Source organism: Amaranthus tricolor, chromosome 9 (assembly GCF_026212465.1).
Source record: "Amaranthus tricolor cultivar Red isolate AtriRed21 chromosome 9, ASM2621246v1, whole genome shotgun sequence".
NCBI classification, from domain to species: domain Eukaryota; kingdom Viridiplantae; phylum Streptophyta; class Magnoliopsida; order Caryophyllales; family Amaranthaceae; genus Amaranthus; species Amaranthus tricolor.
Window position 1 is genome coordinate 11121032 of NC_080055.1, and position 72089 is coordinate 11193120.

Consider the following 72089-nt stretch of genomic DNA (forward strand, 5'->3'; position numbering starts at 1 on the left):
TTATAAAAACTAATTGAAGAAATACACAAAATCACCATAAGAATATAAGATGATACACTAAATCACAATGAACATTCTTACTTTGTAAAACGACACTAATCACAAAATTCAGCATATAATTCGAGTAAATTTAACAACCAGTAAAGCAAAATTAAAATTAAAATCCACAAAATTGAACCGAATTCATTTTGTATAACTTATCAATATCAGTATAAGACCAAAATGAATGAAATAACTGAAAATCAAACCAAAAAATTATCAAAATTCACCATAAGAATATAAGATGATACACTAAATCACAATGAACATTCTTACTTTGTAAAACGACACTAATCACAAAATTCAGCATATAATTCGAGTAAATTCAACAACCAGTAAAGCAAAATTAAAATTAAAATCCACAAAATTGAACCGAATTCGTTCTGTATAACTTATCAATATCAGTATAAGACCAAAATGAATGAAATAACTGAAAATCAAACCAAAAAATTATCAATATTAGTAAAAATTCGAGAAAGAACTAACCTCGGAATTCGGATACACCGAAAGAATGAATAGCTTAGATGATTGGAGAAATGGAGCGAAGATACTTCGGCAGAGAAGGAATCAGGAATTAGGGAATCCAAATTTTCAACCCAGTTTAGGAGAGAGAAGTTAAGTTAAGGAAGAAAGAGGAAGAAGAAGGCGCGGCGCAGTTCGACAGAGAAGGAGAAGTTTATGATTATTTTAGGTTTTTAGGGTTTATGAATTATGATACACTTGGGCTTGGGCCGCTTAGGCGCTTATATTCCAGTTTCAAACTTTTAAAAAAAATTTCAATGGGTTATTAAATGGGTTAATATGGGTCGACCTGACCTGATTGACCCATTTAATAAATGGGTTAAACAGGTTTTTTTCGGGTTTAAATATTCAACCTGAACCTAACCCATTTAATAAACAGATCAGGTCCGGTTGACCCATTTAATTAATTGGGTCAAAAATCTAAACCCAAACCCGCTAATTTCGGGTCAGTTTCAGATCAGTTTAGCAGGTCGGGTCAGCTTTTGCCAGCCCTAGTGAATTCCACGTTATATAATTGAGTATGATATATACCAAAATCGAGATAATAAAACGTCAAATGTCGTTTCTCTAATGTTGATCCACAAGCATCGAACGGATCGCTACGTATGCTAGTGCGGAATAAGAAAACTCATTTTCTCATTACTTTTTAGGTGGAAAATATGTAGAGAATACTAGAATGTTGTGTTGTAGAAATGAGATGAACAAGAGCACTATTTATACACTTTTCATCACCCTTTCAATTCCACAAATGGAAGTTACGAACACTAATGATAATTTAAATGTGTGGTTTAATTATTAATTAAACATACCATCAATACATGCAATAAACTGAAAATCGTGCGAAAACGAAACGAGAAAAACAAAAAAAAAAACGGTGGGAATATTTGATAACTTTTTATTTTTATCATTTATATTAATTGAATGTAAAAACTAAGTAGCGGTATTGTTAATTTATTATTTTTTGTTCGTTAACTAGATTAGAAGATGAGCAAATTTTAGTTTAATTGAAATAAATTAGTTGTTTATCATTGTGACTTGATCAAAAATAAACATGCTCGTCCGTATTTAAACAACTGATATTTTAACTTCGCTCATAGCCCAAAAAAGTTCGGAAAAGATTCTACCACCCACCAAAACTGTATTTTGTTTGCCCGCCCCTATATATAATATATATGATTAATTGTTTGGAATTGTATTTACTATTACAAACTTTCAATTTTCTTGATTTCATAATATTGTGGAAAACTAATCAATTGTCGTGTATTTCTTTGTGAAACTTGGAGCGATCATAACAATGACATCTTCATCTTCATCGATGATGATAAGACTAAAGAGCATAGAAGGAGAAATATTCGAATTAGAAGAAATGGTGGCATTGCAAATGGGAAGAATCAACACTTTTTTATTAAACGTTGTTCATGAAGAATGCTGCACAAGAATATTGTTTCCTGTTAAACTAACATCACTCATTCTATCCAAGATTATCTGTTACTGTCAAAAACATGCCCGACAACCTAATAATCATCAAGAGCTCAAGAATTGGGATAAACAATTCATTGAAGATAATATTAATTTTCTTATTGATATAATTCATGCTGTTGATTATTTGCAGATCAAGTCTTTCAGGGATAATTTTCCATTTTTCTTTTAATTTCTTTTTTTCTTTACTTACTTGGAATGGCAAATCAATTTATGACACTTTGTACAAGTGTCATCAAATATTTTACCGATATTTACAAATGAAATGATATTCAAATATTAAACATTACAATTGATACTATTGTTTGTAGTGAAGGAGACCGAAATTAATTAATTTGATTTGTATTGGATCAATTTAGTTATGTTGAAAGCAAAATTAACAACTTGTATGACTTAATATAATAAGTAAGCTATATAAACTACACTTACAATGATTTTTGAGGATGTGTTGTGGTCAATCTTCACCCTAGTCTCGCTTTTTAATTTATTACAGTCGTAGTTATTAATATAAATTTTTACTCAAAAAAAATACTAATAAGGGAGACATAAGCTTTTTTTTTTTTTTTATTCGAACAATTTGGTTATGTCAACAATAACACCGAGTTATTTCAAGTATAAATTTGTAGAATGATTAAGCAAGACGACATAGTATTTGTAGCCCGAAGGGCTTGAAACAGGAGAAGACTTAGAAGAATTAACATCAAAAGGTTTAGTACTCACAAATTGAGAATTAACAAAAAGTAATCTAACATGTTTACTCAAATACAAATATGACACACAAAAGATAGAGTTTTATTACATAGGAATATAGGATAGAAGAATATAAGGAATGCAAAATGTCATTTTTCGGGTGACCTAAACGGGAATGCAAAATACTAGAGGATAAGAAAGCCGAATGTGGAGAGGACAGGATGGTAGCTCCATGTGTCGAATGGAAAGGATAAAGATCACTAGTGCTATTAGACCGTAAGAGGATATTTTCCCAGTGCCCACTTTTTTGACAGAAAAACCAAAATGATCAAATTCAACAGAAACTTTATTATCACGAGTAAACTTGCGAACAGAGATAAGATCAAATTCAATAGACTAATTATACATCATTACTAATTATACATTAGTTTCTGTAAAATCAAACTAAAGTGATAAACTCCTCTTATTTAAAAACTGTGTAATTATACATTAGATTCATACAATTCACTTTATGGAAAGATGAAAAACTTTTTTTGATAAGAAAGAGATGAACATTATGGATGGTTAGATCAAAAAATTGCCATTAGACATTCTAGTGAAGATTGATAACAATACTAATACAACCTACATCACATACACAATCACCTTTAAGGCTCTAACAAAGATTGATAAACTCATGTTATTAAAAAAAAAATGCTAGTTAAAATAATTCATTTGTTTGCGAGCATCAGGTATACAAATGTGATGACTTTGTTAAATTAGGTTAACGACATGATGATACGAAAAATTTAGTTCATCTAAGAAAAATTTGTTTCAAGCACACACAAATTAAAAACCGAGGCTAGGGTGAAGATTGACCACAACACATCCTCATTAAGTCATTGTAAGTGTAGTTTATATAGCTTACTTATTATATTAAGTCATAAAAGTTGTTAATTTTGTTCTCAACATAACTAAATTGATCCGATACAAATCAAATTAAGTAATTTCGGTCTTCCTTCACTACAAATAACAGTATCAATTGTGATGTTTAATATTTTAATATCATGTCATTTGTAAATATTACTAAAATATTAGGTAACACTTGTACAAAGTGTCATAAATTGATTTGTCACAAATGAAAATGTAACACCTTCAACTGTCACAATAATAATGACACCTAAGTTTATCAAACATTTTATAGTAACATATAAAATTGTCACAATTTAGGGCCCTGGGCATTAACCAACTTTGCCCGTACTAATCATGATTCAAGGTCTTAGATGAGGTTGAAAATAATAAAAAGAGTGATATATAACTTATGTAAATCTTTACTTAATATATAATAACAAGATTTAACAAAATAAAATTTAATATATTCAAATTTAAAACTAAAAAAAAAACTAATATTATTTTTAGCACTATTAAAGATATTACAAACAGTATTTCATATTTAAGGCTAATTAAGCTTTGATCATCATACTTCTTTTACAATGGACATAATCCATACCAAGTAGTTTTGAACCAGCATGTTTTGCGCAAACAAAGCAAGAAAATGATCAAGAAAAACAAGAAAGAACAATTTTGAATATTTGGGAAATAATTCGTATTAATACTGAACAATTTTTATTATCATTCCAAGTAAGTAAAGAAAAAAAGAAATTAAAAGAAAAATGGAAAATTATCCCTGAAAGACTTGATCTGCAAATAATCAACAGCATGAATTATATCAATAAGAAAATTAATATTATCTTCAATGAATTGTTTATCTCAATTCTTGAGCTCTTGATGATTATTAGGTTGTCGGGCATGTTTTTGACAGTAACAGATAATCTTGGATAGAATGAGTGATGTTAGTTTAACAGGAAACAATATTCTTGTGCAGCATTCTTCATGAACAACGTTTAATAAAAAAGTGTTGATTCTTCCCATTTGCAATGCCACCATTTCTTCTAATTCGAATATTTCTCCTTCTATGCTCTTTAGTCTTATCATCATCGATGAAGATGAAGATGTCATTGTTATGATCGCTCCAAGTTTCACAAAGAAATACACGACAATTGATTAGTTTTCCACAATATTATGAAATCAAGAAAATTGAAAGTTTGTAATAGTAAATACAATTCCAAACAATTAATCATATATATTATATATAGGGGCGGGCAAACAAAAAACATTTTTGGTGGGTGGTAGAATCGTTCCGAACTTTTATGGGCTATGAGCGAAGTTAAAATATCATTTTTTAAATACGGACGAGCATGTTTATTTTTGATCAAGTCATAATGATAAACAACTAATTTATTTCAATTAAACTAAGTACAAATTTGTGGAATTGAAAGGGCGATGAAAGGTGTATAAATAGTGCCCTTGTTCATCTCATTTCTACAACACAACATTCTACTATTCTATACATATTTTCCACCTAAAAAGTAATGAGAAAATGAGTTTTCTTATTCCGCACTAGCATGTGTAGTGATCCGTTCGATGCTTGTGGATCAACATTAGAGAAACGACATTTGACGTTTTATTATCTCGATTTTGGTATGTATCATACTCGATTATATAACGTGGATTGGCACATCAAGGGTATGATATTCTTCTATATTTGATAATTCGTATGATGATATGCATGCGATTCTATGTTAAGAAATAGTTTCTTGCAATTCCGCTTCACGCATCTGTATTCCTACAGTGGTATCAGTTAGCCTCTTGCATGATTATAATATAATTATGATAAAAAAAATTTATTTTGATTCAATTAGGGGAGGTTAAATAATGTAAATTATAATTGCTCGATTAAAATGTGATTTTAATCATTTGGATTATAGAAAAGGAAAATATTATAATTAGATTTTTTATTTTGATATATTTGATATATAAGATTATAAATTTTATTAGTATTTGTTTTGGTATAAAAAAAATCAAAAAAGATGCCCAATAATGTTCATAATTGGAAATCTTTCATCACGTACAAAAGTTCGATTTTTGGTACGAATTGGGCTTGAAAATTGTTTTCTCTATGTTTGAATTTCATTTCCCAACAATTTGATTGTTAATAGGGTTAGTAATTTGAACACTATTAACCCATTTCATTTTCAAAATGAAAAACCCTAGAATTTTTCCAAATGTGTTAATTTATTTGAATTTTATTAATTTACAAAATTAATCCATTGGTAACATTTAGCCAATATTCCTGTTTTTTCAAAAATGTTATGCAAAAATCGCCTATATTGACGCTTGGCTCAAGCCATGTTTATAAAGTAAAACTACACTTATGATGACTTTTGAGTATTGAATGTTGTCGATTTTTTCCCTATTACAGTTTCATCCTATAATAATAATAATAATAATAATAATAATAAATAATAGTTTTATAAACATTATTATTGACTAATTAAGTGACATTGTCATTTTAACGTATATAAACATTTATGAGAAATGTCACAAGATTCAATATTAGTCAAAGTTTTAGCATTAAGTTTATTATTGACTAATTAAGTTTATTAAGTTTATTAATGTCACATTAATAATAATAATAATAAATAGTAATAGTAATTATTATTATTATAATAATAATAATAAGTAAATGGTGATAGTGTTTTTTCCTTTCGAAAGTTGTAAAACTTGGTTTACAGAGCTTTTTGTTGAGTAGGCCATGTATAGATGCTCCTTTGAGTCTTGCTCACTTTTATGTATAGGAAGAGTAAAGTAGTTTAAACCTTCTTAGAAGGTAGGTTCTATTTTCATACTGATGCAATTTTTAAAGGTGTGGAATTATATCTAGTTGTATTGTTTTGTCTTCGTTTGGATTAATGAAATTTTCTCTTTATCCAAAAAAAATGGAGATAGTGGGTACACTAGTATTATTTTATTGAATATTATATTTTATGGAGAAAAAAATAGAGATCGAAAACATTTAAAAAATATTAAAAGTAAATTAGTGGAAAAAATTAATAAAAAACTATCTTTATAAATTGTTGTTTAGTATATAGTAGAGGTGATCAAACACCGGGCCGGGCCGAGTGAGAAAAATTGCCCATTTATGCGGGTCGGGCCAAAGTACGGGCCTAAAAGTTCCTGCCCAAACCCGTAATATGCAGGCTTGCGGGCCTATGTTATATATTATTTAATTGTATCATACAATAAAACTAAAATTAAAATATTATTTTTTCCTTTTCAAATTAATTACAACTTAGAAAAATGTCATTATTAATTCTTTACTCTTAATTTTTGTTTAATTTTTTTATTTATAAGTTGAAATATAATTAAGTGATATCTTGTTTGAATCATTTCATTGCAAAGATTATTAATATATAACTTTTGTAGTTTTCATTACATATAATTAAAAATATTAATAATTGAATTAGTACATCAAACTTCATAACAAATAAAATATTGCAAGAATATTAATAATTCTTTACTCTTTTTGAGGCCGGGCCGGGCCGCGGGTCAAATATCAATCCCAAACCCGTCCCAAAAAATTCGGGCCACTGATTTTCTGCCCAAACCCGCCCATCGGACCATATTTTGGTATCCAAACCCTCACTTTTTTGGCCCGGGTCGGACCCGGCCGCTCATGATCAGGTCTAATATATAGTACTTTCTTTCTCTTTCATGTAACAAACTTAAATCGTGGCTAATTTTTTTCAAAATAAATAAATATATAATTTTAGAAGCATGAGAGAAAATTTCTGGATGGTCGTCAGGCTGTTGCCATTTCAAGGTCTAGCTTTACGAAACAATATGCCTTCGCTAGGCCGTTGTTAGGTCGTTGCTATTTCCTAAAAAATATGATGAATGTTTGTTTGTTGCCTTTAATTATTTGTTTAGTGTACATCTTAAAACTAAGTTGATTGTAATAGAATAGTATGTTTCTAATTGAATAATATGTTTCCATATTTCTAATATTTTATGCAATCAAAATATTTACTAGAATATTAGAAATATGGAAACATATTTTGATTGTATAGAATATTCGTTGATTGTGTAAATATCGTAGGATATCTTTTGTCCTTGTATTTAATCTCCATTTTATGAATGAGAAAGACAACCAAAGATTTATACCCATTCAATCATGGTATCAAGAGCTTAGGTTCTCTTTTTGCCTCCCTCTAAACTATTCCTTGCTCCTCAAGGCAGCCGTCACCACCTTCAAACCACCACTCCTTTTGCCACCTCTCCTCCCTCCTTTGTCTTCCTCATGTCTTCTCTAAAAATTCATCCCACAACCTTGGTCGCTAACGTCAAAAATTGTGTACTGATTCAACTTGATGATGAAGGCACTCACTTTAATACCTGGTGCACTTTATTCAAACTCCATTATATTGTCGTGCTCATCTTGTTGAAGACTACATTATTCCCGGTGACGATTCCAAAACATCCTCTACCGATCCCGAATGGCAACGTCTTGACGATATCGTTTAGACTTGGCTTTATGCCACTATTATTATTGATCGTCTTAAAAATGTTATTCATCCTGATGATATTGCCAAAGATGCATGGAATCGCGTTTTACAAAATTTTCAAAATAACAAAACCTCTCGCATTCTTCATCTCAAAGCTCAATTCAATGATATGAAACTTTGTGACTTTTCCAATTAAATATGTCACTAAAGACTAGATAAAATATAATTCAATCATTTATAGTAAAATTTAAAATAAAAACTAACAATTATAACACTATAAAAATAAATTAATGACATATTTTTTAATGTTACTAGATTTTAGTTAATTATATTATAGTGCAAGTAGTCTAACCCATATATTTCGGAAAAATATTGTATTCCACTAGAAAATGTTAAAAGTAAATAACATAGATTGGTAAACTATTAGACTAATTATAGTTTTGTTCCCATATATCACCCAAAAGAAATAATACTAACGCTAAATTAAGACAAGATTCGATTTTCAATTAGAGTAAATAACATGAAAACTAATATACTAATAATAATCTTATTTTAAAAAAAATACTAATACTATTAAGTACTCCCTTTGTCCCTATGAAATGCACCCATTTTATTATGGGCGTGGAATTTAATAGATAGTGAAATTTGATTGGAAAATAAGACAAAAAAAGTGAATGATAGAAATAACTAGTCAAGATGAATAGAGAAAATAAGTTTATACTTGAGATTTAAAGAAAGAAAGTGCGGTCATTGCCAAAAAGAAAAAGGTGCAAAATGAGTGAAACAAATTAAAATGGAAAGAGGTGCAAATTGAAAGGGACTGAGGGAAGTAAAAAAAATGAAGAAAACAATTTCTAAAAATTTAAACATAATATGTTTCCATAGAATAATATGTTTCTAATAGAATAATATGTTTCCATATTTCTAATATTCTAGTAAGTATTTTGATTGTATAGAATATTAGTTGATTGTGTAAATATCTTAGGATATTTTTTGTCCTTCTATTTAATCTTCATTTTATGAATGAGAAAGGCAACCAAAGATTTCTACCCATTCTAAAATTAAATCCTTAAAACACCAAGTATATGACTTAGTCTCTTACTCATAATTTTCCATGATCTCACCTACACACATATAAAGACTTTCAAGGTGTTAGACGAAGTTGAAGTGAAAGCATTATTATGATATTTTTATTAATTCAAAAATAAACGAGTCTCTTAGATTCATGGATTCAAATTTAGATATTTTTTCGAAATTTGGATTCAAATCCGAATTTGAATATGATATGGAATCTAAAAATATAGGATTCAAATCCTTTAAAACTTAAAAGAATTTCGGATCCACTAATCAAATCTGAGTCTAGGATTCATTGCCGTCCTTAGTCAGTGATGTAAGATAGTCGTTGAGCATGGTCGATATTAAACTCAATTTTTATTGGATAAGATGAGCAAAACACAATCAATTAAGACCATATAATTCAATTACCATTTTGAAATATAATAATATCGCCTAAGGTGAACAAAAAGCATTATTAAGATCGTAACAATTTGGGGCTATTTTTGATTTGGAGTTGTGCCCAATTGCACATGGCCCCTATATAATAAATCATATTAGAATTATAATTTAATAAGGTTGAGAAAATAGTTAGATTTTTACTTGACATATCAATAGTCATAGAAGTATTATATTGTTTTATTTATGAAATATAAAAATATTATTTTCCTAGTTGATTAGAAACCGTTAATTCTAATATCATTTATATATATACATATATACATATATATATATATATATATATATATATATATATATATATATATATATATATATATATATATATATATATATATATATATATATATATATATATATATATATATAGACACACACACACACTAAAGGTGTACTATTTAATGAAGTTATTCTTATTGGCATTTCAGTAATTAGTACGTCTTTTTTTTCTGAAAGTTCTTAGATTATAAAAAAATAACGTGTTTCCTCTAATGTTTTGCAATTTTGTTGAGGTCTCAGGATTAGGCCTGGCAAAAGTTGACCGACCTGCTAACCTGATTTGAACCTAACCCAAAATAAGTGGGTTTGGGTTTTGAGACTTTTTACCCAATTAATTAAACGGGTCGACTTTTTACCCGAAATATCTTTATGGGTTGTACTCAATTATGCAATGATGTAACTGAGATTGACTTGTTGGAGGGTGGTGATCTTATGGTCGAAAATGAATAGATTTGAAAATATTAAACAAAGGACAATAGATATTTAATTCTAATATAGATTTGAAAATAGTAAACAAAATGAAAATTGGTTAGAGTGATTAATCATCTATATGTAGTTGTATGCATATGGAATTTTTTAATCTTACTATCATATAATATGCATAGGATGTCTCAATATATTGATAAGAATTGGATAAATAAACCAAGAAATATAGAAGCTTATATGAAGGGGGTTAGTGACTTTATGGAATTTGCAAAGAAAGGGACATAAAATGGTTTCATTAGATGCCCTTGTTGCAGGTGTCAAATTGATAGAAAAAAAAATCTTACTACTAGAGGAGGTTGAAAGATACATTTTATTTAAAGAGTTTTATAAAGAATACAAGGATTGGATATTTCATGGACCTATGACTGTTGTGGAGAATGTGTAATCAAAAAGGGATTCCATTTATAGCTTCCAATGAATTAGAAAACTTAGGTCAAGATGATATATCGGGGTTACTTCGAGATGCTTTTGGGTCAAATATTTTAGGTGACCCTGAGTTTGGTAATGAACATAATGATGAGGGGTTAGCTAATGAGACAATAGAGGAACCTAAATTTCAATGTGAATCTGATGAATTTCCTACACAACAACCTGATGTGAACTCTTCTTTTGAAGAAGTCAAATTTAGTAAGCTTTACGAAGCTTCCAAGGAACCTCTTTATGAAGGTTGTACTTCCTTTTCAAAGCTATCATTCATCTTTCACCTTTTTCACCTTAAGTGCTTGTTCAAGTGGCCGGATAAATCATTCTCAATGTTGATTGATCTTTTACTTGATGCATTTCTAAAAATAAAAAATTTTCCTTCTTTATAATACCAAGCCAAGAAATTGATCATGGATTTCGGTTTGGGATATGAAAAGATCCATGCATGCCCTAATGATTGCACATTATATTGGAGTGAGATGGCGGGGAAGGAGATGGCGGGGAAGGATTCTTGCCCTAAATGTTCTTGCTCAAGATGGAAGAGTGAAACAGATAAGGGTAAGGTTCTAGCAAAGGTGATGAGATATTTTCCTTTGAATTCTAGATTACAAAGGATGTATATGTCATCTAAGATATCTAAGGATATGAGATGGCATGATAAATGTAGACATGACGATGGAGTTCTTAGACACCTGGCTGATGGACAAGCGCGGAAGGAGTTTGATGTCCGATATCCAGGGTTTTCCAATGAACCTCGTAGTGTTAGACTTGGTCTTGCTAGTGATGGGTTCAATCCTTATCGTCTAATGAACACAACCTATAGTACATGGCCAATAATTTTAATTCCTTATAACTTACCTCCATGGTTCTGTATGAAGCCATCTTCATTTATTTTTGTCGATGCTCATTCCTGCTAAGGAAGGGCCAGGGAATAATAATATAGACATTTATATGTGTCCTCTGATACATGAGTTGAAATTGTTGTGGAAAGGCGTCAATGCTTTTGATTTTGTAAGTATGATTACAATTATTGTTATTGCTTATAATGAGACAATTGCATTTGCTTGTTTTTGATGTTGCTAGGTTACTTAAATTTTATTTATGATGCCTATATTTGTGATAAGTTTATTTCTTTGGGATAATCCGTTACTTTTTAATAGGTTAAGTTGAATCACAGAGAATCAGTGGGCTAGAAATGAGGAAACATACACACACTACAAAGAGTGGTGGTTATGTAGAGGGTACTTCCACTCAAGAATTCATGGTATATTAGAGTAGTGAATTGGAAACATTTATCATTATGAAAAATGTGATTGTATATTTCATTTATACTTTTGTATTGTTATAGGACATTGCTGAAAGTAGGGTTAATGAACGTTTACGTGATTCGAAACAACCTTGTGAAGTGATTGAGACAGAAGTTTTTAATGAGATGATATATCAACAAGACAAACCTAATCAGCGTGTTGTTGGTTATGGTCATGGGGTTAGTAGATCTCACGTGTTTGGTATTGAAGCTCAATTACGAAACAACAAGATTGGTGATTGTGGTGGTACTTCAAGTGATGTTATGGGGCTTAAATCCTACCTATTGTCTGTTGAGAGAAAAGGCGATGAGGTTATGAGAAAAAATGATGAGGTTATGAGAAAAATGATGAGATTATTTCCTAATTACAAAAAAGAAATGATGAGGTTACTTCCCAACTTTTGAAAAAAAATGAAGTTGAAGAACTAAGAGCTCAAAATCAAAAACTTCTCACTCAGCTTGCATTAGTCTTAGATCAATTACAACAAAATAAAAAGACAAGTAAGAATCATTATTATTTTTATCATCCATCGAATCGTTTTCATATTACTTTTTAGTGCTTATGGTAGAAGTGTAGTTTCTAGTTTTTTTATGTTATGTGCAATTTTGCTTGCAGTTGGATGAAGTAGATATGATAATGACTTATATAAAGTTTTTTATATTCATGGGGAGTTTGGTAATTAAGGTAATCCCATATTTAAAAATAATTGTTGGCCTTGAATAATAACGGGGAGTATGTATTTTGGCTAAAGTTTGTGCATTTTGTTTGATTTGTTGCAGATTTTTGCAGCTAATGTTCATATTATGACCAACAAATCATCTTTTGCGAAGGTCTTGACACTAGAGTGGAAATTGCAACATAATGAAAACAATTCTGTAGGCCTTTAACTTTTGACAAACTTCTAACTTTTAAATTTTTCTCTCTTAAACATCGATGAATATGTATGTGTATGTGAATATTGATCAAATTAGGCACCTATGTTGCTTGGACTTTTTTGATCAAGCTACAAAAACTTAAGGTCAAAGCTACATCAACAAATGTATGTGCGTATATGAATATGAAATGCTAATACTTTTGTGGATATCAGTGTGCACTCAAGGCTTCAGCATTAATAAACTTAATGCTAAAACTTTGACTAATATTGAATCTTGTGACATTTCTCATAAATGTTTATATACGTTAAAATGACAATGTCACTTAATTAGTCAATAATAATGTTTATAAAACTATTATTTATTATTATTATTATTATTATTATTATTATTATTATTATTATTATTATTATTATTATAGGATGAAACTGTAATAGGGAAAAAATCGACCACATTCAATACTCAAAAGTCATCGTAAGTGTAGTTTTACTTTATAAACACGGCTTGAGCCAAGCGAGCCGTCAATATAGGCGATTTTTGCATAACATTTTTGAAAAAACAGGAATATTGGCTAAATGTTACCAATGGATTAATTTTGTAAATTAATAAAATTCAAATAAATTAACACATTTGGAAAAATTCTAGGGTTCTTCATATTGAAAATGAAATGGGTTAATAGTGTTCAAATTACTAACCCTATTAACAATCAAATTGTTGGGAAATGATATTCAAACATAGAGAAAACAATTTTCAAGCCCAATTCGTATCAAAAATCGAACTTTTGTGATGAAAGATTTCCAATTATGAACATTATTGGGCATCTTTTTTTTATTTTTTTTACACCAAAACAAATACTAATAAAATTTATTATGTTATATATCAAAATAAAAAATCTAATTTTAATATTTTCCTTTTCTATAATCCAAATGATTAAAATCATATTTTAATCGAGCAACTATAATTCACATTTTTTAACCTCCCCTAATTGAATCAAAATAAATTTTTTTTATCATGATTATATTATAATTATGCAAGAGGCTAACTGATACCACTGTAGGAATATAGATGCGGAAGTGGAATTGCAAGAAACTATTTCTTAACATAGAATCGCATGCATATCATCATATGAATTATCAAATATAGAAGAATATCATACCCTTCACGTGCGAATCCACGTTATATAATCGAGTATGATACATACCAAAATCGAGATAATAAAACGTCAAATGTCGTTTCTCTAATGTTGATCCACAAGCATCGAACGGATCACTACGCATGCTAGTGCGGAATAAGAAAACTCATTTTCTCATTACTTTTTAGGTGGAAAATATGTATAGAATACTAGAATGTTGTGTTGTAGAAATGAGATGAACAAGGGCACTATTTATACACCTTTCATCACCCTTTCAATTCCACAAATTTGTACTTAGTTTAATTGAAATAACACTAGTGGAAAAAACGTTTTTTGCTGCGATTATTTGGCCATTATTTGCTGCGGTTTTGGCCCCCAGCAATAGTGATAGCAGCAAGTGTCCTTTTTTAAATGCTGCGGTTCAAAACCACAGCAAATAAGGGCATTATTTGCTACGGTCATGAGCAAAAACCGCAACAAATAAGGAGGGTTATTTGCTGCGGTCAGGGGCAAAACCGCAGCAAATAAGTGTGCATTATTTGCTGCGGTTTTGCCCCTGACCGCAACAAATAACTCTATTTTTTTTTCTTTTTTCGTTTTATACTCATAATAATCCAATAATAATGTACATTGTAATAACAATGATTAATCCAATAATAAATCAAATGATAATCACAAATAATCACCAAAAATCTCTTTGTAATAATAATCCAATATTAATAATATGTACGTACATATATATATAATATACATTAAAGTTATATAGTAATTAAAATCTATACACAGAACCAATTGGAGCTCAGTGACCAGCAACACCACCTCTCCCAAACAGGTAATCGGAAAAGTCATCCACGCTTACAGAATCTTTGGTGCTTGGTGTACTACACGTGCCCTCTTCTGAGTAGCTGAACAAGGAGGAGACCTCACTTGATGAATCCACCCTTGACTGACGCTGCATCACCAAAGGATCAACACCAACATCTGAACCACTATGCCTGATCTTAGGCATTCCATATTTCTGGGAATGACCAGCAGAACCAGCTGCAAAATTCATCACACCAAGCTTGCCATCATAAAAACTCTTGACAGATGATGGCATTCTTGGAGTGTTCCTGCAGTAAATAGTTTCGAGATAAGTGTGCTTCCACCAAAAATAGTATCAATTAGAAAACTATCGGATGCTTGAATATTCAAAGAGACAAATGCCACAATTCCACACAAACCATAGTTGTACTACTAGAACCATAAGCGAGTTATACACAAATGACTATTTACTTGTAAGCATTTCTCTTTTCTGTTTTTTGCTTTTCCTCTAAGAAATTTCATTGAGTTCCTAATGCCCTCCCTCTACTTCTACATAAACATAATATAGAATCAGGTTAAATTAAATACATCCTAAACATGGTGGAATTTTAAGTAGTGAATGAGCAAATTAATGTCTACTTTGTTCATTACATTTGTGTTCCCATAAAACTAACGAGAAAGCTCTCATTCTCATGCATGGTAAATCCAACAGAAGGTTAGATTACAAAGTTTGTTTCTCTTCCTCATCCTATTATGGCAAGTTCAGATAAAAAGCAGTAAAAGCAAACAATATCAGTACTGTTTATTTTACCATAACTAAGCTAAATTTTTCTAACATATCTTGTGGGAAGAAGTAATTTCAAAAATTGTATCTTCCATATCTAAAAGCATCACCAAGCTATGAATATTAAAAATAAAGTTAACACTTCAATTAGATTTGAGCATTTGCAATTATGAATGAAATTTCATAAATATAGTGCAAGAAAATACAAACCAGCATCAAAAAATCCACAAAATAAAGGAAGAGTACAAAACCTATTTGTTGGAAGGTTAATGTAACACCCCGATATTTTCCCGATTTTCCCGATATATTTAATAATTCACTAATAATATTATTTCTGTATATATATTTTATTTTTTTTTGGGCTTGGTCTTGAGATTTGCAATCCTTTTTGGCAATTAGAATTATTTGGGCCCAAACTTTTCCTTAACCCATCTTTTATTTTCAAAAAATAAAAAAAATAAAAAAAAAGGAGGGACTCTTGGTGGAGCTTGTAACTCCCTTGGGGTAATGAAGGATCAAGGCATTAATCCCATATAATTAACCCTTCTTAATTCCTAAATTATTTTCATATTGACATCCTTTCAAAATTCCTCCTAATTCACATTCCTAACTCCATCACACTTCATCATTTGGTGTTTTCCTTTACAATTGTAAGTGTAATTCTAAATCTATGTTGAATCTTAAGTTTTAATTTAAAATTCTATGATTATTATATGTTTTATCTTATAATTCATGTTTAATTTATGAATTTAAAATTTCATGTATGATTTTGGGATGTATTTTTCTATCTAAATTGATGAAGAATGTTTCTTTTTAGGGTTTTAGATATGTTTATATGTGTGTGAAGGATTTGTTTGATGGATGATTGTAAAGTATATATATATAAAAAAAATGGATGCTCATAGAAAAATGTATATGGTGTTAGAAATTTATTTTATTGATTAATAGGAGGAATTTATAATGTTGCTAGAGAAATATATATAAATATATATGTGATGTGTGTGTGTGTACATTGTGTAAAAAGAATTATTTTTGAGGAATAAAAATTAATTTCATAGATGGTCATGAAAATTATGTAAATATTGTCGTTTAGATTTAATAGGAAATAAAGCATTGAAATTTATATATTTGTGATAAAAAAAAATGAAATGACAAAATCCCGTAGGTTTGGAAAATGGTGAAAAAAGGTGTTTTTGGAACATTTTTGGCTTTGAAATTAGGTTAAAAATACTTATACTATGTTATAAATTATGGAAATTAGTACCCGGGGATTTTGACGCCTTCCGGACGCAACGGTGAAGTCGGATTTTCAGTTTGACAGTTTTAAATTGCGTTTCTGGACAGATTATGTATGCTGTCCTGTTTTGTGCATTTACCATGTTATAGTATGTGATGGATGTTCATGATGTGTGTGGTATTCTAGGTGTGGGTGTAATTGTATGTGTGTGTTATGGCTGATTTGAGGAAAGTGTGTATGTGTGCTTATTTCCCGAATACGATTGAACCTTGTAGGAAGTCGATTCGTGACCGGAAATTGAATAAGACGCTTGAGAGTTGGTTATCTTGCTTAAGGTATGTACACGCAGCGAAGTTCACATTTAGTTCGATGTATCATATAATAATGGTATACAAAAGTAAAGTATGGATATATAATACAGATAATGTTATCTTTCCGAATAAATAATTTTGATACATTGTTTTGATAAGCAGAGGTAGTATGACCTCACTAACCTTAAAAGTGGACGTAGTATGACGTCAATTGGTGGAAATGAATTACTCGCGGTATATGGGGGCATTATGAGCCACCGCGGGGGTATGCATACTTAACCATAGGCACCGAAGTAAGGCGAGTGTCTATGGTAGAGACTTGCTTAGGGGTTAGCTTCCCCTAATGTATTGTCTCACTCTTGAAGTTTGGAGTTTGGTCCGGCAGTATGGCCAGGAAAAGTACAGCAGTATGGCTGACTGACTCAATGAATCATTTGAAATTTATTAAAAAGTAAATATTGAACTGTAGCCGACGTATGGTAAGTTGCCATTGTGCTTTATGCTATAATGTTAATGTTATAAGAGATGTTTTTGCTGACGTGTACTTTTGGTCTTAACGACCCTGCGATGATGTTGTTTCCTATCTGGGCAATGACTAGCAGTAAGTTAAGTTGCAGGTCTGGGGAGTGAGGATTGTCCCTTGGAGAAATAAATCGTTAGAATACAGAAGTCTTGATAAGAACTTCTAATAAATTTTAAAGAATATTTGGTTTTATGAGGCGATTTCGTTCTCAAGTTGTAATAAGTAGATTTAATTTTACGTTCTTATCCGCTGCTAAGAATTTCTATTATCTAGTAGTTTATAATAACACTAATAGAACTCGATCCGCAACCTTTCCTTGTTTTCAAAAATCCGTTTTTATAACTGCCTTCTAACATCCTGGTTTGACTCGGACTACATTTACCTTTCTTTAAAAAGATCGTCTTCTCTTTTCAAACGATCCGAGTTATTCCGAGATGTTACAATAGGTATCAGAGCGGGAGTTTTATTTAGTGTTATTTATCTATATCGATAGACTAACGCAAAAAAAAAAAAAAAAAAAAAAGATGACGAGAGTAAAGGGGTTGACATTAAGGGGATATGATGTGTTTTGCTTGGTGTCTTTAAGCATGATGTCATGGATAATTTTGATGTGTGCATTGTAGAATTTCTGTGTATATATCTATGATACTCTGATTTATCTATCTTTGTCTTATCTTAAAAATTAATTGTCTCGTTTTCTTTCATTCGTGAGTCAGGGATTACGAAAGTTTTATCTATCATGGATAAAGGAAAAAGACCTGCCGAAGGGGAAAGTAGTACCCTAGAAGAACCATGGAGAGCCTTAGTTAATGTACCTGTCTAGGCAGAGATAGAAGCATTAAAAATTTGGGACAGGAAAGAAGGAGAGAGTAAGCTAGATTATAAGCACAGGATGGATATGATCTATAAAAAGTCTCAACAAGTTTATGAGGGAATAATATTTGAGGAAATTACTGAATTGAATGAGAGAATTGCTTAATTGGAGCGAGAGTTTGACAGATGGGATAGAGGAATGGATGTTGTAGACAATGAGAGATGTAAGAATGCTGAAGCTAGTGGGGCAAGGGCTGAGATTGTTGAGGAGGATGTTCCAGTGGTCGACACTAACTCAGTTCTGCAAATAGATTTTGATGAGAAGGATCCTGAGGAGGATCTAGAAGAAGATCCCGAGGAAGTCCCCGAAGAAGGTCTGGAGGAAAATACTGGGGAAAAATCCGAAGAGGAGGCTGAAGAGTTTTATGAGGATAGTGCGGAAGGGGGATGTAATGCTGATATAGAGGTAGAAGCAGCTGATAGGGAAGATATTATGAGCCAGAGTGATAGTGATATTGTGATGTGGGGAGGAGGGCCGCCGGAACAAGAAGACAGTATGAGTGAGGACGATAGTGAAATTACAATGTGGGAAGAAATATTACCCGAACCAGAAATTGTTGAGCTTTCAGATTCTGAGGAACAACTAGATATGAGTGACTCCCTACCCATAGAGACACCCACTAATTCTGATAGCACATATAGTGACGACTCCGGGGATGCTAATTTTGACCCTGACTTATATGAGGAAGATCAGGATCATATGGATGCGTCGCATTTTACTATATGATCTTGCTTTTGATTGTAGTATTTATGCTTATGATTTTATATGACTATTTCCACGCTAATAATGATGTATGGATATTCTGTCGAGAAGTTTCTTCTGTTTTTTTTTGACAATATGGTTAAGAAGAACAATGATTATTTGGGATTTTGTACCCAAGTATTTTGGAATTTAATAATATGTTATGGCAGAGTATGCGGGTTGAATTATAATATCACTTGATTTTCTGTTTAATTATTTATAACCTCTTCTCATTAGCTGAATTTGTGAATTTTGATATATTATGATACTGAAATTTTGTGAAGATTGAGCATTAGTATAATTAATTAACATAATTGTTTTTTTTTTATTTGGCGGAAGCTTAGGAGCCGATTAACAGGCTCAACTTTTTAATTCTACCAACTATTAGGATAGACCTCCTTATCTCTAAGAAGTTATATTAGCCTAAGTTTTGTTTAACCTCGATGATGGAAATAGAATATTTATATATATACCTTGTTTATTAAAATGCTGTATACCTTCCATCATGCCTCCATTCTTGAGAAAGAACGGAAATAGAGGTGACTCTGACCGTGTACTTCGGAACCTAGTGAAAGCCCTAGCTGGTGCAAGAAACCCCAGACAGAAATCCTTGGAAGAGAGGGCTTCATCGATTAGTAAGAGAATAGCCCAGAGTAAGCCCTCTACTTATGATGGGAAAGGACAACCTTTTACGCTGGAAAACTGGCTTCGAGAGTTTGACGAACTCTTTAGTGTAGTTCGATGTCCCGCATAATTTATGGTCGACCAGGCTGCATTTTATCTGGTCGAAGATGCTGACTACTGGTGGACACATAGTAAGGCGAGGCTGATAGTGGAGAATGATGGTGAATTTAGCTGGGAACGTTTTAAGGGAGCGTTAAGGGATCAATTCTATCCACCTCACGTGAGGAAGGATAAGTCAAACAAGTTTGCTAGGTTTGAAATGGGGAATTAACAGTGGATGAGTATTATCAGAAATTTATGGAATTTCTGAAGTTTTGCCTCGAGGACATCCCGACTGAAACAAAGAAAATGCAACGCTTCGAACTGGGTTTATCGTACGAGATTCAAAAACACATTGAGACCGATAGGTACGATACTTTAGACCAGTTATATAAGAGGGCAACCTAGATACAAAATGTTATTAGGAAGGAGCAGGAGAAGTTGGCCCATAGTGGGGACAAGAGGAGGGAACCTATGTTCCAGAATGCAGAGAGTGGGAGTAATCATGCACAAAACCACTTTAAGAAACACAAAACCTATGGGGGTTATCAAGAAAAAAGTGTACCAGCCAGGACAGTCAAGTAAAGGTGGGAGAGGATCGACATCTGAGGTCAGGGTACAGAAAGCACTTTATGACCGCAATGGAAAGGAAAGAATTTATAACTGTAGGAGATGCCAGAAAAATCATCCAGGGAGAGATTGTCGGGGAGCATTAGTGGACTGTTCTTACTGTGGTAAATCGGGTCATAGAATGTATGAGTGCTATGCTCGATTGGGACAACAAAAGCCTCAAGGGGGGAATCACAGAGGTTTTCTACAACAACGCTTCGATAATGGTCGGAGTGGCAATGACACGAGAAGTGGAAATCAAAACGGTGGTTGTTTTGGTAGAAACCCTAAACCCTGGGGGTGTCTCAAACATTAGGTTTCAGAGAAATTAATCCGGAATTCAGCAACTTGAAGGGAAAGCTACGAATGAGAAATTTCCTGGACAACGAGGTAGTCAAGGAGGCGCTACCCCAGTCTCTCACAATAATGGCAAACTATCAGTAGTTAACGCTAGGGAAGCAGCACACCTTAAAAAATTGCATCAGTATGAAAATAGAACCCACCTTTTAAGAAGGTTTAAACTACTTTACTCTTCCTGTACATAAAAGTGAGCAGACTCAAAGGAGCATCTATACATGGCCTACTCAACAAAAAGCTCTGTAAACCAAGTTTTAAAACTTTCGAAAGGAAAAAACACTATCACCATTTACTTATTATTATTATTATTATTATTATTATTATAATAATAATAATAATAATTATTATTATTATTTATTAATATTATTATTAATGTGGAAAAAATCGACCACATTCCATACTCAAAAGTCATCGTAAGTGTAGTTTTACTTTATAAACATGGCTTGAGCCAAGCGAGCCACCAATATAGGTGATTTTTGCACAAGATTTTCGAAAAAACAATAATATTGGCTAAATCTTACCAATGGATTAATTTTGTAAATTAATAAAATTCAAATAAATTAACACATTTGGTAAACTTCTAGGCCATTTCATTTTGAAAATGAAATGGGTTAATAGTGTTCAAATTACTAACCCTGTTAACAATCAAATTGTTGGGAAATGAAATTCAAACATAGAGAAAACAATTTTCAAGCCCAATTCGTACCAAAAATCGAACTTTTGTGAGGAAAGATTTCCAATTATGAACATTATTGGGCATCTTTTTTTATTTTTATGTTATGTGCAATTTTGCTTGCAGTTGGATGAAGTAGATATGATAATGACTTATATAAAGTTTTTTATATTCATGGGGAGTTTGGTAATTAAGGTAATCCCATATTTAAAAATAATTGTTGGCCTTGAATAATAAACAGGGAGTATGTATTTTGGCTAAAGTTTGTGCATTTTGCTTGATTTGTTGCAGATTTTTGCAGCTAATGTTCATATTATGACCAACAAATCATCTTTTGCGAAGGTCTTGACACTAGAGTGGAAATTGCAACATAATGAAAACAATTCTGTAGGCCTTCAAATTTTGACAAACTTTTAACTTTTAAATTTTGCTCTCTTAAACATCAATGAATACGTATGTGTATGTGAATATTGATCAAATTAGGCACCTATGTTGCTTGGACTTTTTTGATCAAGCTACAAAAACTTAAGGTCAAAGCTACATCAACGAATGTATGTGCGTATATGAATATGAAATGGTAATACTTTTGTGGATATCAGTGTGCACTCAAGGCTTCAGCATTAATAAACTTAATGCTAAAACTTTGACTAATATTGAATCTTGTGACATTTCTCATAAATGCTTATATACGTTAAAATGACAATGTCACTTAATTAGTCAATAATAATGTTTATAAAACTATTATTTATTATTATTATTATTATTATTATTATTATTATTATAGGATGAAACTGTAATAGGGAAAAAATCGACCACATTCAATACTCAAAAGTCATCGTAAGTGTAGTTTTACTTTATAAACATGGCTTGTGCCAAGCGAGCCGTCAATATAGGCGATTTTTGCATAACATTTTTGAAAAAACAGGAATATGGCTAAATGTTACCAATGGATTAATTTTGTAAATTAATAAAATTCAAATAAATTAACACATTTGGAAAAATTCTAGGGTTCTTCATATTGAAAATGAAATGGGTTAATAGTGTTCAAATTACTAACCCTATTAACAATCAAATTGTTGGGAAATGATATTCAAACATAGAGAAAACAATTTTCAAGCCCAATTCGTATCAAAAATCGAACTTTTGTGATGAAAGATTTCCAATTATGAACATTATTGGGCATCTTTTTTTTATTTTTTTTACACCAAAACAAATACTAATAAAATTTATTATGTTATATATCAAAATAAAAAAATCTAATTTTAATATTTTCCTTTTCTATAATCCAAATGATTAAAATCATATTTTAATCGAGCAACTATAATTCACATTTTTTAACCTCCCCTAATTGAATCAAAATAAATTTTTTTTATCATGATTATATTATAATTATGCAAGAGGCTAACTGATACCACTGTAGGAATATAGATGCGGAAGTGGAATTGCAAGAAACTATTTCTTAACATAGAATCGCATGCATATCATCATATGAATTATCAAATATAGAAGAATATCATACCCTTCACGTGCGAATCCACGTTATATAATCGAGTATGATACTTACCAAAATCAAGATAATAAAACGTCAACTGTCGTTTCTCTAATGTTGATCCACAAGCATCGAACGGATCACTACGCATGCTAGTGCGGAATAAGAAAACTCATTTTCGACCATAAGATCACCACCCTCCAACAAGTCAATCTCAGTTACATCATTGCATAATTGAGTACAACCCATAAAGATATTTCGGGTAAAAAGTCGACCCGTTTAATTAATTGGGTAAAAAGTCTCAAAACTCAAACCCACTTATTTTGGGTTAGGTTCAAATCAGGTTAGCAGGTCGGTCAACTTTTGCCAGGCCTAATCCTGAGACCTCAGCAAAATTGCAAAAGATTAGAGGAAACACGTTATTTTTTTATAATCTAAGAACTTTCAGAAAAAAAAGACGTACTAATTACTGAAATGCCAATAAGAATAACTTCATTAAATAGTACACCTTAGTGTGTGTGTGTATATATATATATATATATATATATATATATATATGTATATATATATATATATATGTATATATATATATATATGTATATATATATATATATATGTATATATATATATATATATATATATATATATATATATATATATATATGTATATATATATATATATGTATATATATATATATATATGTATATATATATATATATGTATATATATATATATATATGTATATATATATATATATGTATATATATATATATATGTATATATATATATATATGTATATATATATATATATATATATATATATATATATATATATATATATATATGTATATATATATATATATATATATATATATATATATATACACACACACACATATATATATATATATATACATATATACATATATATATACATATATACATATATATATATATATATATACATATATATATATATATATATATATATATATATATATATATATATATATATATATATGTATATATATATATATATATATATATATATATATATATATATATATGTATATATATATATATATATATATGTATATATATATATATATGTATATATATATATATATATATGTATATATATATATATATATGTATATATATATATATATATATATATATGTATATATATATATATATATATGTATATATATATATATATATATGTATATATATATATATATGTATATATATATATATATATATGTATATATATATATATATATGTATATATATATATATATATGTATATATATATATATATATATATATATATATATATATATATGTATATATATATATATGTATATATATATATATATGTATATATATATATATATATATATATATATATATATATATATATATATATATATATATATATATATATATATATATATATATATATATATATATATATATATATATATCAGATTCATTATGATATTAGAATTAACGATTTCTAATCAACTAGGAAAATAATATTTTTATATTTCATAAATAAAACAATATAATACTTCTATGACTATTGATATGTCAAGTAAAAATCTAACTATTTTCTCAACCTTATTAAATTATAATTCTAATATGATTTATTATATTGGGGCCATGTGCAATTGGGCACAACTCCAAATCAAAAATAGCCCCAAATTGTTACGATCTTAATAATGCTTTTTGTTCACCTTAGGCGATATTATTATATTTCAAAATGGTAATTGAATTATATGGTCTTAATTGATTGTGTTTTGCTCATCTTATCCAATAAAAATTGAGTTTAATATCGACCATGCTCAACGACTATCTTACATCACTGACTAAGGACGGCAATGAATCCTAGACTCAGATTTGATTAGTGGATCCGAAATTCTTTTAAGTTTTAAAGGATTTGAATCCTATATTTTTAGATTCCATATCATATTCAAATTCGGATTTGAATCCAAATTTCGAAAAAATATCTAAATTTGAATCCATGAATCTAAGAGACTCGTTTATTTTTGAATTAATAAAAATATCATAATAATGCTTTCACTTCAACTTCGTCTAACACCTTGAAAGTCTTTATATGTGTGTAGGTGAGATCATGGAAAATTATGAGTAAGAGACTAAGTCATATACTTGGTGTTTTAAGGATTTAATTTTAGAATGGGTAGAAATCTTTGGTTGCCTTTCTCATTCATAAAATGAAGATTAAATAGAAGGACAAAAAATATCCTAAGATATTTACACAATCAACTAATATTCTATACAATCAAAATACTTACTAGAATATTAGAAATATGGAAACATATTATTCTATTAGAAACATATTATTCTATGGAAACATATTATGTTTAAATTTTTAGAAATTGTTTTCTTCATTTTTTTTACTTCCCTCAGTCCCTTTCAATTTGCACCTCTTTCCATTTTAATTTGTTTCACTCATTTTGCACCTTTTTCTTTTTGGCAATGACCGCACTTTCTTTCTTTAAATCTCAAGTATAAACTTATTTTCTCTATTCATCTTGACTAGTCATTTCTATCATTCACTTTTTTTGTCTTATTTTCCAATCAAATTTCACTATCTATTAAATTCCACGCCCATAATAAAATGGGTGCATTTCATAGGGACAAAGGGAGTACTTAATAGTATTAGTATTTTTTTTAAAATAAGATTATTATTAGTATATTAGTTTTCATGTTATTTACTCTAATTGAAAATCGAATCTTGTCTTAATTTAGCGTTAGTATTATTTCTTTTGGGTGATATATGGGAACAAAACTATAATTAGTCTAATAGTTTACCAATCTATGTTATTTACTTTTAACATTTTCTAGTGGAATACAATATTTTTCCGAAATATATGGGTTAGACTACTTGCACTATAATATAATTAACTAAAATCTAGTAACATTAAAAAATATGTCATTAATTTATTTTTATAGTGTTATAATTGTTAGTTTTTATTTTAAATTTTACTATAAATGATTGAATTATATTTTATCTAGTCTTTAGTGACATATTTAATTGGAAAAGTCACAAAGTTTCATATCATTGAATTGAGCTTTGAGATGAAGAATGCGAGAGGTTTTGTTATTTTGAAAATTTTGTAAAACGCGATTCCATGCATCTTTGGCAATATCATCAGGATGAATAACATTTTTAAGACGATCAATAATAATAGTGGCATAAAGCCAAGTCTAAACGATATCGTCAAGACGTTGCCATTCGGGATCGGTAGAGGATGTTTTGGAATCGTCACCGGGAATAATGTAGTCTTCAACAAGATGAGCACGACAATATAATGGAGTTTGAATAAAGTGCACCAGGTATTAAAGTGAGTGCCTTCATCATCAAGTTGAATCAGTACACAATTTTTGACGTTAGCGACCAAGGTTGTGGGATGAATTTTTAGAGAAGACATGAGGAAGACAAAGGAGGGAGGAGAGGTGGCAAAAGGAGTGGTGGTTTGAAGGTGGTGACGGCTGCCTTGAGGAGCAAGGAATAGTTTAGAGGGAGGCAAAAAGAGAACCTAAGCTCTTGATACCATGATTGAATGGGTATAAATCTTTGGTTGTCTTTCTCATTCATAAAATGGAGATTAAATACAAGGACAAAAGATATCCTACGATATTTACACAATCAACGAATATTCTATACAATCAAAATATGTTTCCATATTTCTAATATTCTAGTAAATATTTTGATTGCATAAAATATTAGAAATATGGAAACATATTATTCAATTAGAAACATACTATTCTATTACAATCAACTTAGTTTTAAGATGTACACTAAACAAATAATTAAAGGCAACAAACAAACATTCATCATATTTTTTAGGAAATAGCAACGACCTAACAACGGCCTAGCGAAGGCATATTGTTTCGTAAAGCTAGACCTTGAAATGGCAACAGCCTGACGACCATCCAGAAATTTTCTCTCATGCTTCTAAAATTATATATTTATTTATTTTGAAAAAAATTAGCCACGATTTAAGTTTGTTACATGAAAGAGAAAGAAAGTACTATATATTAGACCTGATCATGAGCGGCCGGGTCCGACCCGGGCCAAAAAAGTGAGGGTTTGGATACCAAAATATGGTCCGATGGGCGGGTTTGGGCAGAAAATCAGTGGCCCGAATTTTTTGGGACGGGTTTGGGATTGATATTTGACCCGCGGCCCGGCCCGGCCTCAAAAAGAGTAAAGAATTATTAATATTCTTGCAATATTTTATTTGTTATGAAGTTTGATGTACTAATTCAATTATTAATATTTTTAATTATATGTAATGAAAACTACAAAAGTTATATATTAATAATCTTTGCAATGAAATGATTCAAACAAGATATCACTTAATTATATTTCAACTTATAAATAAAAAAATTAAACAAAAATTAAGAGTAAAGAATTAATAATGACATTTTTCTAAGTTGTAATTAATTTGAAAAGGAAAAAATAATATTTTAATTTTAGTTTTATTGTATGATACAATTAAATAATATATAACATAGGCCCGCAAGCCTGCATATTACGGGTTTGGGCAGGAACTTTTAGGCCCGTACTTTGGCCCGACCCGCATAAATGGGCAATTTTTCTCACTCGGCCCGGCCCGGTGTTTGATCACCTCTACTATATACTAAACAACAATTTATAAAGATAGTTTTTTATTAATTTTTTCCACTAATTTACTTTTAATATTTTTTAAATGTTTTCGATCTCTATTTTTTTCTCCATAAAATATAATATTCAATAAAATAATACTAGTGTACCCACTATCTCCATTTTTTTTGGATAAAGAGAAAATTTCATTAATCCAAACGAAGACAAAACAATACAACTAGATATAATTCCACACCTTTAAAAATTGCATCAGTATGAAAATAGAACCTACCTTCTAAGAAGGTTTAAACTACTTTACTCTTCCTATACATAAAAGTGAGCAAGACTCAAAGGAGCATCTATACATGGCCTACTCAACAAAAAGCTCTGTAAACCAAGTTTTACAACTTTCGAAAGGAAAAAACACTATCACCATTTACTTATTATTATTATTATAATAATAATAATTACTATTACTATTTATTATTATTATTATTAATGTGACATTAATAAACTTAATAAACTTAATTAGTCAATAATAAACTTAATGCTAAAACTTTGACTAATATTGAATCTTGTGACATTTCTCATAAATGTTTATATACGTTAAAATGACAATGTCACTTAATTAGTCAATAATAATGTTTATAAAACTATTATTTATTATTATTATTATTATTATTATTATTATAGGATGAAACTGTAATAGGGAAAAAATCGACAACATTCAATACTCAAAAGTCATCATAAGTGTAGTTTTACTTTATAAACATGGCTTGAGCCAAGCGTCAATATAGGCGATTTTTGCATAACATTTTTGAAAAAACAGGAATATTGGCTAAATGTTACCAATGGATTAATTTTGTAAATTAATAAAATTCAAATAAATTAACACATTTGGAAAAATTCTAGGGTTTTTCATTTTGAAAATGAAATGGGTTAATAGTGTTCAAATTACTAACCCTATTAACAATCAAATTGTTGGGAAATGAAATTCAAACATAGAGAAAACAATTTTCAAGCCCAATTCGTACCAAAAATCGAACTTTTGTACGTGATGAAAGATTTCCAATTATGAACATTATTGGGCATCTTTTTTGATTTTTTTTATACCAAAACAAATACTAATAAAATTTATAATCTTATATATCAAATATATCAAAATAAAAAATCTAATTATAATATTTTCCTTTTCTATAATCCAAATGATTAAAATCACATTTTAATCGAGCAATTATAATTTACATTATTTAACCTCCCCTAATTGAATCAAAATAAATTTTTTTTATCATAATTATATTATAATCATGCAAGAGGCTAACTGATACCACTGTAGGAATACAGATGCGTGAAGCGGAATTGCAAGAAACTATTTCTTAACATAGAATCGCATGCATATCATCATACGAATTATCAAATATAGAAGAATATCATACCCTTGATGTGCCAATCCACGTTATATAATCGAGTATGATACATACCAAAATCGAGATAATAAAACGTCAAATGTCGTTTCTCTAATGTTGATCCACAAGCATCGAACGGATCACTACACATGCTAGTGCGGAATAAGAAAACTCATTTTCTCATTACTTTTTAGGTGGAAAATATGTATAGAATAGTAGAATGTTGTGTTGTAGAAATGAGATGAACAAGGGCACTATTTATACACCTTTCATCGCCCTTTCAATTCCACAAATTTGTACTTAGTTTAATTGAAATAAATTAGTTGTTTATCATTATGACTTGATCAAAAATAAACATGCTCGTCCGTATTTAAAAAATGATATTTTAACTTCGCTCATAGCCCATAAAAGTTCGGAACGATTCTACCACCCACCAAAAATGTTTTTTGTTTGCCCGCCCCTATATATAATATATATGATTAATTGTTTGGAATTGTATTTACTATTACAAACTTTCAATTTTCTTGATTTCATAATATTGTGGAAAACTAATCAATTGTCGTGTATTTCTTTGTGAAACTTGGAGCGATCATAACAATGACATCTTCATCTTCATCGATGATGATAAGACTAAAGAGCATAGAAGGAGAAATATTCGAATTAGAAGAAATGGTGGCATTGCAAATGGGAAGAATCAACACTTTTTTATTAAACGTTGTTCATGAAGAATGCTGCACAAGAATATTGTTTCCTGTTAAACTAACATCACTCATTCTATCCAAGATTATCTGTTACTGTCAAAAACATGCCCGACAACCTAATAATCATCAAGAGCTCAAGAATTGAGATAAACAATTCATTGAAGATAATATTAATTTTCTTATTGATATAATTCATGCTGTTGATTATTTGCAGATCAAGTCTTTCAGGGATAATTTTCCATTTTTCTTTTAATTTCTTTTTTTCTTTACTTACTTGGAATGATAATAAAAATTGTTCAGTATTAATACGAATTATTTCCCAAATATTCAAAATTGTTCTTTCTTGTTTTTCTTGATCATTTTCTTGCTTTGTTTGCGCAAAACATGCTGGTTCAAAACTACTTGGTATGGATTATGTCCATTGTAAAAGAAGTATGATGATCAAAGCTTAATTAGCCTTAAATATGAAATACTGTTTGTAATATCTTTAATAGTGCTAAAAATAATATTAGTTTTTTTTTTAGTTTTAAATTTGAATATATTAAATTTTATTTTGTTAAATCTTGTTATTATATATTAAGTAAAGATTTACATAAGTTATATATCACTCTTTTTATTATTTTCAACCTCATCTAAGACCTTGAATCATGATTAGTACGGGCAAAGTTGGTTAATGCCCAGGGCCCTAAATTGTGACAATTTTATATGTTACTATAAAATGTTTGATAAACTTAGGTGTCATTATTATTGTGACAGTTGAAGGTGTTACATTTTCATTTGTGACAAATCAATTTATGACACTTTGTACAAGTGTTACCTAATATTTTAGTAATATTTACAAATGACATGATATTAAAATATTAAACATCACAATTGATACTGTTATTTGTAGTGAAGGAAGACCGAAATTACTTAATTTGATTTGTATCGGATCAATTTAGTTATGTTGAGAACAAAATTAACAACTTTTATGACTTAATATAATAAGTAAGCTATATAAACTACACTTACAATGACTTAATGAGGATGTGTTGTGGTCAATCTTCACCCTAGCCTCGGTTTTTAATTTGTGTGTGCTTGAAACAAATTTTTCTTAGATGAACTAAATTTTTCGTATCATCATGTCGTTAACCTAATTTAACAAAGTCATCACATTTGTATACCTGATGCTCGCAAACAAATGAATTATTTTAACTAGCATTTTTTTTTTAATAACATGAGTTTATCAATCTTTGTTAGAGCCTTAAAGGTGATTGTGTATGTGATGTAGGTTGTATTAGTATTGTTATCAATCTTCACTAGAATGTCTAATGGCAATTTTTTGATCTAACCATCCATAATGTTCATCTCTTTCTTATCAAAAAAAGTTTTTCATCTTTCCATAAAGTGAATTGTATGAATCTAATGTATAATTACACAGTTTTTAAATAAGAGGAGTTTATCACTTTAGTTTGATTTTACAGAAACTAATGTATAATTAGTAATGATGTATAATTAGTCTATTGAATTAGAAACCCTTCGATTTTTGACAAAAACATGTGTAAATATATGATGTTCGATAAAAGTACTATTTATAGTAGTTGCAAAATAAATTATTGATAAATATAAAATAAATCTTAAAACGCTACTTTTCATTTTGGAAGGTTAAAAGTTTCAATATTAATAGTTACATAACATGCTACTTAAACAGTGACTTTTTAAGTAGTGTTGTAGCTTATTAAACGACTAATAATTACTTAAATTGTTACTTCAAATCCACCCAATCATTATTGCACGAAGTGATCTCACTAGACAATGTCAAAGTCTAAAATCTAATATATCAAAAGAAAAAATACACCGACTATAATAATGATGATTCAAGCAATAATATGCATTTACATTTACATAGATTGATTAGAGTTATTTGGATGACTAGAAAGAAAAAATAAAAGCAGCACACAATTTCACATTACTTATTCTATTTACGTACGTACGCTACTCTTTTAACAAAAATCATGAAATCAAGAAGTATCGTAATGCGACGTCATTTTGTTCTTCAATTTCAGAAAAAGAACGAAAACGCCATAATTGTGAAATCAGGAAAATCAGTTGTCGAATGCCCATTGATTTTCTTTTCGAAGTTTCGCTTCTTCTTCGGGTGTAAAATCATTCTTAATGTTGAAGATCTCCCGAATCTTCTCTACACTCAAATCTTTAATCCTATGAGCCACAGTTTTGCAAGTCAAATCCATTAATGGCTGAACATACAAATAATCTGCAGCATTTATTACACCAAAAAGAGTATTCTGATCCATTCTATTCACAAATTTTTTATCCCAATTCTCCAGTTCTTCAATATAATCAGACTTACCATCCTTATCAGGGTTTTTCACATGCTTTTTGCAGTACTCGATTACCTTCGCTAGAATATCTCCGGCGACAAGCAGTCCCGAAAACTTTCTTCCGTTGAGAGGCAGATCTTCGAAATACATATGGATTGTTTTCATTTGCAACGCCACGTCTTCGTCGATTTCGAAGATGACTTTATCGGAGCTGTGTAGGATTATCACGTTCTCATCCGTAAAACAAGAAGAAGAAGAAGGTGAAGCCGCCATTGTTAAGAGTGTTTTGAGAAATTAGACAAAGGCGACGACCGATTAGAAAGAAGCTTGTATTTTGAGAATATATGAGAATGCAAAAGATATACATGTAGCCTTGGGAGTATTTATAGTAAATAACTATTAAGGAAATCTTTCGGATAATTCTGTTTGATTTTACCATTGATATGGGACCCTCTTACTTCGATTGGGCTAAATATTTAGGCTTTTTTTTTAAAAATTGTGAACTTTTTATTTTTTTACGTGAAATCGCAAATTATATTTACCAACAAAGACGGTCAATTGAAAATAAGCTATTTATTAGTATTACTAACAATTAACAGTACAATAGAAGTAAAATTGTATACATCCGATCCTACCTCCACACTCGACCTAAAAGAGAGTTACATAATGACATTATTAGGGTAATGAAATGAAATAATACCTTTGATAAGATAAAGTGAGATATACATGAAGATGATATCCAAGTTAGTTACTCGTCTATTCCAATCATTTTGTCTCATTTGATTTTGTTTATAGAGTAAAAAATAGAGTATATGTGTTAAAATAGTAGATTATTAGGAATAAAAGAGAATATAGAAATTTTAAGTGGAGGGGTCATATCCAAAAACATAATTGGAACAAATTCATTTGGACTAGAGGTGTTCGTTCGGGTGATCGGATCGGTTTCAGACAGGTGTCATTCGATTCGATTGTATTTCGGATCGGTTATATTTCGGATGCGTGTTGCGATGGGTCACACTCGAGTCGAGTCAGGTCGGTTAGTCACGTTTCTATTGAAGATCGGTTATTCGAGCTATCGGGTTAGCATCAGTTCGATGTCAGTTGCAGTTTGTGTCGAGTTTCAATCGATCTCGGGTTGTCATCGGTTAATAATTGGTTCAATTTTACCGGGTACAGATCGGGTTCGGGTATTTTTCAAGTAGAATTCGACTACGAATTGCGAATTACTAATTACTATTGATCGAGTCAGTATCAGATTAAATTGTTAGTCATTTTTTAATTTATGATTAGGTTCCTTTACTTAAAGCAAAATAGTGAAAATGTAAATCAATTAGTGATCATTATTACATTGTTACTTTTGCTTGTTTGACCAGAAATTAAAATTATAAAGTTCTATCAATTTTCATCTAATTCGATTAAAAGTAGTTAAATAAACATTGACGATTAATTATTAACTCTAAATATATGAAACCATGTATTTATAAAATTTATTTTATTAAAATATTTATCACTTTATTAAAATAACTATTAAGATGATTGAATATGAGTCGATCATACTTCTATGTAAAAGATTGGTTCAGGTTTACATTAGTTCGATCTAAACTTCGTTCGGGTTAAGTCAGTTTTAGCCGGATCGAGTTCGATCTCGAGCATGATTCGGTTCGGATATGACTCGGGTCGATCATTATTAGGTTCAAGTAATCTCGGTTAACGGTTATGTGTCGGTAAGAAAAATCGGTTACAGCTCGGGTTCAATTTTCCCATTTTCAGCTGTCAACCGGTTCGAGTATAGCTTCGGGTCGGGTAATGTCGGTTCGATAAACCTAAAAAAGGAACACATTTTTGAGTAGGTTTACTTTCAATTTCGGATCGGATTTTCGGGTTGAGTCACTTTTGAATAGCTATAATTTGGACATACTAAAATGGAAAATATAAAAAATGAGTGGGACATAGAAGTAAGTATTTTGTCATGTCAAAAATCTTCAAGATTGTTTTTTTTAGCTCATGCATGCATTAGAAAGTTAGGTGAAAATTGAAATGATAATCTTGCCTATGAAAGTGGTACTTACATTCTGAGATAAAACTCTATTCTAAAAAAAATATATTCATAATTAGTTATTTAGGGGTCTTTTGTATTTTTTAATTTATTATTAGACATGCATATACATAACTTTGAAATTCCAAAATCTAAAATAATACCAGACGAACCCTTGGTTATTAATTTAGTTTGTTAAGATTAAATTGCTATTCTAGGTTTCTCAAGTATTTCCTCATTTTCTTGTAATACTATTAGTTAGTCATTATCTAAAGAAAGTATTGACTAAGTGACCTCAATTAAAGTCATTTACTACCCATTTACTTAGTGGTATTAAATTGTGATAGTGAGAATGATTTATAATGTGAAATTTCATCAAAAATTTCAGGTTATTCCAATGGTAATGAAACTTTGATCACAAAAAAGTATTTTTATTTATAAATTTCCATTACCACCTGATACCACCTCTTCCAATGGTAATGCATTGGAATGAAATTTATGAAGAAAATTAGATGATTGAAGTTGGACAAGCATGACCATCAAGGTAGTAAAAGGCGACAAACATCGTTCGAAAACAAATTTAAAGAATGGTCGTAAATAATAGATTAAAACACTTGATTAAAAATTCATTGGTTTTATAATTTTTATTTGATTATTGTAATATTTCTTTATATATTTATTTAGTAATTTAGCAGGAAATTAAGGCGATTATAAACCCTATTACTTTTTCGATATTTGTTAAGAGCCGTAATTGCAATCTAATAACCCTAAAAAAGGAAAACCTGTACAATTATATTAGATTTGATCTTAATCTCACATTTAGTGGAGTATTTCAACTAAGAAGAATCAGATTCAATAAAATCACATTTAAAATTTTTAAACACTATTATTTTTCTATAATTATTATTCTCAATAACATTTAACAATTTGCCACTTATACTGAAATATGAATATTACGATGTCTTGTACATAAATAAAAGAAAAAATTACTCCAAATTATCTAATATTTACTCGATTTTTCTACAATATCCAACTATTAATTAATCATGTATAATACAAACTTTAAGGGATAATTTCCAAACATATATTATAGTAACTGGTAACTGCTTTAACAGGTAATTTATATAAAAAATTTAAATTAAAATACAACAATTCTTGTAAGAGACGGTTTCTTTAAAAAAGCATCTTTAATTAGCTTTTCCCATCGATCAGAAACCTGAATTTGACTTCTGATTGTTGCAATTAAGTGAATTAAAAAAATTAGATTTTTATTGAATTAACTAATTGTTTCTGTTTTTTCCATTTTAATTATGATGTTCTTAAGCTAAAGTCAATAGTTTATTTTGGTGGGTAAAATGAAATTTTATAAATCTTTCAATTAAAAAAGTTAATATATATATATAATTTTCAAAGATTTGTAATTTCTTATAAAAAAAATGCTTTCTTTATTTTGTTTCCAAATTTTTGCGTCAGTAATTTTATTTAAGATGTATGTATCAACCCTATATTTGTAGTCTAAAATGTATGTGTCATATAAAAAGATGTTTTTTATTATTTTGTACCCAAATGTTTGAATCAATAATTTCATTTAAATATGTATTGATTTGGCATGTTTATTGATAGCGCTAGTCAATATATTTTCAAGCAAATTTACAGATTAGAACATATATTTAAGGAAATTTACATGCTTAACAGGTTAAATGGTTTTAATGGTTAAAATATTTAAATAAATTAACATCATACAATCTATTAATTTTGATGTATAATAATAAGTGGAAGACTAATAATGGTTGTATCATTTGTCATTTTTTGATCGGATTAAAAATGTTTATATTGTAATTCTTTAATCAAGGAAGTCATTAATTGATGACTTTATCAGTTAAATATATACACAATTTAATTATATCCGTTTATAATATTGAACGTTAAAGTAATAATAGAAACAAATAAACTAATATTTAAAATCAGTCAATTACAATATTCCAATTACCATAAGTATGGCAAATTTATCCTTTTATATATACCAATATTAAATCTCTTTTTCAATTACAAGTCTGCATTTAAGGAAAAAAAAATTATTATTATTATAATTAATCTGCAATTAAGGAAAAAATTAATAATTATTATAATTAATCTACATTTAAGAAAAAAATAAACATTATTACTATTAATTAATTAAATAAAAATTTTGAATAATTAAATACTTTATATGTAAGCAAGGAATTATTTTTAAAAAATATATTAATTTAGTTAATTAAATGATGTTAGAATTAGGTTAAATTTTAATTAAGTTAAAATTAAAACCAAATAAATTAATTTGAATTGACTGAAAATAAGCTTAATTCATTCATGATTAGTTAGTATATTTTATTTAATGGAAGTGACCATCAAAAATGCATTTTGTATTCCCTCTTATTCATTGATTTAGAGACATTTTCTTATTGGGTCAATTCATTGATTATGTTCCATTTTTATTTTTGTTATTCTTTTTTTACCCTTTTATCTTACTACAACAATACAACAACACATAATTATCTATGTCCTTTATGAAAAAAGTGAGTTTTCCAACCACTTTTAAGTAGTCCTCCAACCCTCTTAGTTTTTGGTGCAAAAGGAAAATGTCCCTAAATCAATGAATAGGGGGAGTATACTTTTAGAGTTAAATTAATGTAATTATTTAGTAAGTTGTATTGTTATCAAAAGTAGTTATTTTATTAAATATATAGTATTTATATACTTTTCTTAAACAAAAGAGTATATTAATCTTGCATCATTCTTTGAAAATTTAGTTAAAATATATTTTCATACTAAACTCCGTATATAGCACGAGCTTCTAAACTAGTATTTGTATATAGTTGATATGAAACATAATATTCTTTATATAAGGTAATTGACTTACCTATCAACAATATGTAGAATTATCTGACATAATAATTTAAATATAGACGCAATTAAAATTGGCAAAGGTCAACAATAGTAAATTGACAATATTCAAAAATAATCTTTAAATAATTGAAAATAATTTGATGTATTAGACAGTTTAGTCAATATCAAACATTGATATCCAATTAAATAATTTCACGTGACATGGATCTTAAAATGGAGTTATATGTCATTTTATATATTCTTTTTAGTTTATGTTATGATATGATATAATATAATTAAACTAAAATTTCCAAATTTACAACCAATTTGAAAATTGTTATTATATACATGTAGTAGTAAATGCTTTACGATTTGATTGCTTAAAATCTTTTTAATATTTCAAATAAAATTTTTAGATAAAAATTTTCCTTAAAAATTAAACAATTGAAATGGTAAAAGTTTGGAACGATTCTTAGCAAGTACAAAGTGTCTAATTACACATAACCCCTGATATACTATTGACTTGTTGAAGGAATACTGTGACTTGAGTGTACAATTAAGTCTATGTATTAGTGTTGTTCATAGGGATGAATTTTATGAAGAAATTCAAAATGGGTGGTTAAGTGTGTCTTAATGAAGTGCATAAAAATGTGAGTTATGATGGATGTTAAACGGTGTTAAAGTGGTGTTTAAAAATAGAAATCAATGCATGAAGTTATGAAGGCATTGAAATATGTCTTAAACATGTGGCTTAATGGTGATTATTATGCCACTAACTCAAGACTTTAATTGTGTATGCTTATTAATGTAATTACTTCCATAAATAGAGAGCTCATATTGTAAGGGTCATTACACATATGCTCATCAAAATATCATCAAACACAAACCCTTAAGCCTAAACACATAGCTTAATCTCTTCTCAATTGTAATTCTCTGTTTTGAGAGATCTTTGAACTCCTTTGTGATAATCTAAGTGAGATAGTACACACCTCGGAGGGCGTAGTTATAACTGGGTGAACCTCCTTAAATTTTTGTGTCTTTTTATTGCATTATTATCTCTTACAAGCGTTATTTTCAATAAAAGTGTAATTTATTCATTACGGGACTTCATACCTTCGATCTTGGTGATATTTGAATTTGAGATACATTCTTTAAACTCCAAAATGGCATCGTTTCATGAATCATGACTAACCCTTTAACAACTGTCAATGTTCTCTTGCAACTCTTCGAATAGAGCTATTTTTTAATAATTTATTTTTAGACTCTTGTGTCAAACGTTTTAAGTTTAAGAAAATTTAACTTTTAAACTATTAATATACTCTATTTTAAAATACAAATAAAAGTAAATTGGTCTTCTAATATATTGCTCCCCCTTGATAATAAATACCTTTTTATTTAAATGTGCGTGGTTATCCCATTATAAATATTTTAGGAGTAAAAAGTCAAAACAGCAAATTGTGTTCTTTTCTCCTATAGAATCACTTTGATTGAGTGTAAATATTTTAGGAGTAAAAAGTCAAACTAGTAAAATAAAGGTAAGTGAAGATACAGATAAAGTAATCAAAATACTTGTGAAAGATGTAAAATGCGAGTAAACTTATAAAGATGAATAAAAAAGATGATGATTTCCCTCATTTGAAAGAAAGTATTCATCCACTCTCTCCTACATTAAATTTATACTCTAATATGAGAAAAATAATTATTGTATTATCCATTTTCATTACCTTCTAACAAATTCTTCCACCTTTCTTACAGTCAAATTCTTTAATTTTCTATCTAATTTAACTTTGTTTTTCTATTATAATTTTTATTTACCTCTTTAACTATTTACACTCAATTCAAGCGAGTCGAAATTAGTTTGGAAAGATAGATAAAAGACGAGTTGGGTGTAGACAGTTGGAAATGTAAGCCCAAATTTGAATTTGGTGGTTGCAATGTGAATCTTGTGTTTGTCATATCCTACAAGGATTGATAAAATCCCAAGCTTTGACGTGGAATTTTCGTTCCATCTGCAAAGATTACGTTGGCTTTGTCCTTAAGAAATTATTGCAATTTTTTAATTTATTTTTTAGATTAGGGATATTCAGCAAGGTACAAATTTTTGAAATTTAGTAAAATATCAGTTGTAGTAAATCTTAACAAAATTCTACAAAATAGCATTTTAATTTTAGAATTTAAGCTGCCGTAATATGAATGCCCAAAAAACAGATTATACGATAAGTTATAAAATTTCGTTTTTACACTTGTATTTTTTCATTATAATACATTAAAATACAATGCTATTCCACAAAATAGTATTTTACTTTTGGAATTTAAGTTGTCGTAACATTAATGCCCAAAATACGTTAGATAATACGTTAAGCAGTAAAATTCCAAAAGTACAATGCTATTGTGTGGATTTTTTTTAAGATGTGTTAGCACTGGCCTTTTACAAAAGTTCGTGCGTACCATGTAATTGATTATAATTTTTTGTTTTGAAAATGTGTCAAGTACTTTTTTTATTCACTTTCATACATTTTATCTCTTTTGATGTCATTCATAGAATTTAAAAGAATAATCTTGCTATTTCTTAATCTTTATGTAAAATCTTATTGAAGTAATATCTTAGAGGTGGAGGGAATAATTCATATACTCCCATATCTAACTAAATTCTCTTAGTTAAATATATAGATGTAAATTAAAGAAAAATATATCTTGAAGCCCAAAATAAAAATAAGACAAATTTGATCAAACAAATTTATGAAGAAAGTAAAGTAAATTTTGTTAGACTACATCCTCCTTGTTTATATAATTCCTTTTTGTATCTCATTTCTTAGTATTCTCAAGCACATTATTCTCTTCATTTGGTTATTATTGTGATTGTTATAACCTTTTTCAAGCAAGTACATATAAAAGTTCGATGTTGTATTAATCTTTTAGAGTTGTGGTATGGTGATATTTTGGATAATTGGCATAATTATCGATTTAGTTAATAAGGAATAAACAGACTCTATGATTTGGACGTACTAACTATTTAAAGTGCATAATTTTTATTTTTCACATTTTTTGGTATCATTTTATTTTGGAGACATTTTAAGTCAATTACGATAATTTGTAAATAACCATATAAAAACAAAAAATCAGTAAAAATAAAATAAATCAAAAAGAAGCTTCATAAAAACCTTTTTCTACCAAATCGTGCTAAGTCGGCAATGAGTTACTTGTAATTAAATTATTATGATTTACTTAGCTTTCCTCTTTTAATTTATACATTCATTCATATTTTTCTCATGTTTTTGTACTATTTTATTTTGTACCTTTTATTACAAATTACATAAAATCAAAATATTGTATAATAGTTGTAATTTTACTCTGGCAAAATGTTCCCGTGAGTAACGGAAAATGTAAAAATATGAAATTGTTTGAAAAATAAATAAAGACGAATTGGGTGTAGACAGTTGGAAATGTGCTGCCCAAGTTTGAATTGGGTGGTTGTGGATCTGTTTTGTCATATCCTACAAGGATGGATAAAATCCTCATATATTTATTATATTTATATACATATATCCGTAGGCTTTGACGTGGAATTTTCGTCCCACCTACAAAGATTCTAATTAATAATTTGTCCATATTCACTTTGTCCCATGAAAATTATTTCATTTATAAATAATTGAAATTCAAAAATTAAAAAAGTGAATTAAAGGAATAATGAGAGTTGTGAATAAAAATAAAAAATAAAAATAAAATCCATTTAATAGAATGGATTAGAAACTAAAAAGCTATGGGGTAAATTCCGTGGTACATAAGTAGTAGGTATTTGGTGGAGAAACTACAAAATAGAAGGAAAGATCAAATGAAAATATAAGTTAAATGTGTGAATAAAAATAAAAAAAATAAAAAATATACTAAAGAAGGAAAATAAATTAGGGTAAACAAACGAGTCTTATACTCTTATTTTTGAACTAAATAACATTAGATTCTTTTTAAAAGCATTTCTTACTTAAACCTTATAATGAGTCACTCATTAACTTCACTTTATTTGATATATTATTTTGAAATTGTTTATTGTCCTACATATTTCCCTTTGATTTGTTTTTATATTTATTATTCATACTATTTCTTTCATTTATGTTCTCATATACTCTTATTTTCCTTTCAGTTGTTACTGTTAATACATTGTAGATGAAATATCATTTTTAATAACAGACTATAAAGAATATAAAAAATAAAACATATTCTTTTACTTATTCCATAGATAATTCAATTTGAAAAAACCAAAATAGAATTAAGGGTCTATTTTTTTATGAATAAGGATAAAATTGCATCCAACTTATTTGAGCTTTAAAATCTTTTATAACTATAGTTAAGATAAAATAGGAGGGAATATTAGCTTATTGTTTCAGTTCGTATTGCATTTATGGTACCTAAAATTTTTTTAAAAAATATTATTTTTTTAAAATAACTATTCAACTTCTTTCAATTTATTATTTATTTTACTTTTTAAAAGAATTTTTCATTTAAAAATTTTCAATAGTAAATTAATTTAGAAATTAACAATTTATTTATTGGGTTATGATATTTATGGCCCTTAGGGCTATAAATAAAAATCAACAAATTTACTTTATTAACATTTATATATTAAGGTTTCAACAAAATCATTTAAACTAATTAATATGAGAGTAATTAATATAAAAGACATTTTGAACTTGTCTCTTCATCTTTTCAATTCAATCAATTTAAAAAGTTTCAAGAGAATCCTTTTATCTAATAAATGTGATAGAATTAAATGAAAATTGAAAAAAATCATCACTTATGTTAATCTCACATGTAACATTAAATATAGTATTAAAGTGGTATAAAATTTCTTTTAATATACAACCCTAAGCATTTCCCTTATTTATTTTAGGAATTAATTAATATTAACAATTATTTTGAGAAGCATTACTTTCTCAATTTTGATAAATATGTTAGAAAAAATAGTTACAATTATGCGCAGTATAGAATATTCAGCTTGTCTTATATAAGACCATTTTATTATTAGATAGATCCATATAATTAGTCTATTTTTTAATTATTTATTTAAAAATACAAGTGATCAATTCAATAGACTTAAATGAATGCAAACTCATTCAATAAAAATAGTCTCACTATAAGATCATTTTATTTAAGAAGTTGGGTGGAATATTATATTTAAATATTATTGTTGAGATTTGAGATTTATCTTCATCAAAGACACGTTAACAAAACCTTCCTTAATCCCATTTAATTAGGAAGTCAAAATAAAAATAAAAATAAAAGAATATCCAAAAAGCATATGACAAGCATTCAAATTAAAAAAAAAAATATATATATATTCCTCCAGATTTCACCTATAACCGAATATTCTTCCAGTAGATGCTGAATCCCCATATTCTTCCCATTTTCCTGCGTTCATCATTCCTTCCTTCCACTCTGCATATAAAATCTTCTCATCTCCTTCCCAAAATCATGCATTGTATCAAATTAAACCCAATTCAACTCAAATCAATCCCTTCTTTTCTTCTAAACCCTTATTCTAATCACTCTTTTTCAAAACCCTTTTCTCTTAATCGCACAAAAATGGCTGCTCTTAAAGCTGTTCATGTCTCCGATGTTCCTAATCTCGATCAGGTCAATGAAAACGCCGCCGTTTCGCTTTCTTCTCGGTATAACCCGAAAGGTAAATTTAAGATTATTTGACCCCTTTTTGATTTGATTCGGATTGTTGATTTGGAATGTAATTTTGTACAGAAATGGAGACGGTGACGATGGAGATGGGGAATAGGAAGAAGTTTATGGTGATCGGACATCGAGGAAATGGAATGAATAGATTACAATCATCTGATCCTAGAATGAAACATGTTAAAGAGAATTCTATTCTTTCGTTTAATACAGCTGCTTCCTTCAATCTTGATTTCATTGAATTTGATGTTCAGGTATTTACCCTTTTTCTTTTTTATTAGTTTATTAATTATTTATTAATTAATTCCTCTGTTTTTCTAGTTGTTCTTCAATAGAAGTTTTTGAATTTTAAAGCAGATCATGCTATGTAAGATTTTAATAAATTTTTTAATATTAACTTTTTCATTCTATAATTTAACAAATAATTGATTTATTTGACTTTTAATTTTCTTTGTATAAAATTGAAAAAAAATAATATAATAATATTTTAATTGAATACTCCAACTTAAACTTGCTCGAAGCTAGATTCGTCTGTTGCGGTTTACGTCGGAGGTTCGCCGCCTATTTTGAACTAAATACGTGTGGAATACGGGAAAGTAAGTTTTGGAATTAAGTAGGACCGGATCGTAAATTTTAAGGCTTTTTTTTAAGAAGTGAAGTGAGATTTTGATAAATAGATAGCATCTTAGAAGACATGACATGGTGTTGGGATGAGTTATCCCATATCGATAAATTGAAAATGGTGTGCACGCTTTATAAGCTATTAGAGACCTTCTTCCCATTGCCATATGGTTTTGGGATGGTATATATCTCCTTGACTTATGAAGTGTGTGCACCTCGTGTTCCCCCGTTAATATGCTGGCATTCACAATAAGTCCAGCCTAATTTAACATGGTATCAGAGCCGATGGTTCGATCAACAATTTAAAAATGGTAGGTTCGAAAAGAATGGCGTTCCTACCCTAATTGATTACTCCCACATGCGAACTTGACGGGGGTTCGCATGTGAGGGGGTGTTAGGATGAGTTATCCCACATCGATAAATTGAAAATGGTGTGCACGCTTTATAAGCTATTAGAGACCTTCTTCCCATTGCCATATGGTTTTGGGATGGTATATATCTCCTTGGCTTATGAAGTATGTGCACTTGTGTCCCCCCGTTAATATGCTGGCATTCACAATAAGTCCACCCTAATTTAACACATGGCGTGTTTGGTTATTAGTTTTTTTTATTGGTTTTAGTTTTTTTTTGTGTTTTTAGCTTGTAAGTCAAAATAAAAAAGCTGCTTGCGCTAGTTTATTTGGTTAGGTTTTGACTTGTTGGTCCACTTTTTCTTTAATAAATAGTCAACAATCAATACTTAAATTTACTGAATATCTCCATAAATAGCTAGCCTTTTTAGCTAATTTAAAGCCAATAAAAAGGGTCAATATTCTAACTGGTTATACAAGTCAACTAAAAAGCTAACAATTAATTGTCAAATGCCCCGATTACCTATTGGCTTGTAAACTTTAAAACAATTAATAATATATATATATATATATATTTTTTAATTGTTATTCTTGTGGTAAATAATATACATTTGTTCACATTTATAAAATTGAAATCTAATTAAATAGGTACAAAAATGTATATTTAGTAATTTCACAGGTTATGTGCTGTTGACCAAACCGCTTTTCACATGTTAATTCACGGTTATTTTATATTCGTTGAGGATCTATTAGTCTGTTACTGGTCATTTTAATATGGAAATTTCTTTTGTCGGTTCTGAAGGGTTGAACAACATTTATCAAAATTATTTAAAAGATAAAAATAAAAATACGGAGCTGGATGCCCGGAAAAATTAGGTGGATGGTTGCGGTGGATCACGTGGGGTTTGCTGTAATCACGTGACTTCCCCTGTTTCTGCGATTCACACCTACTTATTTTGTTATTAAGCCATAAGTGTAGTTTTTTAGCTCAAGTGGATCTTTATGTGGAGTAGGAATTTGGGAACCTTTTTCTTTTGATATATGAAATCTTACAACTTATTCTTGTGATTATATTTGATGACTTGTCAAATAGTTCGAATGTGAATTAATTTAGTTTAAATAAAAATAAATCGAGTTAATTATATATTATAAAAATATAAAAAATTTCAGTAAAAGACTTATTCGGTTCAATCTACATACAGTTATTTTTAACGAAGAATGCATATGTGATATGCTTAAGTTGGTGCACGAGTTTGAGCATCATTATATTATTCATGTTTATATCATATTTTAATGTTATTTTTGAAAAATTAAAATTAATTTTCATTTTTTGTGAAAATTGTTATAGGTCACAAAAGATGGATGCCCAATCATTTTCCATGATGATTACATCCTCTCAAAGGAAAATGTAAGTTCACTTAGCTAAGTTCTTACTTCCTTTTTGAATATCAATCCTTCATATCTATGGACTAATTTTGTAAACATGCATATACTTGATACAGGGAATAATATATGAAAAGAGAGTGACTGATCTAACCTTGAGTGAATTTCTTGCATACGGTCCACAAAAACAAGACGGAAAGATTTCAAAACCACTGTTGAGAAACACCAAGGATGGAAAATCCGTTAGTTGGGATGTCAACTACGATGACACTCTATGCACCTTGCAAGAAGCCTTCGAGGAAGTCGATCCCAAATTAGGTTTCAATGTCGAGCTCAAATTCGATGATTACATCGTTTACAAAGAAGCTCATCTCGTCAATGTTCTCCAAGCCATCTTAGAGGTATCATATACATATCATGTCTTCATTTTTCTTGGAATATTTACTATGTGACTTAGACCCAGACTCAGACTCGGACTCAGATTTAGACCTGTTCACCTCATGGACTTTGACCGAGCTATGCATGTGGCCTTGTTTCGGATATATTTTTTAAAAGAGAACATAGATAGTATTATTATGTTTTGGGCTTTGTTACCTCGACTTTGGAATTCATATTTGACAATTACCAATTGTGTTCCTTTTTATTGGGCTCTTAGTATGTCTCCAGCCCGTTGCACAACTCTACTTAGTTCGATCAAGTATGTCTGTTGTGTAGTAACAACTCTTTGAAATCTGAATGTTTCGACTTGATTTATGCAGGTTGTTTACAAGTATGCCAAAGACAGACCAGTTATATTCTCCACATTCCATCCAGACGCAGCCCTACTAGTGAGAAATCTACAGGGAACATACCCAGTATACTTCTTAACAAATGGAGGCACTGAACGTTACGATGATGTTAGACGGAACTCGTTAGAAGAAGCCCTTAATCTCTGTTTGGAGGGTAGTTTACAAGGCATTGTTTCTGAGGTTAAAGGGATATTCCGATACCCTGGAGCTGTTAGCAAGATTAAGGACTCTAAACTTTCCCTTCTTACCTATGGCACTCTAAAGTAAGCACTTGATTATCCCTATATTATGTTGGATTCATATTCGAGCTGAGCAAAATCGCACCCTGTGCTAAATTGATCCGCTCGAATAAAGACTTGTGCAACGGGTTGAGGACTGTGTTGAATGTGTCCAACCTGTTGGCTCATATTCAACCCAGTGCATAGGTCTTCTGATCGGTTTAGCAAATGATTACGGTCCAATCCAACCAAAAGGCTAGGCTGATGGTTGTAGCTGCAAATATGCTATATATTCTCTATCACCTTCCCTGACACGAGAGCCCATTGGGCTGGAAGTGTGAATGCAGTACAAGCCATTCCTGTATGATGATGTAGCACCGAGTATGTTGTATATTCTATTGTCAAAACATAACTAATCTTAAAATGGCAATATGTTGACCTTTTGTCATCGGTAACAACCTAGGATACATTTGACCCTAGATCATGCCTAGGTAGGACCCACTTAGTGGTGTTGGGGTAACAGAATGTTGTTGTGATGTTGCATAGGTCTTGCCAGTTTAGCAAACATGACTAATCTTACGAATTGGGTTTTGTTTTGCAACAGTAACGTACCTGAATCAGTGTACCTACAACATCTAATGGGGATAGATGGTGTGATAGTAGATTTTGTTCAAGAAATTACAAAAGCTGTAGATAATCTGATAAAGCCAGTAAAAACAGAGGAAAATGAAGGAGAATTGCAGTCAGATGTAAAGCCACAATTCTCTCAAACAGAACTTTCTTTTCTGCTGAAACTTATTCCAGAATTGGTACAGCAGTAAATACATTGATGGATTGTTCATTACTGATGAGCCTCATTAATATCCTCTTGTATTTCTGGGGATGTTTTTTCACCTCGGGTTAAATCTGTAATTTTACCACTCAGTAAATATTTGAGGTTGAAGCCATTGATCGTATTGATAAATTTGTTGGGGCATTACTATACTTCGCAACCCTTTTCATTTTGTCGTCACACCTTATATATTGAACTTTCAAGATTGCCCCTGGTTACTTTTCAAACCTTCAATCTCCAACATCTCTTTAAAAACTCTCTCCGAACACTCATTGAACAAAAACCAGCTAAAACTAAAATTCGAATTACTGTGGAAAATGAAAATAATCACCAAAATGATTCGGTAAGCATCGATAACGATCGTTAATTTAAAAAAAAGTGTGTTGAAATTTGATACATGTTCACTTTTTTTCTATAACATTTAGAAGGAAAATCACATAATTGCAATGTTTGCGGCATTAGAACCTAGACTTCAAGATCTTTCCAATGATATATTATATGCCCAATTCCGATAATCGAGCGAGAAATGACGATAGTTTAAAGTTTGTTTGTGCTGAAATTTGATACATGTCCAATCTTTTGGGCATAACTTTTTATAGAAAAATCGTATTATTGCAAGGCTTATGTCATTAGAAACTAGACTTCGAGAGCTTTCCAACGACATATTATATGCCCAATTCCGAAAATCGAGCAAATGACAACCATTTAAAGTTTATAAGAAGTTATGCCAAAAAATTGAACATGTATCAAATTTTAGCACAAGCAGATTTTAAACGATCATCATTTTTCGCTCAATTATCGGAATTGGGTATATAATATATCATTGAAAAGACCTTGAAGTTTAGGTTCTAATGCCACAAACATTGCAGTAATGTGATTCTCCGATCGAAAGTTTTGGCCAAAAGAGTGATCATGTATCAAATTTCAACACAAAACGTGTGATTAGATTTATTTTCCGATTTTAAAAAATTTTTTAATTTTTTAAAATTAATATTTTTTATTTTAATTTAATTATTATTAAAAAATTTAGTTTAGTAATAATAATGGTTGATTTTATAATTAAAAATAGATTTAAGGGCATTTTAGTAATTTCAATAAAAAAGGGGTGGCGACAAAAAGAAAAGGGTGGCGAACTTTAAGGATTGGGATTTGTTATTTAGCTTACACACAAGAGGAGAGTTGATGGCCCACAATTCGATGAGTTTTCATTCTAAAACCAATTGGTAATAGAAGTAGTATTCCATAAGGTTTAAGTCATCATCTCTCTGTAATTCAATGTAAGATCATATATGGGTTATTTTCAAGATATATTATTTTCTAACTTTGTACATAGGCTCCATTGAAAGGTTGTTAGCCCCCATTGATAAAATAAGATTACAAGCTTTTCAACTTTTAGCATTACTCTCACGGCCTGCTTGGTTAACGGTATAATTAGTGACAATGGGAATAATTTGTAGTCTAAACTTTCATGATTTGTATCACGTTATTCTCATGGTAATGAAACTTTGATCATAAAAAAGTTTTTTGGTTCACAAATTTCCATTTCCACCTAATACCACATGTTCAAATAATAATGCATTGGAATGAATTTTGCGAAGAAAATAAGATTGCTGAAGGAGAATAAACATGACTATTAAATTATTCAAGAGATAATTCTATAAAAATTAGGAAAATTATCAATGGTACCCCTGTGTCTGTGTTATTGCACTTTATCTTTGGCACCCCTGTGTTTTTCGTAATTCCAACGGTACCCCCCAACATATCTTGCTAATTACAAACGCAAAACTTTTAAAGTTTTTTCCGTTAAGTGGCCGTTAATTTTTGAATTTGACCTAACCATAGTTAGTTTCTTGTTGCTTTCTTCTTCTTCCCTTTTCCCTCTCCACTTCCTTCTCTCCTTCCATGGCTGGTTCTTCAAGGTACTCATCATTTTGCGGTAAGGTGTATTCCGATACTACCAAAAGACCACCTGGAACATGGGTTTTTCGTTGGAGAGCCCAGTTGGAGATTACATGAGCGGTAATTTTCTCAATTGGAGATCATCCTCAAGCTTCCCACCTTCCCACAAATCATTATCATTCACCATGTCCCAAGAACTACCACCATTGAGAAGGGGTCTCAAAATGAGAAGGATGACAAGGATTTATAGCCATAGATCTTATGAAGATCTAACGGGTAAAAGGGGTGAACCGTGACAATAAAGAAAATAAAGAAAACGGTCCAAAAAAATAGGTTTCTCTCTCCTGTGAAAACCAAAATTGCTGCTCGTCTTCTCTTCGTTGAAAATCAAAAATGCTGCTCCATCTTCTCTTCTCTTCATAGTTGCCATAGACAAATCATGTAAGTTTTTTTTTTTTTTTTTATAGATTTCAATATGTTTTTCAAGTCATTTTCAAATTAGTAATTAATCTAGGGTTTTCTAATTGGGAAAAAATTTCATCTCTAATCTCACTTCAATCTGCATATTTTGATTGTTATTATTGTGTTATATTGTGTTGCATTTGTTTGGAATTAGACTTTCCATATTTGTCTTTGACAATAGACATCTATTTTACTTTCTTTTCTTCCATTAATATCCTGATTAGACAAAACTTCATGGTTCCATCTTTAATCTAGCATTTTCTGAGTTGTTTTTCTCATTATGTTGATTTGTTGCATCTTTCACATGTTAGGTTACTATATCTTTGAACAAGGTTACTATAATTTTGTTGTGTTACTGTGTACCGGATCATAGTTAAGATATTTTGCTTATCAATAATTGTGAAAAAAAATTAAAGAACTTTACTAATATTAAAAGTTACTATGTCCTTAATAAAGGATACTATGAATATGCTTAGTTATTGTGTTGTAGTTTTAAATATTTGTTCAATTTGATTATGAATTTGTTCTAGTCTTGATTAAAATTTGTGTTTATGATTTTTTTTGGGGAATATTGATGATATTTTGGGGATTAAACTAGAGCAAAACTTCTGTGTTCTGTGTTCTGGGGTAATAAAAAAACCAAATTTATAATTTGATTATGATTTAGTGTAGAAAAGTTGATTTATGTAAGAAGATCAGATGCTGAAGATGAAGAGATTGTTAAGATGACTATTTATTTACTAGTATGCTCTATATTTTATACATACTATTCCGTTGTAATTTGATACTATGTTATGAATAAAGGTTACTATGACTATATATAGTTACTGTCTTCTATTTTGTAATTGTGAAAAAACTTTGCTGAGTTAATGATGTACGATGTTCTTAGATGATCTTGTAAAAATAATGACATACTATGTTCTTAGAAAATGATACTATGTTATGACTAAGTGTTACTATGTTCATTTTAAAAGTTACCATGTTTTGTATAAGATTATAAATTATTGCATATATCATGCTCTTATAACATGATACTATGTTATGATTAAAGAACACTATGATTATTTAGAGTTACTGTCTCCTCATATGAATATAATGAAGTTTTGTTGAAGTTTACTGTGTAGTACAAGATACTATGTTCATTTTAAAAGTTACTATGTTCAGTATAAATTAATGAGATACTATGTTCTTAGAAAAAGATACTATGTTGTCAATAAAGGTTACTATGATTATGTATAGTTATTGTCTTCTCTTTTGTAATTGTGAAAAAACTTTGTTGATTTAGTGATATACTAATATGTTAAATTAAGCTTCTATGCATTGCATACGGGGGGAATGAGTGAGAACCTTGAAGCGTGCAATATTATATTTGTTTTTGACGCTACATGTTGTTTCTTTGCATTTAAACTATTTATGTTTTAGGCTTGAGGCACATGTCCTCCTTTTTGTATAAGTTATCTCTGCTACGTTGTTTTTGTGGTTTGTATGATTTAAATAGTTATCGTTCTTTTTCTTTTTTCAAACTCAAGCGTTTACTTTGGAATCACGATCCATGCTTAGCATGTCGACAGAGGATTAGGCGATGAACATTCCATTGTGATTTTTGTTACAAGGTTGTTAATGCCTCTTCTTTTTATGTTTTATTGTTTGTTTATTTCTTTTGGTGCGTTCAATTTCAGGGCAATGCTACCGGATTTTCCATACAGTTTTTTTTGGAAGTTTTTTTGTAATCCCTTTAATTAAATCAATGAAACTTAACCCGTTTCTTTTCCTTTTCTTTATTTTATTTTCTATATTTTATTTTTTTATGTAGCACCCAAATTTCCTCCGTTCCCTTGCGGTTTTCGTTTCGTTTAGAGGGTTGGAAATTCAGGAGTGTTACAATAGTAAAAAAAAGGTGAAATTCTTCTCAAAAACAACAGACTTAAAAACCTTGATAATTTAAGAAAAAACAGTGAAAAGATCAATATGTTCAGGATAAAGATGACAATGTTAGTAACTAAAATTACTATGTACTAAACTAAGTCGAGCAAAAAGTCACCTGAAGACACCATGCGATCACTTGGTTCTTTATCAATATGTTCTTGATAAAGACATCATTTACAAAAACTAAAGTAATTATACTAATCACATTAGCTAGTAATATTTTTCTTTTCCTTCTAATTGAAACTAGTAGACAAAAACAAAACAAGTTCAGCTTTCTACAAGTAAAAACTTTTTCCGTTGGCAAATCTTTTTCCTTCTAGTTGAAACTTGTTTGGTAATGGAGCGTCTTTTCTCCTTGAAATTGGACATATCATCAAAAACTTCAGATCTTTTCTTGTTGAAATTAGATAACAACAAAGAACCTGCAATCTTAGCTCTCGCAACATGCCTCAATGGAGCCTGCATAAGAAATTATCCAATTTATTTAATTAGAGTGTCCTTTAATATACATTTAAAAATAATAAAAAGAAGAAAATCGTAACTGCATTAAACATTGGGCATTGGAAATCATTTGTTCCTTCAAACAAAAGCATGCTTATCATCAGTGGCGAATCCAAGGTTCAAACTCCTTGGGGCACCAACATGTGGATGATTGTCTTACTCTCCACTATCTAAAACACCCCAAAATAATCAGAGAAATTGATTGTCTTGCAAAAATTTTCGCTATCACAAAGGATAAATGTATACACTACACTACAAATCTCAATCTCTACTAATCTACATCGACCACCAAATCACTCAATCTCTTCCTCCGTCCTTGTAAATTTGTTTAAGATAATGACACTCCGGGATACATCGTTAATTTGCCAAATTCTCAGGAACTAAACTAATTATGGGCCACGCTGCCCTGAAAGTAGTTACTATTTGAGAAATTCCCTAAAACATATCACATAGATATTATGTCATGATAAATCATTATCATTTATACAAACACTTGGTGGGCATTCTCTTTAGTAGCTCTCAACTCAACAAATTCCATTACAAATAAACACTTAAATATCACAAACAACTTCCACAAATTCAGATAGATGAAAACCAAGTTTTCCATTTGCATAACTGAATATTAAAGGCAAAGACAAAATTCCCTAAAACAAAAACCCAAAAGGAAAATAATTGGAAGTAATAAGAGAACTTAATCATGGAAATTTGTTTGTTGATGAAGTATCTGACATTTACAAATCATAATTGCAAGTGAAATTAAGAATTTGAGAGCAATAAAAGAGGGCATTATAGGCGAAATCAATAATTTGATTGACAAACTAATTCGAAAATGGGTAAATTGAAGAAGATTAAAGAAATTTTACCTTGACCTAGAAATAAATATCATCAATGGCCATACTTCTGAATGTCGAAATTCAGCTGAAAATTCGAAGAACGATTAAACAAAACAACAAAAACAAGCAAAATATCGAGTTTAAAACATCATTTACTGCGGGTTTTTGGCCATAATATGCTGCGGTTTGGCCCCAAGCATTAGTGCTAGCAGCAGATGACCTATTTTAAATGTTGCGGTTTAAAACGGTAGCAGAAAAGTAAACCATATGCTGCGGGCCTCCCCAAAACCGCAGCAAATAGTCTTAAACTATATGCCGCGGTTTATATATATATATATATATATATATATATATATATATATATATATATATATATATATATATATATATATATATATATATATATATATATATATATCTATATATATATATATATATATATATATATATATATCTATATATATATATATATATATATATATATATATATATATATATATATATATATATATTTGCTTTTTTCGTTTAATACTAATAAATAATCCAATAATGAACAATGTAATAAACAATGATTAATCCAATAATTCAATTAAAATCACCAATTATCACAAATAATCACCAATAGTTTCTTTGTAAACTCTCGATCATATATATAATAATTTGTACATATACAAATTAAAGTCCAAAATCTAAACTAATTACATTATTTACCAAGAACAAAAATTAGCAAGATACGCGGCAATCTTGTTTTTCAATTGGCGCATTTCTCCATCTCTCAAAGGGCGTGTTTCCCTTAGAGTGTCGTATAAAACCTATAATATAATATTAAATTAAATGATACATAAACATTAGATTTTACCAATAGTAATAAATATATAATATTATAATTTAAGAACGTAACAAATACTTATGGCGTCAATGTTTTCGACTCCAACCTCCTTCACGGATTGTAAGATATCTTCCATGTATTTGAGAATGTAGTAGCCGCAATCAATGGTATTATAATCTTGTCGAAAGCACTAAGAGAAAATAGATGTTAGTGTTGTCGAAAGTGCCAAAAAAGCTTTAAAACCTATAAAATCGCAATGTAACACTTAATTTCTAGCATATGACTGTGATTTTAATTCCAACCACTTCAACACAATAATATATACCAAATAGTGTTGTGTGCCAAGTTTCATGCAAAACAAACCAAGTTTGAGCTACTTTATGCGCGAAAGTGCCAAAAAAGCTTAAAAACCCATAAAATCGCAACTTAACACTTAATTTCTAGAATATGACTATGATTTTCAATTCCAGCCACTTCAACACAATAATATATACCAAATAGTGTTTTGAGTCAAGTTTCGTGCAAAACAAACCATGTTTGAGCTACTTTATGCCAAAAGTGCCAAAAAAGCTTAAAAACCTATAAAATCGCAATTTCTAGCATATGACTATGATTTTCAATTCTAACCACTTCAACACAATAATATATACCAAATAGTGTTGTGTGCCAAGTTTCGTGCAAAACAAACCAAGTTTGAGCTACTTTATGCGCGAAAGTGCCAAAAAAGCTTAAAACCCCATAAAATCGCAATTTGGCACGTAATTTCTAGTATATCACAATGATTTTTAATTCTAACCACTTTAACACAATAATATATACTAAATAGCGTTGTGTGCCAAATTTCGTGCAAAACAAACTAAGTTTGAGCTACTTTATGTGCAAAAGTGCCAAAAATGCTTAAAAACCCTTAAAATCGCTCACGTAATTCCAAACATATGACTATGATTTTCAAGTCTAACCATTTCAACACAGATTGAAGAAGAGATGGATTAATGGAACCATAAATCCATGTGCGAACAATGTCATCAAGACGTTGCCATTCGGAATCTTTAGAAACTAATGCTTTAGAGGAGTCATCGGGAAGAATGTGCGAATCCACAAGGTGAACTCGACAATGAAGCTTAAATAAGGTGACCCAAGTATGAAAATTAGAACCATCTTCATCAAGTTGGATAGGCACGCTCGTTTTAATGTTAGTAACCAAAGTGGCGGGATGAATTTTTATGGGAGAGGCCATGAAGAGAGCAACAAGGAGAGGTGGAGAAAGAGGTGGCGGCCGCCGTGGTAGTGGGCGGCGGCAAGGGGGAGAAAGGGATATGAGGGATCAAAAAAACCTAGGCTAATGATACCATGTAAGAATGATCTGGTTGTCTTTCTCATTAGGAGTAATGTTCATATATACAAGATTACAAACTATACTTTAGGAAACTAAATATTTTTCTAATATGCTACACAATCATGAAAATTATACAAAATATTCTAGTAATCAAAAGATACTATTCTAATATATTCTGAGAGTTAGACTGTATCAAATTTATTATTGAAGTTCACACGTTAACTTTTCTAAATAAATATTAAAATATGTTTTATTGACATAAAAATAAAAAATGTTTTGTTGATATTAAAAATTAAACATTTTGTGAGGCTAATTAATTAAAACTAATATTTAAAGGATTTATATTTAAATAAGTTATATTTGAATTTAACTTTATTTTTAGTTTTTTTTTATAGTAAGACATATATTTAATATATTGTTTGCTAACTAATTAATACTATTAACTAGGGATAGAATAAACATGAAGGTGAGGCCCGTGAGGGTCTGGGCTAGTGTAACACAATTGATTGCACAGTGTTTATAAAACTAGAAGTGTTGAATATTATTAAATCGCACATAAATAAAATATAAACAACATATAATATGAAACAATATATTCCCTCTCTCATTTACGTTTTGTCATTATTAACCAATTTCTTTTAATTTATATTTTGTTCTTAATTTATACGTTAAAATATAGTCAAATAGAGTCTTCTTTTATTCGTCTCATTGCAAGGGTTATTAATATTAATTTTTTATAATTTTAAAATAAGCATAATTAGAGATATTAAGAGTCAAAATGTTATCTTGACAAGCATAAAAAAGTAAATGGGACAAGTAAAATGAAAAGGAGGGAGTATTATATTCCGAATGCTTATTAATAAATTTTTCAAAAACAAATAATATATCATGGAAAATTTGATATTAAATTTTTCACCAATTTTTTATTGAGGCTGTCTCACCGTGAGACAGCCTCAATTGGGCCGGGTTAGTCCAAACTCTTTAGAAAAAGATTGCTACATGTACAAGTGTAAATTTAAATTTTATTTTTTTAATGTACTTTTATGAATAGGCTCGTCTCACGATAAAACAGTTTTATACACTTGCTGTAAATTTTAATATAATAATGATAATTGATTATTCTAATGTTGTAAAGTGTAACTTCCATTTGCATCGGACCCTTGATAACAAGTATAAACATATTGAATAATAACATATAAATATATCTAAAAAAAAATTTTGTTCTTCATATATATATACATATCATAATAAAGTAGAATTTATAATTTTCATATTATGATTGACTAATTAAGTTTTAGCTAAAGTGAATGATTAATTATCATTGCTAATATATCACTTTTTGTTGTACCTCACTACAATTTTTGTCATTTTTTATATTTTAAGTTTAAATTTTGTTTCTTGAAGCTCATATAAGGGTTCTTGATATTAAAAGAAAAGTTTTTATACAAACAAAAAATCTTTTTAAATTTTTTTGCAAAACAAATTTAACGATAATTTATTTTTAGAAGAAATCTTTGAATCGTTGGGCCGACCTAAAAACCAATTGAAATCGAAAATAATTTGACTCAAATTAATACCACCCAAAACTAACCTTAATATGAAAATGTTCTAACCAAAAAAAATAACTTGATCTGACACTCGCTCCACCAACCGTTTTAATGGGTCCATTTACAATTGTGAAGTCTCTTTGATGCATATTGTTGTTTTTAACAATGCTAAGTAGTCTAATTAATGTAGGTGAATTTTAGTTGTTTCTCTTCATATTTTATTCACTAACTTTATTTTTTAATATTTATAGTTTTCACTTTTTCTCCATTATATTTATTATTCAATAAAATTATATATTCACTATCTTACTTGCACTATAGATCACGTTGGTACTAGTCATCAAGAAAATTGATTTTTGTATTGTCGGATCTAAAAGTTAATTAGCATAGAGTCATACATACATACATATATATATATATATATATATATATATATATATATATATATATATATATATATATATATATATATATATATATATATGTTTATGGGTATGATGATGATGACGACGACTCTTGTGAGAGTCTGCTCTCGGTGAGACGACCTCTAAATAAGAGGTCCATATATTAATATTTTTTTATTAGTTGGGTTATTCAACTTATAAATGGGGCACGTCTCATGGTGATACGGTTTCATAAAAAACTAAAGATTTTTTAAAAGAATAATGCAAGAAAAAAGGTATTTTTTGTTTAAGAAAAGTATATAAATGCTATATATTATATTGAAATAATTATTTTAAATAACAATATAACTTACTTTATACTCCAAAAAAAATTATTTTTATGGTCTTTTTGAAATCAATTAAATAAAATAAAATAACTATTTATGAATGAATTTAGCATATTTTGAGTTGATTTCAAACTAGTTTATTTGATTTTAATTTTAAACTAATTCAAACAATATTTAATAATTTAAACTAATAAATTTTTGAAAATAATTCCTAACTTACGCATCAAATATTTTTATGAAACAATTAATCTTTTCAAAATTGTTATTTAGGTATAAAAAATTAATGTAATAAAATAGCGGCATTTACTGGGTGTGTTGGTTAATCAAGTTCATAAAGTTTTGTGGATGTGGTGAATTGATTGGCAATGAAATCTCATATATATAACGGTTACGACCTGTTTGATAATCGATATTAAATAGTAGAAATAAAAATATTAATTATGGTTCTTTTGGAGGGAAAATCCCTTGATGAGTTTAAAATGTCATGCTTGTTTAAATTCAATCATCCCGATCATTTTCTTCACAAAAATCCTTCTAATACATTACCCTTTTGAGAGGTGACATTAAATGATAATGAAAAATTGTGAAAAAAAAACTTTGTTGCTTAGCTATTTATTACCATGAGAAAAACATGATACATATCATGAAAATTTTTACACTATAAATCATTCTTATAAATATTAATTAGTACCGTCAATCAAATAGATATTATTATAGATATAACATAATAAATTTCATGAAACACCAAAACGTATTTTTATAACCACTATTCAGTACCAATAATCAAATTGGTTGTTATAGTAATTACACTTCAAATAAATTATCAAACTTTCTAATTTTGGTTCTTGAATGTCATTCTTACAGTACACATCTATCTCTTTGAGTAATTATTCCTTTTAAAGGTTCTTTTGAGTTGGATATTACAAGTATGACAATAAACACATTGATTATTCCTAATCTTATTTTGTTGTATGACATCTCTAAGGCACAAAAAAATTTAACATTTCCACCCAATTTTAAATAACTAGCCAATAAAGGTTTGCTATATAAACACCTAATGTTAGCAAAAAGAAGGGAAAATACTATAAAAGGCTTATTCTCTCTTCAAATAACTTATATTAAAAAAAGTCACAAACTAATTTTGTGAGCTGAGTTCCTCTTTTGGCTCTTTCGGTGAAACGATCTTGTAAAAAAGATTAATTTATACGCAAATAATTTGAATTAATTGAGATATTCACCTCATACTAGCTAGCAGCATCTCATGGTAAAAACGTTTCATACAAGAATTTGTAAAAGTTATACGATAACCACAAATTATTTGTAACGGTGTTGAATTTTACATGGGGGGTGCAACATCTCATGTAATATTCAAAAGGAAGAGTACAACTACAAGTAACAAGGAAGCAAGACAAGGCTTTTTATTTGTTACATATTACAAGTTTTGGAAACGTTTTAAGATAAGTAAAAATGGAGAAAATTCAAGAACAATCATAAAAAATATGTCGAGTTATGACTCAGTTCATTCAGATCAATATCTCCTTAAAACCAATGCTAATGAAGACACAATTGGTACGAAATTACAAAGCGATGAACAAGAAAAAAAGAGGGTCTGCAAGAAAATTCCATTTAACTTTGAGAGTGAAGAACAAATTATCTACAACAATAATTATAATAATGGTGATGATCTAGACGAAGTAGAAGAGGAAGGGGAGGATAACATAAGACTTTCTCATTCACCTAGTTTTAATGTGTATGTGACCCAACCCAAATAAGTACGAGTGCAAAATCGATGGTACAAATACTATACCTCTTTGACCAACTTAATGCATAATGTAATTAGCATTATTAGTTTAAATAATAATAATAATAATAATAATAATAATAATAAGAAGAAGAATTGTCATTTATGTAGTTTGCATGGCTAGGTATAAGAATTGAATATATATTCAAAAAGACATCGAGTAAGAAAGTTATGACAAATTCATGCATTAAACACATAACACATTTACGCATCAATCCATTCGTGAGTTTGACCCAAGTACCGAATCAATCTGAATCTGGAAATTCGGATATTTAGTTTTTTAGATAGTGAATATCATGATTCGGTTCTGATTCGAAAAAACGAATATTTGGAATCCGGATGGGATACCGATTATTTAATTTTAATTATTTTATTTGTTTTTGTTATGAATGGTATTATGAATGGTGTGACTTGAGTGCACAATTGATGTGTGCATTCATGTGTGACTCTTGATGATTGATGTGTGCACAATTGATGCAATCCCATGAGTGTGTTAAAATGTGGGTGTATTAAGTTGAGTCTTGATGATTGTGATTTATAATGGTGATTAAAAGTATGGATTAATGAGGTAATGAAGTGTGAGTTAGTCATAGGAGTTGTGGGACTTAATGAAGAAGTGCAAAGGTTTAATTCAAGATGCTCTACTATGCAAGTCAAGCAATACTGTTAGAAGCCCTTTGAAGTGCCGCTCGACCGAGCGAGCTCCAGGATGGGTCGAGCGAGCAGACAGAATGCAACCAGAAACTTCATGTAGCCCGCTCGACCAAACGAGCCCCTGTTTTGGTCGAGCGAAGTCTCTGATACTCCTAGGATGCTGTTTTTGACTCTTCCAGTACTTGGGGCTGTTTCATTATCATTTATTCATAGCTTTAATGTACTTAATGTTACTTAATGTGATCTCTCCTATAAATAGAGAGCTCTCATTCACATATCAATGTACATAAAACACAACCCCTAAGCCAAACACATAGCCTTGTTGTTTTATCTCTTACACAATTGTAATACTTCATTTGTAAGAATATTTTATTCTCCATTGATATAATATAAACAGAAACTACATATGACGGTCGACGTAGCCATCTTTGGTTGACCCTCCTTAAATCTTTGTGTCTCTTTGTAAGTTTACATTATCGAACGTTGTTTTATTCTTTGTTGTTTGCATCATTCATCTAAGTTTTTAACATCGTCTCGATCTTGGCAAATTATTTCAGTTTGTTTAAAAAAATTTTGTTTTGTACACAAAAAAAACTTATGCCCATTTCTCTTTCTTTCTTTAATCAAAATTATTTTTTAAAGTGTGAAAAAATTCATTTTGAGAATTTAGTTGGATTTTTAAAAGTCTAAATTAATTAACAATTAATTAGTTAAATAAATTTAATTGTAATTGAAAATTGTAAAAATTATTCACCAATCTTAAAAGTATTTTTTTAAAACAAAACTTTGGCTTACTCATTTAAAGAAGTAGCCGAATTTCAAGTCAAACAAGCTTTGTAGCCTGTTTTAATGTAATTGTATTTTTTATCCCAGCCAAATTCCAAGGTTTTACAAGTTCACCATTCCATTAGCATTTAACTTATTACTCATTTTGTTTATAAGAACTTGAAAAGACCTACAAATTTTAAAGGAACATTAACTAGTTAAAGTTCTAAATCAAAATACTTTTATGACCTCTAATTTCTTTTATTTTACAGATTGATGCCATCTAGATTGAAGATCGAAAATTGTGTAAATTTTGAGTCTTTAAGAAGTTCAATCTATTCAATCAAGTAATGATGATAAACGTATAAAATTACACGGGATTTGCATTACATTCGCTCTAATTAAAGTGGATATGGCCATATGGGTATGAACTTGCTGGGTATTAGTGGATGAATATGGATATGATAAGTCATATTTATCATGAGTAATGAGTAGGTGGTGGGTATAAAATTTTACCTGACCTATGTACACCCGCCCTGCCCCATACGCACTCGATACGCTCCATATCCGTACATGCCATATTTTTAAATATACTACTTATTTTATTATTTTTTATAAAAACTTTTGATAAAAATTTATATGTATTAATTTTATCTTATTACATTGCAAAGTTTATAGTAATAAAACTAAATATACAATTAAATTTGTAAGGGATTGCAATTATATAGATAATATCGCTTGACTATAGTAGGTGGGGGTGTGTTTGAATGAATATCATGAGGGCATATGTGGGTGTGATAATTTTACTCACCATGCGTAGTGTGTAGATGAAGGATATGAAAAGTTTAGGTGAATATGGGCATAAGGTGACATACTACACCCGCCTGTTCATTTTGTCATCCTTACAATCAAGTTGTCAAAAATAACTGTAAATTTCCTGTGCAATGGCCTCACATGTGCAACCTCCACTAGCATAGTCCAATAAGTTTTTTTAAATCGACCAACGTCAAAACTCAAATTGCTCATTTCAAGATGTAAAATGTTAATTTCAATACTTATATTGTCAATTTCAAGCATTAATCTCTACAAAAGCCCGACTAGTAAATTTATTTTTAAAAAAAATTATATAGCTTTTTAAATCCAAATTTGAGACTTAAAAAGGTAAAATTTAAGATAATGTTGAAATTGGTCTTTTAAGCCTTGGATTTGATCTTTTAAGTCTTGAAATTGGAACTTTTAATAAAAAAATTATAATACCGAATTTAAGAATTAAAACCAAATCGACTTAAGTCTTGAATGGTCTTTACAGTCGTAGATTTGGCATTTTAGGTCTTGAATTTAATTTTTTAAAGTCCTAAATTTGGTATAAAAGTATTAAAAATTTGAGAAAAAAGTGGGTTGCGGACTATTTTGCCCATTTATGGATGGTTGGTATTTAAACCTAACAAAGTTGGTATTTTGTAGTGGTTTTAACCTATCAACTTGTTCACCTATTAAAGTTGGTATTTTAACCTAAAGGAGTTGGTATTTTATCTTATTAAAGTTGGTGTTTTAACCTTTTGTAGTTGGTTAAAACACCAACTTCAACAAGTTAAAACCAACTTCAACAAGTTAAAACACCAATTTTGTTAAATTAAAATTACCAACTTCAATAGGTTAAAAAAATCAACTCAAATTAGTCAAAATACCAACTTAAGCAACATAAAACACTAACTTAAAAATGTTAAAATACCAACTACAATATGTTAAAATACCAACTTCAATAGGTTAACATTTTAACAGTTTAAAACACCATTCCAAATAGATTACAATACCAACTTTAATAGGTTAAATCACCAACTTAAATAGGCTAAAATATCAACTTTAAAAAGGTTAAAGTACCAACTACAGTCTGTTAAAACAACAACTTTAATAAGTTAAAATAACAATTTAAGCAGCATAAAATACCTAATTAAACGGGTTAAAAATACCGACTTTAACAGGTTAATGTATAAACAATAATATGTTAAAATACCGACTTTAATAGATTCACAATTTAACAAGTTAAAAGATCAACTCCAAATAGGTTAAAATACCAACTTTAATAAGTTAAAATACCAACTCAAATAGGTTAAAATACCAACTTCAATAGATTAAAATACCAACTCAAATAGGTTAAAATACCAACTTCAATAGATTAAAATACCAACTTCAATAGGTTAAAACACCAACTTCAACAGGTTACAACAGGTTAAAAAGCGCGTATTTGTTTTTGTTTAATTTACTTTTTTCTAATAACATATTGTCCCAGTCCAAATGGATGCGTGTTTCAAAGAGACCGTCTGTTTTAATAATTTGTGTGTAAGTAGAGGTGTTCATTTGGGTGATCGGGGTGGTTTTGGACGGGTGTCATTTGATTCTGTTGTATTTCGGATCGATTATTTTTTGGATGCATGTTACGGCGGGTCACACTCGGGTCGAGTCGGTTAGTAACGGTTCGGTTGAAGATCAGTTATTTGAGCTATCGGGTTAGCATCGATTCAGTGTCGGTTGAAGTTCGTTTCGAGTAGCCAATCGGTCTCAGTTTGTCATCGTTTAATAATTGGTTCGGTTTTGCCGGGTTCAGATCGGGTTCGGGTATTAGATTCCAGTAGAATTCGGCTACGAGTTACTAATTACCATAGATCGAGTCAATATCAGATAAGTTGTTAGTCATTTTTTAATTGACGATAAGATTCCCTTTACTTAAAGCAAAATAGCTAAAATACAAATCAGTTAGCGATTATTGCTTTGTTACTTTTACTTGTTTGACTGTAAATTAAAATTAAAGTTTTATCATTTTTCATCTAATTTAATTAAAAATAGTTAAATAAACATTGACCATTGATTATTAACTCTAAATATATGAAACCATGTATTTATAAAATTTAATTTATTAAAATTTCTATTACTTTATTAGATTAACTAATATGAGTCGATCATACCTCTATGTTAAAAATTGGTTTAGGTTTTGCAGCATTTCGATAAAGTTCGTTCGGGTTAAGTCGGCTTTAGCCGGATCGAGTCCGGTTTTGAGCATGATTCGGGTCGGATATGACTCGGGTTTGTCACTATTAGGTTCGAGTAATCTCGGTTAACGGTTATATATCGGTTATAAAAAAGATCGGTTGCAGTTCAGGTTCGATTTTACGATTTTTGGTTGTAAATCGGTTTGGAAGCAACTTCGATTCGGATAATGTCGGTTTGATAAACCTGAAAAAACAAAACCTATTTTCAGGTGTGTTAACTTTCGATTTCGGTTCGGATCGGATCACATTCAAACAACTTTGTTTAAGATTTTGTGCGAAAATAAACGTGTGTGGTACTTTCGGGCCCTTTGTCGGGTATGACACTTATGGGCACGGCTGTAGTTTGGGGCCGGAATTTGACCCAATTTCCTTCATCATTTCGTCTTCCCTTTTTTTCATCTTTCTTCAACTGATCTATTAGTAATACTAGTGCGTATCCCTTTTTTGACTCTTCTCTCTCACTTTCTCTTTCCTCTTTTCTCTTTCTCTTTCTACATTTCTGCTCAACTCCATTAGATCATGTGAAAATCTTCTTCTTCTTCACTGTTTAGTTTTGTCAATCTGCAAAAAAGCAGTTTCTCTAGTCTTGATTTCGAGGGTTTTCTAGAAAAGTCGGTGAAAAATGAAGTCTTCGTTTGGAAAATTGAAGAGATTGGCATTTCCGAAGAGTGATGGAAGAGAACGGAAAGAGTTTCAACATCCTTTGAAACTCGATCATCTTGCTCTCGCTTCTCAGGTATTTTTAAAAAATTTCTTTGGATTTTTTCATTGAATGTTGCTCTTTGTTGCAATTTTTTTTTTTTGTTCAGGATGAACTTGCATTACTAATTACGATTTAGAGAAGTGTTTTCTGTTATTGAATTTTTCTTTGTAAAGTTTGAATTAGAGTTTACTGCTGAATTGAGATAGGAAAATCAGTGATTTTTTTAGTGTTGGATATCTGCATTTGGCTATATTATGAAGATTCCAATGATTGAAATTTGAAAATGCATCTAGTTTTGGAGTTTAGCTTTTAACAGTTTGATTGGTGTGAATCAAAGTAAAAACTTGTTAGGAATGATCATAGTTGGTTTAGGGTTGAGTAAAAAGCGTTGATGATAAATTTAATTTTGTTTTACAATTGCAGGAGATGGAGGCCATGAGAGACTGCTACGATAGTTTGCTATCAGTGGCGGCAGCCACCGTAAATAGTGCTTATGGTATGAGTAGCTTATTGTCTAATTTATTTTTGGGACCTGTTTTAATGCAGGTATAGGTGTGAATCCAGGATATTAGTATATGATGATCGCCCTACACTCAACTTTACATTTTTGTTGAACCAACTAGGCTACCATTTTTTTGTTACATGTTACATTATTATACATTAATTGGGTTTTTAATCAAATGACTCAAGCTAGCACAGGCCTAGATTCCCTGTGTGTTGCTATATGTTACTTCATTGTGGATGTAATAGGAGGTAGAGGGAAACGCAATTCAAGGTGTTTCCATTAGCAACAGTTAGTTTTTTAAGTCTCCATTATTGTTTTGCTTTAGTAATTCATTTCGTTTTAATTAATGAATCAACTATCTGTGTAATATCAGATATCTGAAACTGTTTTTTTGACCTTCCTTCTTAAATCATACTTTTATACCTTGGTTATATTTTCAATGTCTTTGAGTATGAATTATGATAATATATAGACCTGTAATTGCAATGGATCATAAATTTTTGTAAGGGGCATATTCTTTTTGACTATAATGCAAAAATAAGGCCACATCATATTGTATTGGCCAAGCTGTAAAAATTTCAAATCTAACAACTTGATGGTAATTGCATCTCAAAGGTGCAAAACAATTGCATTTTAGGCTACTTTAAGGGATTTCATGGTTTCTATAATCGACGGTAGTGCGGTATGCAATCACATCGCCGTCGTTACCACATTACCACGAGAGTTACCACAATCGCGACCAAAAGACTTTTTCACTTTGCTTTCTACTTCTACATTTCTAGCTCCCAAGAGCAGCATAGTTCCCTATGTTCCCTACAGTGAGATTACACCAAGATCCATTATATGCATAATGATGTATGTATTGTCAAGGCCATTAGATGGGAAGGATAATCGGTATATCAGGAGGTGCCTGAGTCATTCCATGAGCTAACTGATAAGCTTATGATGTGTAATAATTTTGATGGAGGTTCCATTAGTGCTCTTGACATAGATAGCATGAGATTTTTTTTTTCTTTTGTGCGAAGGTTTTGGATAAAGGGTAAATTGGAAATGGATTTTCTATTGTTGGCGAGGCTCCATACTTCTGTCACATCTTAACCTATCCCCTCTTTTGCCTTTGTTGATGATTGGTGACTCGAATCGAGTCTTGATCGTGGTTGAAGATGAAGTTAAGAAGAACGAGTGAAGATGTGGGTCAGGAGTTGGGCGACGACTCGTCACTTCTGGAGTAGAGAAAGCGACGAGTCATAGCTTCTTCTCTGAAGTTGCATTTTTGGGTCAGAAACTTTGTCACGAGTCGTGGCTTTTTTGGAGACAACTCGTCGTTTTTTGCAACGAGTCGTTGCTTACTAGAGACGACTCATCGCTTTTGACGTTTATGCGTTTTGCTTATTTGCTCGTGGGTTTTTTGACGGTTATTTGAGTTTCTTGGAGTCCAAGTATCTTTTAATTAGGTTTTAGTATGTATATCTCCTTCTATTAGTGCTAGGGTTTAATTAATTCACAAATTGAGAGAGATCACAAGAGAGCCATTATTATTTGTGTTTAATTAGTATGTATATCTTATAAATTCTTTGCGTTCATAGTGAAATTATTTGATTTCGGTGCCGGTGGACGTAGCTATCACATTGATAGTGAACCATCGTAAATCTCTTGTGTCATTTTCTTACTGTTTGCTTTGAATTTCTTAATTGTTTCATTATTGTTCATTGATCGTTGCTTCCGCTGTCGCACAACAGCCTTGACCTTGAAGCATCTAGGTAATATTATACCGTTGGCATAGTGGTAAAATTGAGAAACTAGTATTCTTCTGGTATGAATAGACATTCAATTTACGAAGTTACGTAGGTCCTTGCCTCAAAATGTTAATTGTTAAATTTTTACATCAAATGTTTTTGGATCTTCTAACTTCTATTGCTTTTGCCTTTGCAGAGTTCTCTGAATCTCTTCGCGAAATGGGTAGTTGTCTACAAGAGAAAGCAGAATTATACAAGGATGATGAGAGTAGTATGTAACCAACATTTTAACCTGCTAAATGCATAACTAGTGCTTTTAATATGTTTGTTCACTGGTTTTGTGTGTGTATAGCTGTCAAGAGTTTAAACAGTTATTTCAAAAGTTCTGGAATTAGGCTTGCAAATTTGGTGATATAGATCTGATTGCTGATTGTTTATGTTTGAAATTGTTTCTTGTTAAGCTGTTGTCTTTTCCCATCTTGCTGCAAATATTGATGATTTTGTATACAAGATGACAGAAGCAGTAAGAGCACAACCTTGAGTCATAGAGTAACTTATTGTGAGATTTATTTGCAATTATGTGCCAGGAATTTTCTGGAATAGGTCATATTTCAACCCTGTGGCTATAGCTTGTATGCTCTTGTCAATGTAGATATCAGACAAGAGTATTTGTTAATGCCTTATCAGGAATTTCTGTAAATTTTGTGCCTCTGTTCCAAGTATGTTCTGAGACTAGTTTGTTTTATTCAGTCCTCAAACTGATCGTGCTCTTTTGTGAATATTGTGCTTGATGGAGCTGTCATTCAATTTTCTCTTTTAATGTTTGGTTGACATTTTTGGCCTTTGGACAGTAAAATATTTTCTTTGTATCGTTGATGTACTTTTAATATTTACCAGCTTGTTGGATTTATCTACATTTTAAACTATCTAGTGTGTAACTGGATCAATTTACATGTTCAAGTAGAGAAATAAAGGCATAGTAGATGTTATAGTGTATCTACCATTGGATTGCTGATGCTTCTGATAATGTTCCCCAGATTTTAAAACAAAAAAGTTTTGCCGATGGTTATACTGTAGTGATTATATGGTTACTTTCATTGTTCATGCTCTTTTATTATGCCTTTGCAGAAAAGGTCTTCATGATGTTGGGGAAGGTTGAATTCGAACTTCAGAAGCTCCTTGACCATTATGTGAGTGGTAGTCGCAATTTCTTGATCATAAAATGTATGCTGATTGAACTTAGTTACTCATCTTTGTCCTTATATGTTTCCAGCGCTCTCATATATCCCTGACAATTACCAAGCCATCAGAGTCGCTTCTTATTGAACTTCAGACTGTTCAGGTATGCCATGCTAATCATCTTAACTTTGTCTAGTATGTTATTTAGCTGAAGTTTGTTGGTATTACTGTTTCTGCTTGTGTCTGAACTGTTCCTAACTTCTGCCGAATTGTTAAGTTGCGTGGACTTTTGGTTTTGACTCTTAGCATACACCATGTGAATCTATCTTAAATGGGCGATGGTGTTAAATATTTGGAGTATACTTTTTACAATTGCCTTGCCAACATTTATATGATCATGGAGGTTGCAGTCCAGTCCAGACTCCAAAGGCACCAGATTCACTCCTACTTCTAGTGGATCCTGATGCAATTAGACAGTTTCTTTACATAGTACACTAGCGCTTCAATTTGTAATGGTTTGTGATCTGGATTGATCAAAATATTATATCCATGCTCTAATATTGTCTTCTGTGTGCACTTTGTAGATGATTGCCAAGAAAATCACCTATATCAAGCCTTAGATTCTTCTTTAAGATGTAAATTCTAGAAAACATAGATGTGATTTATTGAGTCTTTTTGCTTGAAGGTATGGTGCAAATATGGTAGGTCATTCCATGTACTGAGCCATTCATCCCCACAGCCTTGAGTTGACAGTTTGCTGCTTCTCCTTGTTTTCCCTTCTAATGGAGGGATGATACTTCATTTAGATAGCAAACGGGGAAGGGAGGCAATATAGAGATTAACTTCAAATTTTGTAAGAAGCCGCCGGATAATGGAAAGATTTAGAAGGATTACTCATTAATCTTTCCTCATCTACCATACCCTCCATTCCTTTCCCTTCCCTTCCCCCCTTTCTCAAATGTTATCTAAACTCAATTTTAGAGAACTTGACTTCTCTCTTCCTCTTTTTCTTATGAATTTTCAACTCCTATTGCTTTTGCACAAAAATTTAATTGTTTTAATGATAATTTTTCTGATAAAGCAATAAATAAAGTATTATTTTAAATAGGATAACGACAACAACTACAACTATACCAAGTCCTTATTCCCAACTTAAGTGATATTTAATCTAGAATTCTTATTTAGAAGTATAGCATTTCTTTTAAGTATTGTGAGTATATTTTAGTGATCCTTTACAAAATGAGTTAATGAATTGAAACTTTGCCAACTAGCAAAATGCAACCCCAAACTTGTACTATTATCAAAGCGATCAATGGATGTAAGAATTCTGCTATTGTTCACTTAGAATTAAGATCAATTTGCGCCTTCTGAAGTGTAAACCATGTTAGTTAGTCATTATAAAAGATGTATGCCATATGCAGTTCTATTGAGTGGGGGTCGTGATCTTGCTGATTTGATCCATTCTCTAGTAGTAAACTATGGGGATGTTGAACACTGCTACCTGGTATACGTACATCCTGACTGGTTGCAAAGTGAGGAAATGCGTGGAATTCAGTTGTTAACCTTTCTCTGAATGTGTATCAATGTATCACTGTTCCATTTTACCAATTTCCAAATTCAGATGTTCTGGATTGTGATATGGTGGGAAAGTGCCGAATTAGCCAAAACTGATTATTATTCTTTGGGCTTGGACTGAATCTTAAACTAAACTGGTTTATTTTGAGACATTGACTTTTCTAGATAAAATGTTACAGGCTTTATAGGTGATTTTTTTTTTTTGCAATGGCTTTTTTTGCGTTATCCGTTATCCTGAATTCTTGTTGAACGTTGCTAATATTAGCAAATTGTGATATAAAGTAGTGAGCCTTGTTCCTAGTACCAATTTTGAAAAGTTCTTGATTGAGGAAATCTTAGCTTGGGCTGACTCTTAAAGTTCTATTATTTAACATTTGCTTCCATACTAGTTTTTTGATGTGAGTTGAATGGATGGATCTTAGAGCACAAATGCGCCAAAACTTGCTGATTAGTCATTGTATATCAAGTCTGAAACATTAAATTTAGGAAAGAGCTTAACTGGATGTATTTTCCTTTTGCTTGAATAGGAGATGAAACAACAATGTGATGAGAAAAGGTATGGACCTTGGTCACAAAATGTGTTTATTCCTTCTCCTTTTGTTTCTTTATAATTCTTAACTTGGTACATTCTCAGAAGCGTGTACGAATACATGATTTCCCAACAGAAGGAAAAAGGTCGGTCAAAAAGTGGAAAAGGAGAAGGGATTTCTACAGAGCAGTTGCAACAAGCTCATACTGAATATGAAGAAGAAGCCACACTATGCCTGTTCCGGTTGAAGTCTCTAAAGCAAGGACAGGCCCGTAGCCTCCTTACGCAGGCAGCGCGTCATCATACAGCCCAGGTTTCTGATTTATAAATTAAATATCTTACTCCATGAATCCATACGTACTTTCATAATGAATTCATAACTGCTTTTATTTGCTTCTCTTGAGTTACAGTTGAACTTCTTCAGAAAAGGACTTAAGTCACTTGAGTTAGTTGACCCACATGTGAAGCTGATTACAGAGAAGCAACATATAGATTACCAATTTAGTCTTGATGATGGTGGAGATGGGGAAGATGAGGGAGAATATAGTTACGAGTCTAATGATAATGGGGAATTAAGTTTTGATTATCGGCCACATAAGGTGGAAACCGAAGCTGCTGCAACATCAAGGAATTCCATGGAGGTAAGCCTCGGATAAAAATATTACTTTAGCAGGAATTTATATAGTGGACCGTGAGTGCATTCTGTGGTTCATTGTCTACAAATGAGTTGTGTATTTTCACAAATGAGTTATGTATTTTCATTAATGTATCTACTATCCAATCATAAACTCATATTTAGTCTGGTGCATGCATGAGTAAAATCTTTTTTTGATGTGTTTCTCATGTTATGTCATTGCCAATCTGGATCCTTCAGTATAGAAGTTGCTGCTAGATTTTTCATGTCTAGTGATTTTATAAAGATGGAATTAGTTCTATTTGTGGATCCTGCGTCCTTGACCTTTGGGGCGTCATACTCCCTTATCCCCAAAAAAGCTCACATTTTTTGGTAGGGGCAAACCGCAAACACATGGGGAGCAGATGAGTATGTGGCATAAAATTTGTGTTATTGTTTGTAGCTGTCATTTTGGTAAATTAAAGTAACATTTGTTTATATTTTGGGTTGACAACTTTGATCACAGTGACAGGAAGACTAAAATATTCTGTAACGGTCTGCCTCAATTATTCTTTTGGAATTCTGATTTATTTGATGAAATTAAATAACACTTTGTAATTGTGCTATGAACCTGCCTAAATATTCTCCAACGCCTGCCTTTTGAGTACAAAAAATGAGAAAAGCCACCAACTTGGTGTAAGAAAGCCTCACTGGTGTGAGATTGAAGATGTTTAAAGAAGGTCACGAAAGATTATAGAGGAAAGAGGAAATTGAGAAAGAGACAAAACTGTTGGATGGCACATTATGAAATCAGAGTTTAAAGGTGTTTGTAATCGAAAACAGTGGTGGGTTTGGGGAGGATTATAGCAGCACAATTTGGGGGTGGTGATTTTGGCCAAATCGTACACTGCTATCTAGATCTTCTATGGTGAAAAAAATGCTTCAGAATGTTGGGCTTTAAAAAGGATCATAGTAGGAATATAGGAGTAACGGAAATACGAATGTTTCGATGGATATACCTCGAGGGATATAATTCGAAATGAAGATATTATTAAAGGGTTAGGAGTCGCAAATATGGATGAGGAAATGAAAGATAATTGTTTAAGATGGTTTGAGCATATGCAAAGACAAGGTATGAATTGGTTAGGAAGATATAAAGTTGGAACTCAAGGGACTCAAAAATAGGGCTATAAAGACTGGAATAGAAGAGATATGGAGGATTTAAATTTACAGCTTAAGATGGTTGAAAAACGAAACAAATGGAGATGAATTCGTATGAATGTCATCTATTGGTTTATGTAGTCGACCACAATCTATTGAGATTAAAGCTTTAACTTTATTATTGTTGTTGATGATGGTAGTCGTGGGGATTAGTGGTGGTGGTGATGGATATGGAAAGATAGCTGCATAGTTTATGGACAATATTGAAATTTCTGACATTAAGAATGAAGTATATGGTGAATCTTGGGAAAAAATTATTCATTGTTTGAAAATTCATCGATGGCCAAATATTGCAATTGTTTCTTTATTGAAATCATCATGCAAATATATGTAACAAAATTCATCATTGTAATCTGGAAAAAACAAATTCATCATGCTGGTGATTCAGAGGTAAGGTAGATGTGTAAATGATATAAAGTTTGGAGGTGGAGCTGGCAAGGGATAAAGCCAAGGGTAAGCTTGTCCTTGCCCGACTTTGTGCCTCCCCTCGACGTTGCTGCTAAATTGGACCAGATGAAGTACATTTTTAATTGTAATCCTTAGTAAATAACACTTCAACTCTGTCTTCCTCTGATAAACACACATGCTAAGTAGTTGTTTTATGAAATTTAC

General features: G+C 30.1%; 4 protein-coding genes across 4 annotated transcripts in view; 3 read left to right on the forward strand and 1 right to left on the reverse strand.

Moving 5' to 3' along the window:
• Window positions 1–1855: 1855 nt before the first annotated feature.
• Window positions 1856–2212, forward strand: LOC130823244 (SKP1-like protein 11). The gene has a single exon (XM_057687870.1). The coding sequence runs from the start codon at window positions 1856–1858 to the stop codon at window positions 2210–2212; it is 357 nt and encodes a 118-aa protein (XP_057543853.1).
• Window positions 2213–31877: 29665 nt separating this feature from the next.
• LOC130823733 (SKP1-like protein 14) lies at window positions 31878–32654 on the reverse strand. The gene has a single exon (XM_057688469.1). It carries the CDS (start codon window positions 32586–32588, stop codon window positions 32079–32081), a length of 510 nt encoding a protein of 169 aa, XP_057544452.1. The 5' UTR covers window positions 32589–32654; the 3' UTR covers window positions 31878–32078.
• A 9802-nt stretch (window positions 32655–42456) lies between these two features.
• On the forward strand, window positions 42457–47201 carry LOC130823734 (glycerophosphodiester phosphodiesterase GDPD1, chloroplastic-like). Its single transcript, XM_057688470.1, has 6 exons — window positions 42457–42892; window positions 42964–43148; window positions 45214–45273; window positions 45368–45649; window positions 46007–46299; window positions 46859–47201. Exons 1-6 carry the CDS (start codon window positions 42589–42591, stop codon window positions 47073–47075), a joined length of 1341 nt encoding a protein of 446 aa, XP_057544453.1. The 5' UTR covers window positions 42457–42588; the 3' UTR covers window positions 47076–47201.
• Window positions 47202–63814: 16613 nt separating this feature from the next.
• The window catches only part of LOC130823735 (uncharacterized protein At2g33490-like), a 10388-nt gene continuing 2113 nt past the window's right edge, over window positions 63815–72089 (forward strand). Inside the window, exons 1-8 of the mRNA XM_057688471.1 lie at window positions 63815–64152; window positions 64543–64615; window positions 66557–66631; window positions 67489–67550; window positions 67634–67702; window positions 69642–69670; window positions 69749–69956; window positions 70054–70284. Of these exons, the coding sequence (XP_057544454.1) occupies window positions 64039–64152; window positions 64543–64615; window positions 66557–66631; window positions 67489–67550; window positions 67634–67702; window positions 69642–69670; window positions 69749–69956; window positions 70054–70284 (861 nt within the window). The 5' untranslated portion in view covers window positions 63815–64038. The remainder of the gene's footprint in view (window positions 64153–64542; window positions 64616–66556; window positions 66632–67488; window positions 67551–67633; window positions 67703–69641; window positions 69671–69748; window positions 69957–70053; window positions 70285–72089) is intronic.

What these genes read in the sequence shown, in the direction of transcription:
- LOC130823244 (XM_057687870.1), top strand. Translation starts at nt 1,856, where the DNA reads ATGACATCTTCATCTTCATCGATGATGATAAGACTAAAGAGCATAGAA.
- LOC130823733 (XM_057688469.1), bottom strand. Translation starts at nt 32,588, where the DNA reads ATGGCGGCTTCACCTTCTTCTTCTTCTTGTTTTACGGATGAGAACGTG.
- LOC130823734 (XM_057688470.1), top strand. Translation starts at nt 42,589, where the DNA reads ATGCTGAATCCCCATATTCTTCCCATTTTCCTGCGTTCATCATTCCTT. An exon ending in TTCTCGGTATAACCCGAAAG is followed by an intron (nt 42,893 to 42,963) that starts GTAAATTTAAGA and finishes AATTTTGTACAG; the next exon opens with AAATGGAGACGGTGACGATG. An exon ending in TCATTGAATTTGATGTTCAG is followed by an intron (nt 43,149 to 45,213) that starts GTATTTACCCTT and finishes AAATTGTTATAG; the next exon opens with GTCACAAAAGATGGATGCCC.